We start from the raw sequence: 72,089 nt of genomic DNA, 5'->3' as shown, positions 1-72,089 counted from the left end.
ACCATACACTCTATACCCTACACTCTATACCTCACACTCTACACTCTATCCCCTGCACTCTATACCATACACCCTACACTCTGTACCCTACACTCTAAACTCTATACCCTACACTATATACCCTACACTCTATACCCTACACCCTACGCTCTATACCCTACACTCTATACCCTACACTCAACACTCTATACCCTACACTCTATTCCATACACTCTATACCCTACACTCTATACCCTACACTCTACACTCTATACCATACACTCTACACTTTACACTCTATACCCTACACTCTATACCCTACACTCTATACTCTATACCCTACACTCTATACTCTATACCATACACTCTATACCGTACATTCTACACTCTATACCCTACACTCTATACCCTACACTCTAATCCCTACACTCTATACCCTACACTCTACACTCTATACCCTACACTCTATACCCTACACTCTACACTCTATTCCCTACACTCTATACCATACACTCTATACCCTACACTCTTTACCCTACACTATACACTCTATACCCTACACTCTACACTCTATACCATAGACTCTATACCCTACAATCTACACTCTATACCCTACAATCTATACCCTACACTCTATACCCTACACTTTATACCCTACACTCCATACCTTACACTCTATACCTTACACTCTACACCCTACACTCTACACTCTATACCCTACACTCTATAACCTACACTCTATACCCTACACTCTTTACCCTACTCTCTACACTTTATACCCTACACTCCACACTCTATACCCTACACTCTATACCCTACACTCTACACTCTATTCCCTACACTCTATACCATACTCTCTATACCCTACACTTTTTACCCTACAATATACACTCTATACCCTACACTCTACACTCTATACCATACACTCTATACCCTACACTCTATACCCTACACTCTACACTCTACACCCTACAATCTATACCCTACACTCTATACCATACACTCTAAACCCTACACTCTATACCCTACACTCTACACTCTATACCCTACACTCTATACCCTACACTCTATACCCTACACTCTACACTCTATACCCTACACTCTATAACATACACTTTATACCGTACACTCTATACCTTACACTCTATACCCTACACTCTACACCCTACCCTCCACACTCTATACCCTACACTCTATAACCTACACTCTATACCCTACACTCTATACCCTACTCTCTACACTTTATACCCTACACTCTACACTCTATAACCTACAATCTACAACCTACACTCCACACTCTATACCCTACACTCTATAACCTACACTCTATACCCTACACTCTATACCCTACTCTCTACACTTTATACCCTACACTCTACACTCTATACCCTACACTCTATACCCTATACTCTACACCCTACACTCTACACTCTATACCCTACACTCTATACCCTACACTCTACACTCTATACCCTACACTCTATACCCTACACTCTACACTCTATACCCTACACTCTACACTCTATACCCTACACTCTACACTCTATACCCTACTCTTTAAACCCTACACTCTATACCCTACACTCTACACTCTATACCCTACACTCTATACCCTACACTCTACACTCTATACCCTACACTCTATACCCTACACTCTATACCCTACACTCTATACCCTACACTCTATACCCTACACTCTTCACCCTACACTTTATAGCTTACACTCTATACCCTACACTCTATACCATTCACTCCATACCCTACACTCTATACCCTACACTCTATACCCTACACTCTACACCATACACCATACACTATATACCCTACCCTCTATACCGTACACTCTATACCCTACACTCTACACATTATACCCTACACTATATACTCTACACTCTACACTCTATACCCTACACTCTATACCATACACTCTATACCCTACACTCTATACCCTACACTCTACACTCTATACCCTACACTCTACACTCTACACCCTACACTCTACACTTTACACTCTATACTCTACACTCTATACCCTACACTCTACACTTTATCCCCTACACTCTATACCCTACACTCTATACCCTACACTCTATACCCTACACGCTATACCCTACACTCTATACCCTACACTCTATACCCTACACTCTATACCCTACATTCTACACCCTACACTCCATACCCTACACCCTATACCCTACACTCTATACCCTACATACACTCTACACCCTACACTCTATACCCTACACTCTATACCCTACACTCTATACCCTACACTCTACACTCTATACCCTACACTCTATACCCTACACTCTATACCATACACTCTATACCATACACTCTATCCCCTACACTCTATACCATACACTCTACACTCTATACCCTACACTGTATACCCTACACTCTAAACTCTATACCCTACACTCTATACCCTACACTCTACACTCTATACCCTACACTCTACACTCTATACCCTACACTCTATACCCTACAATCTATATCATACACTCTATACCATACACACTATACCATACACTCTACAATCTATACCCTACACTCTATACCCTACACTCTACACTCTATACCCTACACTCTATACCCTACACTCTACACTCTATACCCTACACTCTATACCCTACACTCTATACCATACACTCTATACCATACACTCTATCCCCTACACTCTAGCCCATACACTCTACACTCTATACCCTACACTCTACACTCTATACCCTACACTCTACACTCTATACCCTACACTCTACACCCTACACTCTATACCATACACTCTATACCCTACACTCTACACTCTATACCCTACACTCTATACCCTACACTCTATACCCTACACTCTATACCCTACACTCTATACCCTACACTCTACACACTATACCCTACACTCTATTCCATACACTCTATACCCTACACTCTATACCCTACACTCTACACTCTATACCCTACACTCTACACTTTACACACTATACCCTACACTCTATACCCTACACTCTATACTCTATACCCTACACTCTATACCGTACATTCTACACTCTATACCCTACACTCTATAACCTACTTTCTAATCCCTACACTCTACACTCTATACCCTACACTTTATACCCTACACTCTATACCCTACTCTCTACACTCTATACCCTACACTCTATACCCTACACTTTATACCCTACACTCTACACTCTATACCCTACACTCTATACCATACACTCTACACTCTATTCCCTACACTCTATACCATACACTCTAAACCCTACACTCTATACCCTACACTATACACTCTATACCCTACAATCTATACCCTACACACTATGCCCTACACTCTATACCCTACACTCTATACCCTACACTCTACACTCTATACCCTACACTCTATACCATACACTCTATACCCTAAACTCTATACCATACACTCTACACCATACAATCTATACCATACACTCTATACCTACACTCTACACTCTACACCCTTCACTCTATACCCTACACTCTATACCATACACTCTAGACCCTACATTCTACACTCTATACCCTACACTCTATACCCTACACTCTATACCCTACACCCTATGCTCTATACCCTACACTCTATACCCTACACTCTATACTCTATACCCTATACTCTATTCCATACATTCTATACCCTACACTCTATACCCTACAGTCTAATCCCTACACTCTACACTCTATACCCTACACTCTATACCCTACACTCTATACTCTATGCCCTACACTCTATGCCCTACACTCTAATCCCTACACTCTACACTCTATAACCTACACTCTATACTCTACACTCCATACTCTACACTCTATACCCTATACTCTACACTCTATACCCTACACTCTATACCATACACTCTAATCCCTACACTCTACACTCTATACCCTACACTCTATACCCTACACTCTATACCCTACACTCTATACCCTACACTCTACACTCTATACCCTACACTCTATACCATACACTCTATACCCTACACTCTACACTCTATACCCTACACTCTATACCCTACACTCTATACCCTACACTCTACACCATACACTCTATGCACTACCCTCTATACCTTACACTCTATACCCTACACTCTACACAGTATACCCTACACTCTATACCCTACACTCTACACTCTATACCCTACACTCTATACCATACACTCTATACCCTACACTCTATACCCTACACTCTACACTCTATACCCTACACTCTATACCCTACACTCTATACCCTACACTCTACACTTTATACCCTACACTCTATACCCTACACTCTATACCCTACACTCTACACTCTATACCCTACATTCTATACCCTACACTCTATACCCTACACTCTATACCCTACACTCTACACTTTATACCCTACACTCTATACCCTACACTCTATACCATACACTCTATACCCTACACTCTATACCCTACACTCTATACCCTACACTCTACACTCTATACCCTACACTCTATACCCTACACTCTACACTTTATACCCTACACTCTATACCCTACACTCTATACCCTCCACTCTATACCCTACACTCTACACTCTACACCCTACACTCTACACTTTATACCCTACACTCTATACCCTACACTCTATACCCTTCACTCTATACCCTACACGCTATACCCTACACTCTATACCCTACACTCTATACCCTACACTCTATACCCTACACTCTACACCCTACACTCTATACCCTACACCCTATACCCTACACTCTATACCCTACACTCAACACTCTACACTCTATACCCTACACTCTATACCCTACACTCTATACCCTACACTCTATACCCTACACTCTACACTCTATACCCTACACTCTACACTCGATATCCTACACTCTATACCCTACAATCTATAACATAGTAACATAGTTAGTAAGGCCGAAAAAAGACATTTGTCCATCCAGTTCAGCCTATATTCCATTATAATAAATACCCAGATCTACGTCCTTCTACAGAACCTAATAATTGTATGATACAATATTGTTCTGCTCCAGGAAGACATCCAGGCCTCTCTTGAACCCCTCGACTGAGTTCGCCATCACCACCTCCTCAGGCAAGCAATTCCAGATTCTCACTGCCCTAACAGTAAAGAATCCTCTTCTATGTTGGTGGAAAAACCTTCTCTCCTCCAGACGCAAAGAATGCCCCCTTGTGCCCGTCACCTTCCTTGGTATAAACAGATCCTCAGCGAGATATTTATATTGTCCCCTTATATACTTATACATGGTTATTAGATCGCCCCTCAGTCGTCTTTTTTCTAGACTAAATAATCCTAATTTCGCTAATCTATCTGGGTATTGTAGTTCTCCCATCCCCTTTATTAATTTTGTTGCCCTCCTTTGTACTCTCTCTAGTTCCATTATATCCTTCCTGAGCACCGGTGCCCAAAACTGGACACAGTACTCCATGTGCGGTCTAACTAGGGATTTGTACAGAGGCAGTATAATGCTCTCATCATGTGTATCCAGACCTCTTTTAATGCACCCCATGATCCTGTTTGCCTTGGCAGCTGCTGCCTGGCACTGGCTGCTCCAGGTAAGTTTATCATTAACTAGGATCCCCAAGTCCTTCTCCCTGTCAGATTTACCCAGTGGTTTCCCGTTCAGTGTGTAATGGTGATATTGATTCCCTCTTCCCATGTGTATAACCTTACATTTATCATTGTTAAACCTCATCTGCCACCTTTCAGCCCAAGTTTCCAACTTATCCAGATCCATCTGTAGCAGAATACTATCTTCTCTTGTATTAACTGCTTTACATAGTTTTGTATCATCTGCAAATATCGATATTTTACTGTGTAAACCTTCTACCAGATCATTAATGAATATGTTGAAGAGAACAGGTCCCAATACTGACCCCTGCGGTACCCCACTGGTCACAGCGACCCAGTTAGAGACTATACCATTTATAACCACCCTCTGCTTTCTATCACTAAGCCAGTTACTAACCCATTTACACACATTTTCCCCCAGACCAAGCATTCTCATTTTGTGTACCAACCTCTTGTGCGGCACGGTATCAAACGCTTTGGAAAAATCGAGATATACCACGTCCAATGACTCACCGTGGTCCAGCCTATAGCTTACCTCTTCATAAAAACTGATTAGATTGGTTTGACAGGAGCGATTTCTCATAAACCCATGCTGATATGGAGTTAAACAGTTATTCTCATTGAGATAATCCAGAATAACATCCCTCAGAAACCCTTCAAATATTTTACCAACAATAGAGGTTAGACTTACTGGCCTATAATTTCCAGGTTCACTTTTAGAGCCCTTTTTGAATATTGGCACCACATTTGCTATGCGCCAGTCCTGCGGAACAGACCCTGTCGCTATAGAGTCACTAAAAATAAGAAATAATGGTTTATCTATTACATTACTTAGTTCTCTTAGTACTCGTGGGTGTATGCCATCCGGACCCGGAGATTTATCTATTTTAATCTTATTTAGCCGGTTTCGCACCTCTTCTTGGGTTAGATTGGTGACCCTTAATATAGGGTTTTCATTGTTTCTTGGGATTTCACCTAGCATTTCATTTTCCACCGTGAATACCGTGGAGAAGAAGGTGTTTAATATGTTAGCTTTTTCCTCGTCATCTACAACCATTCTTTCCTCACTATTTTTTAAGGGGCCTACATTTTCAGTTTTTATTCTTTTACTATTGATATAGTTGAAGAACAGTTTGGGATTAGTTTTACTCTCCTTAGCAATGTGCTTCTCTGTTTCCTTTTTGGCAGCTTTAATTAGTTTTTTAGATAAAGTATTTTTCTCCCTATAGTTTTTTAGAGCTTCAATGGTGCCATCCTGCTTTAGTAGTGCAAATGCTTTCTTTTTACTGTTAATTGCCTGTCTTACTTCTTTGTTTAGCCACATTGGGTTTTTCCTATTTCTAGTCCTTTTATTCCCACAAGGTATAAACCGCTTACACTGCCTATTTAGGATGTTCTTAAACATTTCCCATTTATTATCTGTATTCTCATTTCTGAGGATATTGTCCCAGTCTACCAGATTAAGGGCATCTCTAAGCTGTTCAAACTTTGCCTTCCTAAAGTTCAATGTTTTTGTGACTCCCTGACAAGTCCCCCTAGTGAAAGACAGGTGAAACTGCACAATATTGTGGTCGCTATTTCCTAAATGCCCAACCACCTGCAGATTTGTTATTCTGTCAGGTCTATTAGATAGTATTAGGTCTAAAAGTGCTGCTCCTCTGGTTGGATTCTGCACCAATTGTGAAAGATAATTTTTCTTGGTTATTAGCAGAAACCTGTTGCCTTTATGGGTTTCACAGGTTTCTGTTTCCCAGTTAATATCCGGGTAGTTAAAGTCCCCCATAACCAGGACCTCATTATGGGTTGCAGCTTCATCTATCTGCTTTAGAAGTAGACTTTCCATGCTTTCTGTTATATTTGGGGGTTTGTAACAGACCCCAATGAGAATTTTGTTACCATTTTTCCCTCCATGAATTTCAACCCATATGGACTCGACATCCTCATTCCCTTCGCTAATATCCTCCCTTAAAGTGGACTTTAGACAAGACTTTACATAGAGACAAACCCCTCCTCCTCTCCGATTTTTACGATCCTTTCTAAACAGACTGTAACCCTGTAAGTTAACTGCCCAGTCATAGCTTTCATCTAACCATGTCTCGGTTATTCCCACTATGTCAAAGTTACCTGTAGATATTTCTGCTTCTAGTTCTTCCATCTTGTTTGTCAGGCTTCTGGCGTTTGCGAGCATGCAGTTTAGAGGATTTTGTTTTGTTCCAATCTCCTCACTGTGGATTGTTTTAGAAATGTTCTTACCTCCCTTCTGAGTATGTTTTCCTGGGTCGTCTTTGTTCGAGTCTAATGTTTTTCTTCCCGTCCCCTCTTCTTCTAGTTTAACGCCCTCCTGATGAGTGTAGCGAGTCTTCTGGCGAATGTGTGTTTCCCAGGTTTGTTGAGGTGTAGTCCGTCTCTGGCGAGGAGTCCATCATACCAGTAATTCACACCGTGGTCCAGGAATCCAAATCCTTGTTGTCTGCACCATCGTCTTAGCCAGTTGTTTGCATCAAGGATCCTGTTCCATCTCCTGGTGCCATGCCCGTCTACTGGAAGGATAGAAGAAAAAACTACCTGTGCATCCAGTTCCTTTACTTTCTTCCCCAACTCTTCAAAGTCCTTGCAGATTGTCGGTAGGTCCTTCCTTGCCGTGTCATTGGTGCCAACATGTATCAGAAGAAATGGGTGGACGTCCTTGGAGCTGAAGAGCTTTGGTATCCTATCGGTCACATCCTTGATCATCGCACCTGGAAGGCAGCATACTTCTCTTGCAGTTATGTCCGGTCTGCAGATGGCTGCTTCGGTGCCTCTCAGTAGTGAGTCTCCCACCACCACCACTCTTCGTTGCTTCTTGGCTGTACTTTTTGCTGTCACTTGTTGCTGTGTGCCCTTTTCTTTTTTGCTTGCTGGTATTGCTTCATTCTTAGGTGTGCCATCTTCATCCTCTACAAAGATTTGATATCGGTTCTTCAGTTGTGTGGTTGGTGATTTCTCCATGGTCTTCTTGCTTCTTTTGGTCACATGCTTCCACTCATCTGCTTTTGGAGGTTCTCTGACACTTTTTTCACCTTCTGTGACCAGTAGAGATGCTTCTGTTCTGTCTAGAAAGTCTTCATTCTCTTTGATGAGTTTCAAAGTTGCTATTCTTTCTTCCAGACCCCGCACCTTTTCTTCTAAAAGGGCCACTAGTCTACACTTCTGACAGGTGAAATTGGATTCTTCTTCTGGTCGATCTGTGAACATGTAGCACATGCTGCAGCTCACCATGTAGGTTGTCACATCTGCCATGTTGCTCCTAGATCCTGCTGACTTGCTGTGTGTTTTCCTTCTTGTGTAATCTACTCAGCCAAGCTCTCTTGCAATAATGTCCTACAGGCAACAATTCTTACGCCTTACGGCGCGCGGTTTGGTGATGTTTTCGAAGCAGCTGGTCCCGGCTGTACCCAACGATCTTCTAGCTTAGGGAGACTTCGCTTCTCCCAGAAGGCACCTGGAATATGCAAATTAGCCTCCTGAAGCTTGATTCCCTGGTTTGGTGATGCTTTCGAAGCAGCTGGTCCCGGCTGTACCCAACGATCTTCTAGCTTAGGGAGACTTCGCTTCTCCCAGAAGGCACCTGGAATATGCAAATTAGCCTCCTGAAGCTTGAATCCCTGGTTTGGTGATGCTTTCGAAGCAGCTGGTCCCGGCTGTACCCAACGATCTTCTAGCTTAGGGAGACTTCGCTTCTCCCAGAAGGCACCTGGAATATGCAAATTAGCCTCCTGAAGCTTGAATCCCTGGTTTGGTGATGCTTTCGAAGCAGCTGGTCCCGGCTGTACCCAACGATCTTCTAGCTTAGGGAGACTTCGCTTCTCCCAGAAGGCACCTGGAATATGCAAATTAGCCTCCTGAAGCTTGAATCCCTGGTTTGGTGATGCTTTCGAAGCAGCTGGTCCCGGCTGTACCCAACGATCTTCTAGCTTAGGGAGACTTCGCTTCTCCCAGAAGGCACCTGGAATATGCAAATTAGCCTCCTGAAGCTTGAATCCCTGGTATACACTCTATACCATACACTCTATACCATACACTCTATCCCCTACACTCTATACCATACACTCTACACTCTATACCCTACACTCTACACCCTACACTATATACCCTACACTCTACACTCTATACCCTACATTCTCTACCCTACACTCTATACCATACACTCTATACCATACACTCTATCCCCTACACTCTATACCATACACTTTACACTCTGTACCCTACTTTCTATACCCTACACTCTACACTCTACACCCTACACTCTATACCCTACACTCTACACTCTATACCCTACACTCTACACCCTACACTCTATACCATACACTCTATACCCTACACTCTACACTCTATACCCTACACTCTATACCCTACACTCTATACCCTACACCCTACGCTCTATACCCTACACTCTATACCCTAAACTCTACACTCTATACCCTACACTCTATTCCATACACTCTATACCCTACACTCTATACCCTACACTCTACACTCTATACCCTACACTCTACACTTTACACTCTATACCCTACACTCTATACTCTATACCCTACACTCTATACCGTGCATTCTACACTCTATACCCTACACTCTATACCCTGCACTCTAATCCCTACACTCTACACTCTATACCCTACACTCTATACCCTACACTCTATACCCTACACTCTACACCCTACACTCTATACCCTACACTCTATACCCTACACTCTATACCCTACACTCTACACTCTATACCCTACACTCTATACCATACACTCTACACTCTATTCCCTACACTCTATACCATACACTCTATACCCTACACTCTATACCCTACACTATACACTCTATACCCTACACTCTACACTCTATACCATACACGCTATACCCTACACTCTATACCCTACACTCTACACTCTATACCCTACAATATATACCCTACACTCTATACCCTACACTCTACACCCTACACTCTATACCCTACAATCTACACTCTATACCCTACACTCTATTCCATACACTCTATACCCTACACTCTATACCATACACTCTACACCATACACTCTATACCATACACTCTATACCCCACACTCTACACTCTATACCCTACACTCTATACCCTACACTATACACTCTATACCCTACACTCTATACCCTACACTCTACACTCTATAACCTACACTCTATACCATACACTCTATATCCTACACTCTATACCCTACACTCTATACCCTACACTCTACACTCTATACCCTACACTCTATACCATACACTCTATACCCTACACTCTATGCCCTACACTCTAATCTCCATACCATACACTCTATACCCTACACTCTATAACATACATTCTACACCCTACACTCTATACCATACACTCTATACCATACACTCTACACTCTATACCATTCACTCTATACCCTACACTCTACACTTTATACCCTACACTCTATACCCTACAATCTATACCCTACACTCTATACCCTACACGCTATATCCTACACTCTATACCCTACACTCTATACCCTACACTCTACACTCTATACCCTACACTCTATACCATACACTCTATACCCTACACTCTACACTCTATACCCTACACTCTATACCGTACACTCTATACCATACACTCTATACCCTACACTCTATACCCTACACTCTACACTATATACCCTACACTCTATACCGTACACTCTATACCATACACTCTATACCATACACTCTATATCATACCCTCTATACCCTACACTCTATACCCTACACTCTACACTCTATACCCTACACTCTACACTCTATACCCTACACTCTATACATTACAATCTATACCATACTCTCTATACCATACACTCTATACCCTACACTCTATACCTCACACTCTACACTCTATCCCCTGCACTCTATACCATACACCCTACACTCTATACCATACACCCTGTACCCTACACTCTAAACTCTATACCCTACACTCTATACCCTACACTCTATACCCTACACCCTACGCTCTATACCCTACACTCTATACCCTACACTCAACACTCTATACCCTACACTCTATTCCATACACTCTATACCCTACACTCTATACCCTACACTCTACACTCTATACCATACACTCTACACTTTACACTCTATACCATACACTCTATACCCTACACTCTATACCCTACACTCTACACTCTACACCCTACAATCTATACCCTACACTCTATACCATACACTCTAAACCCTACACTCTATACCCTACACTCTACACTCTATACCCTACACTCTATACATTACAATCTATACCATACTCTCTATACCATACACTCTATACCCTACACTCTATACCTCACACTCTACACTCTATCCCCTGCACTCTATACCATACACCCTACACTCTATACCATACACCCTGTACCCTACACTCTAAACTCTATACCCTACACTCTATACCCTACACTCTATACCCTACACCCTACGCTCTATACCCTACACTCTATACCCTACACTCAACACTCTATACCCTACACTCTATTCCATACACTCTATACCCTACACTCTATACCCTACACTCTACACTCTATACCATACACTCTACACTTTACACTCTATACCATACACTCTATACCCTACACTCTATACCCTACACTCTACACTCTACACCCTACAATCTATACCCTACACTCTATACCATACACTCTAAACCCTACACTCTATACCCTACACTCTACACTCTATACCCTACACTCTATACCCTACACTCTATACCCTACACTCTACACTCTATACCCTACACTCTATAACATACACTTTATACCGTACACTCTATACCTTACACTCTATACCCTACACTCTACACCCTACCCTCCACACTCTATACCCTACACTCTATAACCTACACTCTATACCCTACACTCTATACCCTACTCTCTACACTTTATACCCTACACTCTACACTCTATAACCTACAATCTACACCCTACACTCCACACTCTATACCCTACACTCTATAACCTACACTCTATACCCTACACTCTATACCCTACTCTCTACACTTTATACCCTACACTCTACACTCTATACCCTACACTCTATACCATATACTCTACACCCTACACTCTACACTCTATACCCTACACTCTATAACCTACACTCTATATCTTACACTCTATACCCTACTCTCTACACTTTATACCCTACACTCTACACTCTATACCCTACACTCTATACCCTACACTCTACACTCTATACCCTACACTCTATACCCTACACTCTACACTCTATACCCTACACTCTACACTCTATACCCTACTCTTTAAACCCTACACTCTATACCCTACACTCTACACTCTATACCCTACACTCTATACCCTACACTCTACACTCTATACCCTACACTCTATACCCTACACTCTATACCCTACACTCTATACCCTACACTCTATACCCTACACTCTTCACCCTACACTTTATAGCTTACACTCTATACCCTACACTCTATACCATTCACTCTATACCCTACACTCTATACCCTACACTCTATACCCTACACTCTACACTCTATACCCTACACTCTATACCCTACACTCTACACTCTATACCCTACACTCTATACCATACACTCTATACCATACACTATATGCCCTACACTCTAATCTCCATACCATACACTCTATACCCTACACTCTATAACATACATTCTACACCCTACACTCTATACCATACACTCTATACCCTACACTCTACACTCTATACCATACACTCTATACCCTACACGCTACACTCTATACCCTAAACTCTACACCCTACACTCTATACCCTACACTCTATACCCTACACTCTATACCCTACACTCTATACCCTACACTCTACACTCTATACCCTACACTCTATACCGTACACACTATACCATACACTCTATACCATACACTCTATATCATACCCTCTATACCCTACACTCTATACCCTACACTCTACACTCTATACCCTACACTCTACACTCTATACCCTACACTCTATACATTACAATCTATACCATACACTCTATACCATACACTCTATACCCTACACTCTATACCTCACACTCTACACTCTATCCCCTGCACTCTATACCATACACCCTATACTCTATACCATACACCCTGTACCCTACACTCTAAACTCTATACCCTACACTCTATACCCTACACTCTATACCCTACACCCTACGCTCTATACCCTACACTCTATACCCTACACTCAACACTCTATAACCTACACTCTATTCCATACACTCTATACCCTACACTCTATACCCTACACTCTACACTCTATACCATACACTCTACACTTTACACTCTATACCTTACACTCTATACCCTACACTCTATACTCTATACCCTACACTCTATACTCTATACAATACACTCTATACCGTACATTCTACACTATATACCCTACACTCTATACCCTACACTCTAATCCCTACACTCTACACTCTATACCCTACACTCTATACCCTACACTCTACACTCTATACCCTACACTCTATACCATACACTCTATACCCTACACTCTACACTCTATTCCCTACACTCTATACCATACACTCTATACCCTACACTCTTTACCCTACACTATACACTCTATACCCTACACTCTACACTCTATACCATAGACTCTATACCCTACAATCTACACTCTATACCCTACAATCTATACCCTACACTCTATACCGTACACTTTATACCCTACACTCTATACCTTACACTCTATACCCTACACTCTACACCCTACACTCTACACTCTATACCCTACACTCTAAAACCTACACTCTATACCCTACACTCTTTACCCTACTCTCTACACTTTATACCCTACACTCTACACCCTACACTCTACACTCTATTCCCTACACTCCACACTCTATTCCCTACACTCTATACCATACTCTCTATACCCTACACTTTTTACCCTACAATATACACTCTATACCCTACACTCTACACTCTATACCCTACACTCTATACCCTACACTCTACACTCTATACCCTACAATCTATACCCTACACTCTATACCCTACACTCTAAACGCTACACTCTGTACCCTACACTCTACACTCTATACCCTACACTCTATACCATACACTCTATACCCTACACTCTATACCCTACACTCTATACCCTACACTCTACACTCTATACCCTACACTCTATAACATACACTTTATACCGTACACTCTATACCTTACACTCTATACCCTACACTCTACACCCTACACTCTATACCCTACACTCTATAACCTACACTCTATACCCTACTCTCTACACTCTATACCCTACACTCTATACCCTACACTCTATACCCTACACTCTACACTCTATACCCTACACTCTATAACATACACTTTATACCGTACACTCTATACCTTACACTCTATACCCTACACTCTACACCCTACCCTCCACACTCTATACCCTACACTCTATAACCTACACTCTATACCCTACACTCTATACCCTACTCTCTACACTTTATACCCTACACTCTACACTCTATAACCTACAATCTACACCCTACACTCCACACTCTATACCCTACACTCTATAACCTACACTCTATACCCTACACTCTATACCCTACTCTCTACACTTTATACCCTACACTCTACACTCTATACCCTACACTCTATACCCTATACTCTACACCCTACACTCTACACTCTATACCCTACACTCTATACCCTACACTCTACACTCTATACCCTACACTCTATACCCTACACTCTACACTCTATACCCTACACTCTACACTCTATACCCTACACTCTACACTCTATACCCTACTCTTTAAACCCTACACTCTATACCCTACACTCTACACTCTATACCCTACACTCTATACCCTACACTCTACACTCTATACCCTACACTCTATACCCTACACTCTATACCCTACACTCTATACCCTACACTCTTCACCCTACACTTTATAGCTTACACTCTATACCCTACACTCTATACCATTCACTCCATACCCTACACTCTATACCCTACACTCTATACCCTACACTCTACACCATACACCATACACTATATACCCTACCCTCTATACCGTACACTCTATACCCTACACTCTACACATTATACCCTACACTATATACTCTACACTCTACACTCTATACCCTACACTCTATACCATACACTCTATACCCTACACTCTATACCCTACACTCTACACTCTATACCCTACACTCTACACTCTACACCCTACACTCTACACTTTACACTCTATACTCTACACTCTATACCCTACACTCTACACTTTATCCCCTACACTCTATACCCTACACTCTATACCCTACACTCTATACCCTACACGCTATACCCTACACTCTATACCCTACACTCTATACCCTACACTCTATACCCTACATTCTACACCCTACACTCCATACCCTACACCCTATACCCTACACTCTATACCCTACATACACTCTACACCCTACACTCTATACCCTACACTCTATACCCTACACTCTATACCCTACACTCTACACTCTATACCCTACACTCTATACCCTACACTCTATACCATACACTCTATACCATACACTCTATCCCCTACACTCTATACCATACACTCTACACTCTATACCCTACACTGTATACCCTACACTCTAAACTCTATACCCTACACTCTATACCCTACACTCTACACTCTATACCCTACACTCTACACTCTATACCCTACACTCTATACCCTACAATCTATATCATACACTCTATACCATACACACTATACCATACACTCTACACTCTATACCCTACACTCTATACCCTACACTCTACACTCTATACCCTACACTCTATACCCTACACTCTACACTCTATACCCTACACTCTATACCCTACACTCTATACCATACACTCTATACCATACACTCTATCCCCTACACTCTAGCCCATACACTCTACACTCTATACCCTACACTCTACACTCTATACCCTACACTCTACACTCTATACCCTACACTCTACACCCTACACTCTATACCATACACTCTATACCCTACACTCTACACTCTATACCCTACACTCTATACCCTACACTCTATACCCTACACTCTATACCCTACACTCTATACCCTACACTCTACACACTATACCCTACACTCTATTCCATACACTCTATACCCTACACTCTATACCCTACACTCTACACTCTATACCCTACACTCTACACTTTACACACTATACCCTACACTCTATACCCTACACTCTATACTCTATACCCTACACTCTATACCGTACATTCTACACTCTATACCCTACACTCTATAACCTACTTTCTAATCCCTACACTCTACACTCTATACCCTACACTTTATACCCTACACTCTATACCCTACTCTCTACACTCTATACCCTACACTCTATACCCTACACTTTATACCCTACACTCTACACTCTATACCCTACACTCTATACCATACACTCTACACTCTATTCCCTACACTCTATACCATACACTCTAAACCCTACACTCTATACCCTACACTATACACTCTATACCCTACAATCTATACCCTACACACTATGCCCTACACTCTATACCCTACACTCTATACCCTACACTCTACACTCTATACCCTACACTCTATACCATACACTCTATACCCTAAACTCTATACCATACACTCTACACCATACAATCTATACCATACACTCTATACCTACACTCTACACTCTATACCCTTCACTCTATACCCTACACTCTATACCATACACTCTAGACCCTACATTCTACACTCTATACCCTACACTCTATACCCTACACTCTATACCCTACACCCTATGCTCTATACCCTACACTCTATACCCTACACTCTATACTCTATACCCTATACTCTATTCCATACATTCTATACCCTACACTCTATACCCTACAGTCTAATCCCTACACTCTACACTCTATACCCTACACTCTATACCCTACACTCTATACTCTATGCCCTACACTCTATGCCCTACACTCTAATCCCTACACTCTACACTCTATAACCTACACTCTATACTCTACACTCCATACTCTACACTCTATACCCTATACTCTACACTCTATACCCTACACTCTATACCATACAGTCTAATCCCTACACTCTACACTCTATACCCTACACTCTATACCCTACACTCTATACCCTACACTCTATACCCTACACTCTACACTCTATACCCTACACTCTATACCCTACACTCTATACCCTACACTCTACACCATACACTCTATGCACTACCCTCTATACCTTACACTCTATACCCTACACTCTACACAGTATACCCTACACTCTATACCCTACACTCTACACTCTATACCCTACACTCTATACCATACACTCTATACCCTACACTCTATACCCTACACTCTACACTCTATACCCTACACTCTATACCCTACACTCTATACCCTACACTCTACACTTTATACCCTACACTCTATACCCTACACTCTATACCCTACACTCTACACTCTATACCCTACATTCTATACCCTACACTCTATACCCTACACTCTATACCCTACACTCTACACTTTATACCCTACACTCTATACCCTACACTCTATACCATACACTCTATACCCTACACTCTATACCCTACACTCTATACCCTACACTCTACACTCTATACCCTACACTCTATACCCTACACTCTACACTTTATACCCTACACTCTATACCCTACACTCTATACCCTCCACTCTATACCCTACACTCTACACTCTACACCCTACACTCTACACTTTATACCCTACACTCTATACCCTACACTCTATACCCTTCACTCTATACCCTACACGCTATACCCTACACTCTATACCCTACACTCTATACCCTACACTCTATACCCTACACTCTACACCCTACACTCTATACCCTACACCCTATACCCTACACTCTATACCCTACACTCAACACTCTACACTCTATACCCTACACTCTATACCCTACACTCTATACCCTACACTCTATACCCTACACTCTACACTCTATACCCTACACTCTACACTCGATATCCTACACTCTATACCCTACAATCTATACCATACACTCTATACCATACACTCTATACCATACACTCTATCCCCTACACTCTATACCATACACTCTACACTCTATACCCTACACTCTACACCCTACACTATATACCCTACACTCTACACTCTATACCCTACATTCTCTACCCTACACTCTATACCATACACTCTATACCATACACTCTATCCCCTACACTCTATACCATACACTTTACACTCTGTACCCTACTTTCTATACCCTACACTCTACACTCTACACCCTACACTCTATACCCTACACTCTACACTCTATACCCTACACTCTACACCCTACACTCTATACCATACACTCTATACCCTACACTCTACACTCTATACCCTACACTCTATACCCTACACTCTATACCCTACACCCTACGCTCTATACCCTACACTCTATACCCTAAACTCTACACTCTATACCCTACACTCTATTCCATACACTCTATACCCTACACTCTATACCCTACACTCTACACTCTATACCCTACACTCTACACTTTACACTCTATACCCTACACTCTATACTCTATACCCTACACTCTATACCGTGCATTCTACACTCTATACCCTACACTCTATACCCTGCACTCTAATCCCTACACTCTACACTCTATACCCTACACTCTATACCCTACACTCTATACCCTACACTCTACACCCTACACTCTATACCCTACACTCTATACCCTACACTCTATACCCTACACTCTACACTCTATACCCTACACTCTATACCATACACTCTACACTCTATTCCCTACACTCTATACCATACACTCTATACCCTACACTCTATACCCTACACTATACACTCTATACCCTACACTCTACACTCTATACCATACACGCTATACCCTACACTCTATACCCTACACTCTACACTCTATACCCTACAATATATACCCTACACTCTATACCCTACACTCTACACCCTACACTCTATACCCTACAATCTACACTCTATACCCTACACTCTATTCCATACACTCTATACCCTACACTCTATACCATACACTCTACACCATACACTCTATACCATACACTCTATACCCCACACTCTACACTCTATACCCTACACTCTATACCCTACACTATACACTCTATACCCTACACTCTATACCCTACACTCTACACTCTATAACCTACACTCTATACCATACACTCTATATCCTACACTCTATACCCTACACTCTATACCCTACACTCTACACTCTATACCCTACACTCTATACCATACACTCTATACCCTACACTCTATGCCCTACACTCTAATCTCCATACCATACACTCTATACCCTACACTCTATAACATACATTCTACACCCTACACTCTATACCATACACTCTATACCATACACTCTACACTCTATACCATTCACTCTATACCCTACACTCTACACTTTATACCCTACACTCTATACCCTACAATCTATACCCTACACTCTATACCCTACACGCTATATCCTACACTCTATACCCTACACTCTATACCCTACACTCTACACTCTATACCCTACACTCTATACCATACACTCTATACCCTACACTCTACACTCTATACCCTACACTCTATACCGTACACTCTATACCATACACTCTATACCCTACACTCTATACCCTACACTCTACACTATATACCCTACACTCTATACCGTACACTCTATACCATACACTCTATACCATACACTCTATATCATACCCTCTATACCCTACACTCTATACCCTACACTCTACACTCTATACCCTACACTCTACACTCTATACCCTACACTCTATACATTACAATCTATACCATACTCTCTATACCATACACTCTATACCCTACACTCTATACCTCACACTCTACACTCTATCCCCTGCACTCTATACCATACACCCTACACTCTATACCATACACCCTGTACCCTACACTCTAAACTCTATACCCTACACTCTATACCCTACACTCTATACCCTACACCCTACGCTCTATACCCTACACTCTATACCCTACACTCAACACTCTATACCCTACACTCTATTCCATACACTCTATACCCTACACTCTATACCCTACACTCTACACTCTATACCATACACTCTACACTTTACACTCTATACCATACACTCTATACCCTACACTCTATACCCTACACTCTACACTCTACACCCTACAATCTATACCCTACACTCTATACCATACACTCTAAACCCTACACTCTATACCCTACACTCTACACTCTATACCCTACACTCTATACATTACAATCTATACCATACTCTCTATACCATACACTCTATACCCTACACTCTATACCTCACACTCTACACTCTATCCCCTGCACTCTATACCATACACCCTACACTCTATACCATACACCCTGTACCCTACACTCTAAACTCTATACCCTACACTCTATACCCTACACTCTATACCCTACACCCTACGCTCTATACCCTACACTCTATACCCTACACTCAACACTCTATACCCTACACTCTATTCCATACACTCTATACCCTACACTCTATACCCTACACTCTACACTCTATACCATACACTCTACACTTTACACTCTATACCATACACTCTATACCCTACACTCTATACCCTACACTCTACACTCTACACCCTACAATCTATACCCTACACTCTATACCATACACTCTAAACCCTACACTCTATACCCTACACTCTACACTCTATACCCTACACTCTATACCCTACACTCTATACCCTACACTCTACACTCTATACCCTACACTCTATAACATACACTTTATACCGTACACTCTATACCTTACACTCTATACCCTACACTCTACACCCTACCCTCCACACTCTATACCCTACACTCTATAACCTACACTCTATACCCTACACTCTATACCCTACTCTCTACACTTTATACCCTACACTCTACACTCTATAACCTACAATCTACACCCTACACTCCACACTCTATACCCTACACTCTATAACCTACACTCTATACCCTACACTCTATACCCTACTCTCTACACTTTATACCCTACACTCTACACTCTATACCCTACACTCTATACCATATACTCTACACCCTACACTCTACACTCTATACCCTACACTCTATAACCTACACTCTATATCTTACACTCTATACCCTACTCTCTACACTTTATACCCTACACTCTACACTCTATACCCTACACTCTATACCCTACACTCTACACTCTATACCCTACACTCTATACCCTACACTCTACACTCTATACCCTACACTCTACACTCTATACCCTACTCTTTAAACCCTACACTCTATACCCTACACTCTACACTCTATACCCTACACTCTATACCCTACACTCTACACTCTATACCCTACACTCTATACCCTACACTCTATACCCTACACTCTATACCCTACACTCTATACCCTACACTCTTCACCCTACACTTTATAGCTTACACTCTATACCCTACACTCTATACCATTCACTCTATACCCTACACTCTATACCCTACACTCTATACCCTACACTCTACACTCTATACCCTACACTCTATACCCTACACTCTACACTCTATACCCTACACTCTATACCATACACTCTATACCATACACTATATGCCCTACACTCTAATCTCCATACCATACACTCTATACCCTACACTCTATAACATACATTCTACACCCTACACTCTATACCATACACTCTATACCCTACACTCTACACTCTATACCATACACTCTATACCCTACACGCTACACTCTATACCCTAAACTCTACACCCTACACTCTATACCCTACACTCTATACCCTACACTCTATACCCTACACTCTATACCCTACACTCTACACTCTATACCCTACACTCTATACCGTACACTCTATACCATACACTCTATACCATACACTCTATATCATACCCTCTATACCCTACACTCTATACCCTACACTCTACACTCTATACCCTACACTCTACACTCTATACCCTACACTCTATACATTACAATCTATACCATACACTCTATACCATACACTCTATACCCTACACTCTATACCTCACACTCTACACTCTATCCCCTGCACTCTATACCATACACCCTATACTCTATACCATACACCCTGTACCCTACACTCTAAACTCTATACCCTACACTCTATACCCTACACTCTATACCCTACACCCTACGCTCTATACCCTACACTCTATACCCTACACTCAACACTCTATACCCTACACTCTATTCCATACACTCTATACCCTACACTCTATACCCTACACTCTACACTCTATACCATACACTCTACACTTTACACTCTATACCTTACACTCTATACCCTACACTCTATACTCTATACCCTACACTCTATACTCTATACAATACACTCTATACCGTACATTCTACACTATATACCCTACACTCTATACCCTACACTCTAATCCCTACACTCTACACTCTATACCCTACACTCTATACCCTACACTCTATACCCTACACTCTACACTCTATACCCTACACTCTATACCATACACTCTATACCCTACACTCTACACTCTATTCCCTACACTCTATACCATACACTCTATACCCTACACTCTTTACCCTACACTATACACTCTATACCCTACACTCTACACTCTATACCATAGACTCTATACCCTACAATCTACACTCTATACCCTACAATCTATACCCTACACTCTATACCGTACACTTTATACCCTACACTCTATACCTTACACTCTATACCCTACACTCTACACCCTACACTCTACACTCTATACCCTACACTCTAAAACCTACACTCTATACCCTACACTCTTTACCCTACTCTCTACACTTTATACCCTACACTCTACACCCTACACTCTACACTCTATTCCCTACACTCCACACTCTATTCCCTACACTCTATACCATACTCTCTATACCCTACACTTTTTACCCTACAATATACACTCTATACCCTACACTCTACACTCTATACCCTACACTCTATACCCTACACTCTACACTCTATACCCTACAATCTATACCCTACACTCTATACCCTACACTCTAAACGCTACACTCTGTACCCTACACTCTACACTCTATACCCTACACTCTATACCATACACTCTATACCCTACACTCTATACCCTACACTCTATACCCTACACTCTACACTCTATACCCTACACTCTATAACATACACTTTATACCGTACACTCTATACCTTACACTCTATACCCTACACTCTACACCCTACACTCTATACCCTACACTCTATAACCTACACTCTATACCCTACTCTCTACACTTTATACCCTACACTCTACACTCTATAACCTACAATCTACACCCTACAATCTACAATCTATACCCTACACTCTATAACCTACACTCTATACCCTACACTCTACACCCTACTCTCTACACTTTATACCCTACACTCTACACTCTATACCCTACACTCTATACCCTACACTCTATACTCTATACCCTACACTCTACACTCTATACCCAACTATCTAAACACTACACTCTATACCCTACACTCTACACTCTATACCCTACACTCTATACCCTACACTCTACACTCTATACCCTACACTCTACACTCTATACCCTACTCTCTAAACCCTACACTCTATACCCTACACTCTACACTCTATACCCTACACTCTATACCCTACACTCTACACTCTATCCCCTGCACTCTATACCATACACTCTACACTCTATACTCTACACTCTATACCCTACACTCTACACTCTAAACCCTACACTCTATACCCTACACTCTACACTCTATACCCTACACTCTACACTCTATACCCTACACTCTATACCCTACAATCTATACCATACACTCTATACCATACACTCTATACCCTACACTCTACACTCTATACCCTACACTCTACACTCTATACCCTACACTCTATACCCTACAATCTATACCATACACTCTATACCATACACTCTATTCCCTACACTCTATACCATACTCTCTATACCCTACACTTTTTACCCTACAATATACACTCTATACCCTACACTCTACACTCTATACCCTACACTCTATACCCTACACTCTACACTCTATACCCTACAATCTATACCCTACACTCTATACCCTACACTCTAAACGCTACACTCTGTACCCTACACTCTACACTCTATACCCTACACTCTATACCATACACACTATACCCTACACTCTATACCCTACACTCTATACCCTACACTCTACACTCTATACCCTACACTCTATAACATACACTTTATACCGTACACTCTATACCTTACACTCTATACCCTACACTCTACACCCTACACTCTATACCCTACACTCTATAACCTACACTCTATACCCTACTCTCTACACTTTATACCCTACACTCTACACTCTATAACCTACAATCTACACCCTACAATCTACAATCTATACCCTACACTCTATAACCTACACTCTATACCCTACACTCTACACCCTACTCTCTACACTTTATACCCTACACTCTACACTCTATACCCTACACTCTATACCCTACACTCTATACTCTATACCCTACACTCTACACTCTATACCCAACTATCTAAACACTACACTCTATACCCTACACTCTACACTCTATACCCTACACTCTATACCCTACACTCTACACTCTATACCCTACACTCTACACTCTATACCCTACTCTCTAAACCCTACACTCTATACCCTACACTCTACACTCTATACCCTACACTCTATACCCTACACTCTACACTCTATCCCCTGCACTCTATACCATACACTCTACACTCTATACTCTACACTCTATACCCTACACTCTACACTCTATACCCTACACTCTATACCCTACACTCTACACTCTATACCCTACACTCTACACTCTATACCCTACACTCTATACCCTACAATCTATACCATACACTCTATACCATACACTCTATACCCTACACTCTACACTCTATACCCTACACTCTACACTCTATACCCTACACTCTATACCCTACAATCTATACCATACACTCTATACCATACACTCTATACCCTACACTCTATACCTCACACTCTACACTCTATCCCCTGCACTCTATAACACACACTCTACACTCTATACCCTACACTCTATACCCTACACTCTACACTCTATACCCTACACTCTACACTCTATACCCTACACTCTATACCCTACAATCTATACCATACACTCTATACCATACACTCTACAACCTACACTCTATACCCTACACTCTACACTCTATACACTACACTCTGTACCCTACACTCTATACCCTACACTCTATACCATATACTCTGTACCCTACACTCTATACCTCACACTCTACACTATATCCCCTGCACTCTATACCATACACTCTACACTCTATACCCTACACTCTATACCCTACACTCTACATTCTATACCCTACACTCTATACCCTACACTCTACACTCTATACCCTACACTCTACACTCTATACCCTACACTCTATACCCTACAATCTATACCATACACTTTATACCATACACTCTATACCCTACACTCTATACCCTACACTCTACACTCTATACCCTACACTCTATACCCTACACTCTATACCCTACACTCTACACTCTATACCCTACACTCTACACTGTACACCCTACACTCTATACCCTACAATCTATACCATACACGCTATACCATACACTCTATACCCTACACTCTATATCTCACACTCTACACTCTATCCCCTGCACTCTATACCATACACTCTACACTCTATACCCTACACTCTATACCCTACAATCTATACCATACACTATATACCATACACTCTATACCCTACACTCTACACTCTATACCCTACACTCTACACTCTATACCCTACACTCTATACCCTACAATCTATACCATACACTCTATACCATACACTCTTTACCCTACACTCTATACCTCACACTCTACACTCTATCCCCTGCACTCTATACCATACACTCTACACTCTATACCCTACACTCTATACCCTACAATCTATACCATACACTCTATACCATACACTCTATACCCTACACTCTACACTCTATACCCTACACTCTACACTCTATACCCTACACTCTATACCCTACAATCTAAACCATACACTCTATACCATACACTCTATACCCTACACTCTATACCTCACACTCTACACGCTATCCCCTGCACTCTATAACACACACTCTACACTCTATACCCTACACTCTATATCCTACACTCTACACTCTATACCCTACACTCTATACCCTACACTCTACACTCTATACCCTACACTCTACACTCTATACCCTACACTCTATACCCTACAATCTATACCATACACTCTATACCATACACTCTACAACCTACACTCTATACCCTACACTCTACACTCTATACACTACACTCTGTACCCTACACTCTATACCCTACACTCTATACCATATACTCTGTACCCTACACTCTATACCTCACACTCTACACTATATCCCCTGCACTCTATACCATACACTGTACACTCTATACCCTACACTCTATACCCTACACTCTACATTCTATACCCTACACTCTATACCCTACACTCTACACTCTATACCCTACACTCTACACTCTATACCCTACACTCTATACCCTACAATCTATACCATACACTTTATACCATACACTCTATACCCTACACTCTATACCCTACACTCTACACTCTATACCCTACACTCTATACCCTACACTCTACACTCTATACCCTACACTCTACACTGTATACCCTACACTCTATACCCTACAATCTATACCATACACGCTATACCATACACTCTATACCCTACACTCTATATCTCACACTCTACACTCTATCCCCTGCACTCTATACCATACACTCTACACTCTATACCCTACACTCTATACCCTACACTCTACACTCTATACCCTACACTCTATACCCTACACTCTACACTCTATACCCTACACTCTACACTCTATACCCTACACTCTATACCCTACAATCTATACCATACACTCTATACCATACACTCTATACCCTACACTCTATACCCTACAATCTATACCCTACACTCTATACCATACACTCTATACCCTACACTCTATATCATACACTCTATAGCCTACACTCTATTCCCTACACTCTATACCATACACTCTATACCCTACACTCTATACCCTACACTATACACTCTATACCCTACTCTCTACAATCTTTACCATACACTCTATACCCTACACTCTGTACCCTACAATCTACACTCTATACCCTACAATCTATACACTACACTCTATACCCTACACTCTACACTCTATACCCTACACTCTACACTCTATACCCTACACTCTATACTCTATACCCTACACTCTACACTCTATACCCAACTCTCTAAACCCTACACTCTATACCCTACACTCTACACTCTATACCCTACACTCTATACCCTACACTCTACACTCAATACCCTACACTCTACACTCTATACCCTACTCTCTAAACCCTACACTCTATACCCTACACTCTACACTCTATACCCTACACTCTATACCCTACACTCTACACTCTATACCCTACACTCTATACCCTACACTCTATACTCTACACTCTATACCCTACACTCTATACCCTACACTCTACACCCTACACTTTATAGCTTACACTCTATACCCTACACTCTATACCCTAAACTCTATACCATACACTCTATACCCTACACTCAATACCCTACACTCTATACCCTACACTCTACACCATACACTCTATACCCTACCCTCTATACCTTACACTCTATACCCTACACTCTACACAGTATACCCTACACTCTATACCCTACACTCTATACCCTACACTCTACACCATACACTCTATACCCTACCCTCTATACCTTACACTCTATACCCTACACTCTACACAGTATACCCTACACTCTATACCCTACACTCTACACTCTATACCCTACACTCTATACCATACACTCTATACCCTACACTCTATACCCTACACTCTACACTCTATACCCTACACTCTATACCCTACACTCTATACCGTACACTCTACACTTTATACCCTACACTCTATACCCTACACTCTATACCCTACACTCTATACCCTACACTCTATACCCTACACTCTACACTCTATACCCTACACTCTATACCCTACACTCTATACCCTACACTCTATACCCTACACTCTATACCCTACACTCTACACTTAATACCCTACACTCTATACCCTACACTCTATACCATACACTCTGTACCCTACACTCTATACCCTACACTCTATACCCTACACTCTACACTCTATACCCTACACTCTATACCCTACACTCTATACCCTACACTCTACACTTTATACCCTACACTCTATACCCTACACTCTATACCCTCCACTCTATACTCTACACTCTACACCCTACACTCTACACTTTATACCCTACACTCTATACCCTACACTCTATACCCTTCACTCTATACCCTACACGCTATACCCTACACTCTATACCCTACACTCTATACCCTACACTCTATACCCTACACTCTACACCCTACACTCTATACCCTACACCCTATACCCTACACTCTATACCCTAAACTCAACACCCTACACTCTATACCCTACACTCTATACCCTACACTCTATACCCTACACTCTACACTCTATACCCTACACTCTACACTCGATACCCTACACTCTATACCCTACAATCTATATCATACACTCTATACCATACACTCTATACCATACACTCTCTCCCCTACACTCTATACCATACACTCTACACTCTATACCCTACACTATACACCCTACACTCTATACCCTACATTCTCTACCCTACACTCTATACCATACACTCTATACCATACACTCTATCCCCTACACTCTATACCATACACTTTACGCTCTATACCCTACACTCTATACCCTACACTCTATACCCTACAATCTATACCATACACTCTATACCATACACTCTATACCCTACACTCTATACCCTACAATCTATACCCTACACTCTATACCATACACTCTATACCCTACACTCTATATCATACACTCTATAGCCTACACTCTATTCCCTACACTCTATACCATACACTCTATACCCTACACTCTATACCCTACAATCTACACTCTATACCCTACAATCTATACACTACACTCTATACCCTACACTCTACACTCTATACCCTACACTCTATACCCTACACTCTACACTCTATACCCTACACTCTATACTCTATACCCTACACTCTACACTCTATACCCAACTCTCTAAACCCTACACTCTATACCCTACACTCTACACTCTATACCCTACACTCTATACCCTACACTCTACACTCAATACCCTACACTCTACACTCTATACCCTACTCTCTAAACCCTACACTCTATACCCTACACTCTACACTCTATACCCTACACTCTATACCCTACACTCTACACTCTATACCCTACACTCTATACCCTACACTCTATACTCTACACTCTATACCCTACACTCTATACCCGACACTCTACACCCTACACTTTATAGCTTACACTCTATACCCTAAACTCTATACCATACACTCTATACCCTACACTCAATACCCTACACTCTATACCCTACACTCTACACCATACACTCTATACCCTACCCTCTATACCTTACACTCTATACCCTACACTCTACACAGTATACCCTACACTCTATACCCTACACTCTACACTCTATACCCTACACTCTATACCATACACTCTATACCCTACACTCTATACCCTACACTCTACACTCCATACCCTACACTCTATACCCTACACTCTATACCCTACACTCTACACTTTATACCCTACACTCTATACCCTACACTCTATACCCTACACTCTATACCCTACACTCTATACCCTACACTCTACACTCTATACCCTACACTCTATACTCTACACTCTATACCCTACACTCTATACCCTACACTCTATACCCTACACTCTACACTTAATACCCTACACTCTATACCCTACACTCTATACCATACACTCTGTACCCTACACTCTATACCCTACACTCTATACCCTACACTCTACACTCTATACCCTACACTCTATACCCTACACTCTATACCCTACACTCTACACTTTATACCCTACACTCTATACCCTACACTCTATACCCTCCACTCTATACTCTACACTCTACACCCTACACTCTACACTTTATACCCTACACTCTATACCCTACACTCTATACCCTTCACTCTATACCCTACACGCTATACCCTACACTCTATACCCTACACTCTATACCCTACACTCTACACCCTACACTCTACACCCTACACCCTATACCCTACACTCTATACCCTAAACTCAACACCCTACACTCTATACCCTACACTCTATACCCTACACTCTATACCCTACACTCTACACTCTATACCCTACACTCTACACTCGATACCCTACACTCTATACCCTACAATCTATATCATACACTCTATACCATACACTCTATACCATACACTCTATCCCCTACACTCTATACCATACACTCTACACTCTATACCCTACACTATACACCCTACACTCTATACCCTACATTCTCTACCCTACACTCTATACCATACACTCTATACCATACACTCTATCCCCTACACTCTATACCATACACTTTACGCTCTATACCCTACACTCTATACCCTACACTCTACACTCTATACCCTACACTCTACACTCTATACCCTACACTCTACACTCTATACCCTACACTCTACACCCTACACTCTATACCATACACTCTATACCCTACAATCTACACTCTATACCCTACACTCTATACCCTACACTCTATACCCTACACTCTACACTCTATACCCTACACTCTATTCCATACATTCTATACCCTACACTCTATACCCTACACTCTACACTCTATACCCTACACTCTACACTTTACACTCTATACCCTACACTCTATACTCTATACCCTACACTCTATACCGTACATTCTACACTCTATACCCTACACTCTATACCCTACATTCTAATCCCTACACTCTACACTCTATACCCTACACTCTATACCCTACACTCTATACCCTACACTCTACACCCTACACTCTATACCCTACACTCTATACCCTACACTCTATACCCTACACTCTACACTCTATACCCTACACTCTATACCATACACGCTACACTCTATTCCCTACACTCTATACCATACACTCTATACCCTACACTCTATACCCTACACTATATACTCTATACCCTACACTCTACACTCTATACCATACACTCTATACCCTACACTCTATACCCTACACTCTACACTCTATACCCTACAATCTATACCCTACACTCTATACCCTACACTCTACACCCTACACTCTATACCCGACAATCTACACTCTATACCCTACACTCTATAAAATACACTCTATACCCTACACTCTATACCATACACTCTACACCATACACTCTATACCATACACTCTATACCCCACACTCTACACTCTATACCCTACACTCTATACACTACACTCTATACTATACACTCTATACCCTACACTCTATACCCTACACTATACACTCTATACCCTACACTCTACACCATACACTCTATACCCTACACTCTATACTCTACGCTATACACTCTATACCTTACAATCTATACCTTACACTCTTTACCCTACACTCTATACCCTACACTCTATACCCTACACTCTACACTCTATAACCTACACTCTATACCATACACTCTATATCCTACACTCTATACCCTACACTCTATACCCTACACTCTACACTCTATACCCTACACTCTATACCATACACTCTATACCCTACACTCTATGCCCTACACTCTAATCTCCATACCATACACTCTATACCCTACACTCTATAACATACATTCTACACCCTACACTCTATACCATACACTCTATACCATACACTCTACACTCTATACCATACACTCTATACCCTACACTCTACACTTTATACCCTACACTCTATACCCTACAATCTATACCCTACACTCTATACCCTACACTCTATACCCTACACTCTATACCATACACTCTACACCCTACACTCTACACTCTATACCCTACACTCTATACCATACACTCTATACCATACACTATATGCCCTACACTCTAATCTCCATACCATACACTCTGTACCCTAAACTCTATAACATACATTCTACACCCTACACTCTATACCATACACTCTATACCCTACACTCTACACTCTATACCATACACTCTATACCCTACGCGCTACACTCTATACCCTAAACTCTACACCCTACACTCTATACCCTACACTCTATACCCTACACTCTATACCCTACACTCTATACCCTACACTCTACACTCTATACCCTACACTCTATACCGTACACTCTATACCATACACTCTATACCATACACTCTATATCATACCCTCTATACCCTACACTCTATACCCTACACTCTACACTCTATACCCTACACTCTACACTCTATACCCTACACTCTATACATTACAATCTATACCATACACTCTATACCATACACTCTATACCCTACACTCTATACCTCACACTCTACACTCTATCCCCTGCACTCTATACCATACACCCTACACTCTGTACCCTACACTCTAAACTCTATACCCTACACTATATACCCTACACTCTATACCCTACACCCTACGCTCTATACCCTACACTCTATACCCTACACTCAACACTCTATACCCTACACTCTATTCCATACACTCTATACCCTACACTCTATACCCTACACTCTACACTCTATACCATACACTCTACACTTTACACTCTATACCCTACACTCTATACCCTACACTCTATACTCTATACCCTACACTCTATACTCTATACCATACACTCTATACCGTACATTCTACACTCTATACCCTACACTCTATACCCTACACTCTAATCCCTACACTCTATACCCTACACTCTACACTCTATACCCTACACTCTATACCCTACACTCTACACTCTATTCCCTACACTCTATACCATACACTCTATACCCTACACTCTTTACCCTACACTATACACTCTATACCCTACACTCTACACTCTATACCATAGACTCTATACCCTACAATCTACACTCTATACCCTACAATCTATACCCTACACTCTATACCCTACACTTTATACCCTACACTCCATACCTTACACTCTATACCTTACACTCTACACCCTACACTCTACACTCTATACCCTACACTCTATAACCTACACTCTATACCCTACACTCTTTACCCTACTCTCTACACTTTATACCCTACACTCTACACCCTACACTCTACACTCTATTCCCTACACTCCACACTCTATTCCCTACACTCTATACCATACTCTCTATACCCTACACTTTTTACCCTACAATATACACTCTATACCCTACACTCTACACTCCATACCCTACACTCTATACCCTACACTCTACACTCTATACCCTACAATCTATACCCTACACTCTATACCCTACACTCTAAACGCTACACTCTGTACCCTACACTCTACACTCTATACCCTACACTCTATACCATACACTCTATACCCTACACTCTATACCCTACACTCTATACCCTACACTCTACACTCTATACCCTACACTCTATAACATACACTTTATACCGTACACTCTATACCTTACACTCTATACCCTACACTCTACACCCTACACTCTATACCCTACACTCTATAACCTACACTCTATACCCTACTCTCTACACTTTATACCCTACACTCTACACTCTATAACCTACAATCTACACCCTACAATCTACAATCTATACCCTACACTCTATAACCTACACTCTATACCCTACACTCTACACCCTACTCTCTACACTTTATACCCTACACTCTACACTCTATACCCTACACTCTATACCCTACACTCTATACTCTATACCCTACACTCTACACTCTATACCCAACTATCTAAACACTACACTCTATACCCTACACTCTACACTCTATACCCTACACTCTATACCCTACACTCTACACTCTATACCCTACACTCTACACTCTATACCCTACTCTCTATACCCTACACTCTATACCCTACACTCTACACTCTATACCCTACACTCTATACCCTACACTCTACACTCTATCCCCTGCACTCTATACCATACACTCTACACTCTATACTCTACACTCTATACCCTACACTCTACACTCTAAACCCTACACTCTATACCCTACACTCTACACTCTATACCCTACACTCTACACTCTATACCCTACACTCTATACCCTACAATCTATACCATACACTCTATACCATACACTCTATACCCTACACTCTACACTCTATACCCTACACTCTACACTCTATACCCTACACTCTATACCCTACAATCTATACCATACACTCTATACCATACACTCTATTCCCTACACTCTATACCATACTCTCTATACCCTACACTTTTTACCCTACAATATACACTCTATACCCTACACTCTACACTCTATACCCTACACTCTATACCCTACACTCTACACTCTATACCCTACAATCTATACCCTACACTCTATACCCTACACTCTAAACGCTACACTCTGTACCCTACACTCTACACTCTATACCCTACACTCTATACCATACACTCTATACCCTACACTCTATACCCTACACTCTATACCCTACACTCTACACTCTATACCCTACACTCTATAACATACACTTTATACCGTACACTCTATACCTTACACTCTATACCCTACACTCTACACCCTACACTCTATACCCTACACTCTATAACCTACACTCTATACCCTACTCTCTACACTTTATACCCTACACTCTACACTCTATAACCTACAATCTACACCCTACAATCTACAATCTATACCCTACACTCTATAACCTACACTCTATACCCTACACTCTACACCCTACTCTCTACACTTTATACCCTACACTCTACACTCTATACCCTACACTCTATACCCTACACTCTATACTCTATACCCTACACTCTACACTCTATACCCAACTATCTAAACACTACACTCTATACCCTACACTCTACACTCTATACCCTACACTCTATACCCTACACTCTACACTCTATACCCTACACTCTACACTCTATACCCTACTCTCTAAACCCTACACTCTATACCCTACACTCTACACTCTATACCCTACACTCTATACCCTACACTCTACACTCTATCCCCTGCACTCTATACCATACACTCTACACTCTATACTCTACACTCTATACCCTACACTCTACACTCTATACCCTACACTCTATACCCTACACTCTACACTCTATACCCTACACTCTACACTCTATACCCTACACTCTATACCCTACAATCTATACCATACACTCTATACCATACACTCTATACCCTACACTCTACACTCTATACCCTACACTCTACACTCTATACCCTACACTCTATACCCTACAATCTATACCATACACTCTATACCATACACTCTATACCCTACACTCTATACCTCACACTCTACACTCTATCCCCTGCACTCTATAACACACACTCTACACTCTATACCCTACACTCTATACCCTACACTCTACACTCTATACCCTACACTCTACACTCTATACCCTACACTCTATACCCTACAATCTATACCATACACTCTATACCATACACTCTACAACCTACACTCTATACCCTACACTCTACACTCTATACACTACACTCTGTACCCTACACTCTATACCCTACACTCTATACCATATACTCTGTACCCTACACTCTATACCTCACACTCTACACTATATCCCCTGCACTCTATACCATACACTCTACACTCTATACCCTACACTCTATACCCTACACTCTACATTCTATACCCTACACTCTATACCCTACACTCTACACTCTATACCCTACACTCTACACTCTATACCCTACACTCTATACCCTACAATCTATACCATACACTTTATACCATACACTCTATACCCTACACTCTATACCCTACACTCTACACTCTATACCCTACACTCTATACCCTACACTCTATACCCTACACTCTACACTCTATACCCTACACTCTACACTGTATACCCTACACTCTATACCCTACAATCTATACCATACACGCTATACCATACACTCTATACCCTACACTCTATATCTCACACTCTACACTCTATCCCCTGCACTCTATACCATACACTCTACACTCTATACCCTACACTCTATACCCTACAATCTATACCATACACTCTATACCATACACTCTATACCCTACACTCTACACTCTATACCCTACACTCTACACTCTATACCCTACACTCTATACCCTACAATCTATACCATACACTCTATACCATACACTCTATACCCTACACTCTATACCTCACACTCTACACTCTATCCCCTGCACTCTATACCATACACTCTACACTCTATACCCTACACTCTATACCCTACAATCTATACCATACACTCTATACCATACACTCTATACCCTACACTCTACACTCTATACCCTACACTCTACACTCTATACCCTACACTCTATACCCTACAATCTAAACCATACACTCTATACCATACACTCTATACCCTACACTCTATACCTCACACTCTACACGCTATCCCCTGCACTCTATAACACACACTCTACACTCTATACCCTACACTCTATATCCTACACTCTACACTCTATACCCTACACTCTATACCCTACACTCTACACTCTATACCCTACACTCTACACTCTATACCCTACACTCTATACCCTACAATCTATACCATACACTCTATACCATACACTCTACAACCTACACTCTATACCCTACACTCTACACTCTATACACTACACTCTGTACCCTACACTCTATACCCTACACTCTATACCATATACTCTGTACCCTACACTCTATACCTCACACTCTACACTATATCCCCTGCACTCTATACCATACACTGTACACTCTATACCCTACACTCTATACCCTACACTCTACATTCTATACCCTACACTCTATACCCTACACTCTACACTCTATACCCTACACTCTACACTCTATACCCTACACTCTATACCCTACAATCTATACCATACACTTTATACCATACACTCTATACCCTACACTCTATACCCTACACTCTACACTCTATACCCTACACTCTATACCCTACACTCTAAACTCTATACCCTACACTCTACACTGTATACCCTACACTCTATACCCTACAATCTATACCATACACGCTATACCATACACTCTATACCCTACACTCTATATCTCACACTCTACACTCTATCCCCTGCACTCTATACCATACACTCTACACTCTATACCCTACACTCTATACCCTACACTCTACACTCTATACCCTACACTCTATACCCTACACTCTACACTCTATACCCTACACTCTACACTCTATACCCTACACTCTATACCCTACAATCTATACCATACACTCTATACCATACACTCTATACCCTACACTCTATACCCTACAATCTATACCCTACACTCTATACCATACACTCTATACCCTACACTCTATATCATACACTCTATAGCCTACACTCTATTCCCTACACTCTATACCATACACTCTATACCCTACACTCTATACCCTACACTATACACTCTATACCCTACTCTCTACAATCTTTACCATACACTCTATACCCTACACTCTGTACCCTACAATCTACACTCTATACCCTACAATCTATACACTACACTCTATACCCTACACTCTACACTCTATACCCTACACTCTACACTCTATACCCTACACTCTATACTCTATACCCTACACTCTACACTCTATACCCAACTCTCTAAACCCTACACTCTATACCCTACACTCTACACTCTATACCCTACACTCTATACCCTACACTCTACACTCAATACCCTACACTCTACACTCTATACCCTACTCTCTAAACCCTACACTCTATACCCTACACTCTACACTCTATACCCTACACTCTATACCCTACACTCTACACTCTATACCCTACACTCTATACCCTACACTCTATACTCTACACTCTATACCCTACACTCTATACCCTACACTCTACACCCTACACTTTATAGCTTACACTCTATACCCTACACTCTATACCCTAAACTCTATACCATACACTCTATACCCTACACTCAATACCCTACACTCTATACCCTACACTCTACACCATACACTCTATACCCTACCCTCTATACCTTACACTCTATACCCTACACTCTACACAGTATACCCTACACTCTATACCCTACACTCTATACCATACACTCTATACCCTACAGTCTACACTCTATACCCTACACTCTATACCCTACAATCTATACCATACACTCTATACCATACACTCTACAACCTACACTCTATACCCTACACTCTACACTCTATACACTACACTCTGTACCCTACACTCTATACCCTACACTCTATACCATACACTCTGTACCCTACACTCTATACCTCACACTCTACACTATATCCCCTGCACTCTATACCATACACTCTACACTCTATACCCTACACTCTATACCCTACACTCTACATTCTATACCCTACACTCTATACCCTACACTCTACACTCTATACCCTACACTCTACACTCTATACCCTACACTCTATACCCTACAATCTATACCATACACTCTATACCATACACTCTATACCCTACACTCTATACCCTACACTCTACACCCTACACTCTATACCCTACACTCTATACCCTACACTCTATACCCTACACTCTACACTCTATACCCTACACTCTATACCATACACGCTACACTCTATTCCCTACACTCTATACCATACACTCTATACCCTACACTCTATACCCTACACTATATACTCTATACCCTACACTCTACACTCTATACCATACACTCTATACCCTACACTCTATACCCTACACTCTACACTCTATACCCTACAATCTATACCCTACACTCTATACCCTACACTCTACACCCTACACTCTATACCCTACAATCTACACTCTATACCCTACACTCTATAAAATACACTCTATACCCTACACTCTATACCATACACTCTACACCATACACTCTATACCATACACTCTATACCCCACACTCTACACTCTATACCCTACACTCTATACACTACACTCTATACTATACACTCTATACCCTACACTCTATACCCTACACTATACACTCTATACCCTACACTCTACACCATACACTCTATACCCTACACTCTATACTCTACGCTATACACTCTATACCTTACAATCTATACCTTACACTCTTTACCCTACACTCTATACCCTACACTCTATACCCTACACTCTACACTCTATAACCTACACTCTATACCATACACTCTATATCCTACACTCTATACCCTACACTCTATACCCTACACTCTACACTCTATACCCTACACTCTATACCATACACTCTATACCCTACACTCTATGCCCTACACTCTAATCTCCATACCATACACTCTATACCCTACACTCTATAACATACATTCTACACCCTACACTCTATACCATACACTCTATACCATACACTCTACACTCTATACCATACACTCTATACCCTACACTCTACACTTTATACCCTACACTCTATACCCTACAATCTATACCCTACACTCTATACCCTACACTCTATACCCTACACTCTACACTCTATACCCTACACTCTATACCATACACTCTACACCCTACACTCTACACTCTATACCCTACACTCTATACCATACACTCTATACCATACACTATATGCCCTACACTCTAATCTCCATACCATACACTCTGTACCCTAAACTCTATAACATACATTCTACACCCTACACTCTATACCATACACTCTATACCCTACACTCTACACTCTATACCATACACTCTATACCCTACGCGCTACACTCTATACCCTAAACTCTACACCCTACACTCTATACCCTACACTCTATACCCTACACTCTATACCATACACTCTATACCCTACACTCTACACTCTATACCCTACACTCTATACCGTACACTCTATACCATACACTCTATACCATACACTCTATATCATACCCTCTATACCCTACACTCTATACCCTACACTCTACACTCTATACCCTACACTCTACACTCTATACCCTACACTCTATACATTACAATCTATACCATACACTCTATACCATACACTCTATACCCTACACTCTATACCTCACACTCTACACTCTATCCCCTGCACTCTATACCATACACCCTACACTCTGTACCCTACACTCTAAACTCTATACCCTACACTATATACCCTACACTCTATACCCTACACCCTACGCTCTATACCCTACACTCTATACCCTACACTCAACACTCTATACCCTACACTCTATTCCATACACTCTATACCCTACACTCTATACCCTACACTCTACACTCTATACCATACACTCTACACTTTACACTCTATACCCTACACTCTATACCCTACACTCTATACTCTATACCCTACACTCTATACTCTATACCATACACTCTATACCGTACATTCTACACTCTATACCCTACACTCTATACCCTACACTCTAATCCCTACACTCTATACCCTACACTCTACACTCTATACCCTACACTCTATACCCTACACTCTACACTCTATTCCCTACACTCTATACCATACACTCTATACCCTACACTCTTTACCCTACACTATACACTCTATACCCTACACTCTACACTCTATACCATAGACTCTATACCCTACAATCTACACTCTATACCCTACAATCTATACCCTACACTCTATACCCTACACTTTATACCCTACACTCCATACCTTACACTCTATACCTTACACTCTACACCCTACACTCTACACTCTATACCCTACACTCTATAACCTACACTCTATACCCTACACTCTTTACCCTACTCTCTACACTTTATACCCTACACTCTACACCCTACACTCTACACTCTATTCCCTACACTCCACACTCTATTCCCTACACTCTATACCATACTCTCTATACCCTACACTTTTTACCCTACAATATACACTCTATACCCTACACTCTACACTCTATACCCTACACTCTATACCCTACACTCTACACTCTATACCCTACAATCTATACCCTACACTCTATACCCTACACTCTAAACGCTACACTCTGTACCCTACACTCTACACTCTATACCCTACACTCTATACCATACACTCTATACCCTACACTCTATACCCTACACTCTATACCCTACACTCTACACTCTATACCCTACACTCTATAACATACACTTTATACCGTACACTCTATACCTTACACTCTATACCCTACACTCTACACCCTACACTCTATACCCTACACTCTATAACCTACACTCTATACCCTACTCTCTACACTTTATACCCTACACTCTACACTCTATAACCTACAATCTACACCCTACAATCTACAATCTATACCCTACACTCTATAACCTACACTCTATACCCTACACTCTACACCCTACTCTCTACACTTTATACCCTACACTCTACACTCTATACCCTACACTCTATACCCTACACTCTATACTCTATACCCTACACTCTACACTCTATACCCAACTATCTAAACACTACACTCTATACCCTACACTCTACACTCTATACCCTACACTCTATACCCTACACTCTACACTCTATACCCTACACTCTACACTCTATACCCTACTCTCTAAACCCTACACTCTATACCCTACACTCTACACTCTATACCCTACACTCTATACCCTACACTCTACACTCTATCCCCTGCACTCTATACCATACACTCTACACTCTATACTCTACACTCTATACCCTACACTCTACACTCTAAACCCTACACTCTATACCCTACACTCTACACTCTATACCCTACACTCTACACTCTATACCCTACACTCTATACCCTACAATCTATACCATACACTCTATACCATACACTCTATACCCTACACTCTACACTCTATACCCTACACTCTACACTCTATACCCTACACTCTATACCCTACAATCTATACCATACACTCTATACCATACACTCTATTCCCTACACTCTATACCATACTCTCTATACCCTACACTTTTTACCCTACAATATACACTCTATACCCTACACTCTACACTCTATACCCTACACTCTATACCCTACACTCTACACTCTATACCCTACAATCTATACCCTACACTCTATACCCTACACTCTAAACGCTACACTCTGTACCCTACACTCTACACTCTATACCCTACACTCTATACCATACACTCTATACCCTACACTCTATACCCTACACTCTATACCCTACACTCTACACTCTATACCCTACACTCTATAACATACACTTTATACCGTACACTCTATACCTTACACTCTATACCCTACACTCTACACCCTACACTCTATACCCTACACTCTATAACCTACACTCTATACCCTACTCTCTACACTTTATACCCTACACTCTACACTCTATAACCTACAATCTACACCCTACAATCTACAATCTATACCCTACACTCTATAACCTACACTCTATACCCTACACTCTACACCCTACTCTCTACACTTTATACCCTACACTCTACACTCTATACCCTACACTCTATACCCTACACTCTATACTCTATACCCTACACTCTACACTCTATACCCAACTATCTAAACACTACACTCTATACCCTACACTCTACACTCTATACCCTACACTCTATACCCTACACTCTACACTCTATACCCTACACTCTACACTCTATACCCTACTCTCTAAACCCTACACTCTATACCCTACACTCTACACTCTATACCCTACACTCTATACCCTACACTCTACACTCTATCCCCTGCACTCTATACCATACACTCTACACTCTATACTCTACACTCTATACCCTACACTCTACACTCTATACCCTACACTCTATACCCTACACTCTACACTCTATACCCTACACTCTACACTCTATACCCTACACTCTATACCCTACAATCTATACCATACACTCTATACCATACACTCTATACCCTACACTCTACACTCTATACCCTACACTCTACACTCTATACCCTACACTCTATACCCTACAATCTATACCATACACTCTATACCATACACTCTATACCCTACACTCTATACCTCACACTCTACACTCTATCCCCTGCACTCTATAACACACACTCTACACTCTATACCCTACACTCTATACCCTACACTCTACACTCTATACCCTACACTCTACACTCTATACCCTACACTCTATACCCTACAATCTATACCATACACTCTATACCATACACTCTACAACCTACACTCTATACCCTACACTCTACACTCTATACACTACACTCTGTACCCTACACTCTATACCCTACACTCTATACCATATACTCTGTACCCTACACTCTATACCTCACACTCTACACTATATCCCCTGCACTCTATACCATACACTCTACACTCTATACCCTACACTCTATACCCTACACTCTACATTCTATACCCTACACTCTATACCCTACACTCTACACTCTATACCCTACACTCTACACTCTATACCCTACACTCTATACCCTACAATCTATACCATACACTTTATACCATACACTCTATACCCTACACTCTATACCCTACACTCTACACTCTATACCCTACACTCTATACCCTACACTCTATACCCTACACTCTACACTCTATACCCTACACTCTACACTGTATACCCTACACTCTATACCCTACAATCTATACCATACACGCTATACCATACACTCTATACCCTACACTCTATATCTCACACTCTACACTCTATCCCCTGCACTCTATACCATACACTCTACACTCTATACCCTACACTCTATACCCTACAATCTATACCATACACTCTATACCATACACTCTATACCCTACACTCTACACTCTATACCCTACACTCTACACTCTATACCCTACACTCTATACCCTACAATCTATACCATACACTCTATACCATACACTCTATACCCTACACTCTATACCTCCCACTCTACACTCTATCCCCTGCACTCTATACCATACACTCTACACTCTATACCCTACACTCTATACCCTACAATCTATACCATACACTCTATACCATACACTCTATACCCTACACTCTACACTCTATACCCTACACTCTACACTCTATACCCTACACTCTATACCCTACAATCTAAACCATACACTCTATACCATACACTCTATACCCTACACTCTATACCTCACACTCTACACGCTATCCCCTGCACTCTATAACACACACTCTACACTCTATACCCTACACTCTATATCCTACACTCTACACTCTATACCCTACACTCTATACCCTACACTCTACACTCTATACCCTACACTCTACACTCTATACCCTACACTCTATACCCTACAATCTATACCATACACTCTATACCATACACTCTACAACCTACACTCTATACCCTACACTCTACACTCTATACACTACACTCTGTACCCTACACTCTATACCCTACACTCTATACCATATACTCTGTACCCTACACTCTATACCTCACACTCTACACTATATCCCCTGCACTCTATACCATACACTGTACACTCTATACCCTACACTCTATACCCTACACTCTACATTCTATACCCTACACTCTATACCCTACACTCTACACTCTATACCCTACACTCTACACTCTATACCCTACACTCTATACCCTACAATCTATACCATACACTTTATACCATACACTCTATACCCTACACTCTATACCCTACACTCTACACTCTATACCCTACACTCTATACCCTACACTCTACACTCTATACCCTACACTCTACACTGTATACCCTACACTCTATACCATACAATCTATACCATACACGCTATACCATACACTCTATACCCTACACTCTATATCTCACACTCTACACTCTATCCCCTGCACTCTATACCATACACTCTACACTCTATACCCTACACTCTATACCCTACACTCTACACTCTATACCCTACACTCTATACCCTACACTCTACACTCTATACCCTACACTCTACACTCTATACCCTACACTCTATACCCTACAATCTATACCATACACTCTATACCATACACTCTATACCCTACACTCTATACCCTACAATCTATACCCTACACTCTATACCATACACTCTATACCCTACACTCTATATCATACACTCTATAGCCTACACTCTATTCCCTACACTCTATACCATACACTCTATACCCTACACTCTATACCCTACACTATACACTCTATACCCTACTCTCTACAATCTTTACCATACACTCTATACCCTACACTCTGTACCCTACAATCTACACTCTATACCCTACAATCTATACACTACACTCTATACCCTACACTCTACACTCTATACCCTACACTCTACACTCTATACCCTACACTCTATACTCTATACCCTACACTCTACACTCTATACCCAACTCTCTAAACCCTACACTCTATACCCTACACTCTACACTCTATACCCTACACTCTATACCCTACACTCTACACTCAATACCCTACACTCTACACTCTATACCCTACTCTCTAAACCCTACACTCTATACCCTACACTCTACACTCTATACCCTACACTCTATACCCTACACTCTACACTCTATACCCTACACTCTATACCCTACACTCTATACTCTACACTCTATACCCTACACTCTATACCCTACACTCTACACCCTACACTTTATAGCTTACACTCTATACCCTACACTCTATACCCTAAACTCTATACCATACACTCTATACCCTACACTCAATACCCTACACTCTATACCCTACACTCTACACCATACACTCTATACCCTACCCTCTATACCTTACACTCTATACCCTACACTCTACACAGTATACCCTACACTCTATACCCTACACTCTATACCATACACTCTATACCCTACAGTCTACACTCTATACCCTACACTCTATACCCTACAATCTATACCATACACTCTATACCATACACTCTACAACCTACACTCTATACCCTACACTCTACACTCTATACACTACACTCTGTACCCTACACTCTATACCCTACACTCTATACCATACACTCTGTACCCTACACTCTATACCTCACACTCTACACTATATCCCCTGCACTCTATACCATACACTCTACACTCTATACCCTACACTCTATACCCTACACTCTACATTCTATACCCTACACTCTATACCCTACACTCTACACTCTATACCCTACACTCTACACTCTATACCCTACACTCTATACCCTACAATCTATACCATACACTCTATACCATACACTCTATACCCTACACTCTATACCCTACACTCTACACTCTATACCCTACACTCTATACCCTACACTCTATACCCTACACTCTACACTCTATACCCTACACTCTACACTGTATACCCTACACTCTATACCCTACAATCTATACCATACACGCTATACCATACACTCTATACCCTACACTCTATATCTCACACTCTACACTCTATCCCCTGCACTCTATACCATACACTCTACACTCTATACCCTACACTCTATACCCTACACTCTACACTCTATACCCTACACTCTATACCCTACACTCTACACTCTATACCCTACACTCTACACTCTATACCCTACACTCTATACCCTACAACCTATACCATACACTCTATACCATACACTCTATACCCTACACTCTATACCCTACAATCTATACCCTACACTCTATACCATACACTCTATACCCTACACTCTATATCATACACTCTATAGCCTACACTCTATTCCCTACACTCTATACCATACACTCTATACCCTACACTCTATACCCTACAATCTACACTCTATACCCTACAATCTATACACTACATTCTATACCCTACACTCTACACTCTATACCCTACACTCTATACCCTACACTCTACACTCTATACCCTACACTCTATACTCTATACCCTACACTCTACACTCTATACCCAACTCTCTAAACCCTACACTCTATACCCTACACTCTACACTCTATACCCTACACTCTATACCCTACACTCTACACTCAATACCCTACACTCTACACTCTATACCCTACTCTCTAAACCCTACACTCTATACCCTACACTCTACACTCTATACCCTACACTCTATACCCTACACTCTACACTCTATACCCTACACTCTATACCCTACACTCTATACTCTACACTCTATACCCTACACTCTATACCCGACACTCTACACCCTACACTTTATAGCTTACACTCTATACCCTACACTCTATACCCTAAACTCTATACCATACACTCTATACCCTACACTCAATACCCTACACTCTATACCCTACACTCTACACCATACACTCTATACCCTACCCTCTATACCTTACACTCTATACCCTACACTCTACACAGTATACCCTACACTCTATACCCTACACTCTACACTCTATACCCTACACTCTATACCATACACTCTATACCCTACACTCTATACCCTACACTCTACACTCTATATCCTACACTCTATACCCTACACTCTATACCGTACACTCTACACTTTATACCCTACACTCTATACCCTACACTCTATACCCTACACTCTATACCCTACACTCTATACCCTACACTCTACACTCTATACCCTACACTCTATACCCTACACTCTATACCCTACACTCTATACCCTACACTCTATACCCTACACTCTACACTTAATACCCTACACTCTATACCCTACACTCTATACCATACACTCTGTACCCTACACTCTATACCCTACACTCTATACCCTACACTCTACACTCTATACCCTACACTCTATACCCTACACTCTATACCCTACACTCTACACTTTATACCCTACACTCTATACCCTACACTCTATACCCTCCACTCTATACTCTACACTCTACACCCTACACTCTACACTTTATACCCTACACTCTATACCCTACACTCTATACCCTTCACTCTATACCCTACACGCTATACCCTACACTCTATACCCTACACTCTATACCCTACACTCTATACCCTACACTCTACACCCTACACTCTATACCCTACACCCTATACCCTACACTCTATACCCTAAACTCAACACCCTACACTCTATACCCTACACTCTATACCCTACACTCTATACCCTACACTCTACACTCTATACCCTACACTCTACACTCGATACCCTACACTCTATACCCTACAATCTATATCATACACTCTATACCATACACTCTATACCATACACTCTCTCCCCTACACTCTATACCATACACTCTACACTCTATACCCTACACTATACACCCTACACTCTATACCCTACATTCTCTACCCTACACTCTATACCATACACTCTATACCATACACTCTATCCCCTACACTCTATACCATACACTTTACGCTCTATACCCTACACTCTATACCCTACACTCTATACCCTACAATCTATACCATACACTCTATACCATACACTCTACAACCTACACTCTATACCCTACACTCTACACTCTATACACTACACTCTGTACCCTACACTCTATACCCTACACTCTATACCATACACTCTGTACCCTACACTCTATACCTCACACTCTACACTATATCCCCTGCACTCTATACCATACACTCTACACTCTATACCCTACACTCTATACCCTACACTCTACATTCTATACCCTACACTCTATACCCTACACTCTACACTCTATACCCTACACTCTACACTCTATACCCTACACTCTATACCCTACAATCTATACCATACACTCTATACCATACACTCTATACCCTACACTCTATACCCTACACTCTACACTCTATACCCTACACTCTATACCCTACACTCTATACCCTACACTCTACACTCTATACCCTACACTCTACACTGTATACCCTACACTCTATACCCTACAATCTATACCATACACGCTATACCATACACTCTATACCCTACACTCTATATCTCACACTCTACACTCTATCCCCTGCACTCTATACCATACACTCTACACTCTATACCCTACACTCTATACCCTACACTCTACACTCTATACCCTACACTCTATACCCTACACTCTACACTCTATACCCTACACTCTACACTCTATACCCTACACTCTATACCCTACAATCTATACCATACACTCTATACCATACACTCTATACCCTACACTCTATACCCTACAATCTATACCCTACACTCTATACCATACACTCTATACCCTACACTCTATATCATACACTCTATAGCCTACACTCTATTCCCTACACTCTATACCATACACTCTATACCCTACACTCTATACCCTACAATCTACACTCTATACCCTACAATCTATACACTACATTCTATACCCTACACTCTACACTCTATACCCTACACTCTATACCCTACACTCTACACTCTATACCCTACACTCTATACTCTATACCCTACACTCTACACTCTATACCCAACTCTCTAAACCCTACACTCTATACCCTACACTCTACACTCTATACCCTACACTCTATACCCTACACTCTACACTCAATACCCTACACTCTACACTCTATACCCTACTCTCTAAACCCTACACTCTATACCCTACACTCTACACTCTATACCCTACACTCTATACCCTACACTCTATACCCTACACTCTATACCCTACACTCTATACTCTACACTCTATACCCTACACTCTATACCCGACACTCTACACCCTACACTTTATAGCTTACACTCTATACCCTACACTCTATACCCTAAACTCTATACCATACACTCTATACCCTACATTCAATACCCTACACTCTATACCCTACACTCTACACCATACACTCTATACCCTACCCTCTATACCTTACACTCTATACCCTACACTCTACACAGTATACCCTACACTCTATACCCTACACTCTACACTCTATACCCTACACTCTATACCATACACTCTATACCCTACACTCTATACCCTACACTCTACACTCTATACCCTACACTCTATACCCTACACTCTATACCGTACACTCTACACTTTATACCCTACACTCTATACCCTACACTCTATACCCTACACTCTATACCCTACACTCTATACCCTACACTCTACACTCTATACCCTACACTCTATACCCTACACTCTATACCCTACACTCTATACCCTACACTCTATACCCTACACTCTACACTTAATACCCTACACTCTATACCCTACACTCTATACCATACACTCTGTACCCTACACTCTATACCCTACACTCTATACCCTACACTCTACACTCTATACCCTACACTCTATACCCTACACTCTATACCCTACACTCTACACTTTATACCCTACACTCTATACCCTACACTCTATACCCTCCACTCTATACTCTACACTCTACACCCTACACTCTACACTTTATACCCTACACTCTATACCCTACACTCTATACCCTTCACTCTATACCCTACACGCTATACCCTACACTCTATACCCTACACTCTATACCCTACACTCTATACCCTACACTCTACACCCTACACTCTATACCCTACACCCTATACCCTACACTCTATACCCTAAACTCAACACCCTACACTCTATACCCTACACTCTATACCCTACACTCTATACCCTACACTCTACACTCTATACCCTACACTCTACACTCGATACCCTACACTCTATACCCTACAATCTATATCATACACTCTATACCATACACTCTATACCATACACTCTCTCCCCTACACTCTATACCATACACTCTACACTCTATACCCTACACTATACACCCTACACTCTATACCCTACATTCTCTACCCTACACTCTATACCATACACTCTATACCATACACTCTATCCCCTACACTCTATACCATACACTTTACGCTCTATACCCTACACTCTATACCCTACACTCTATACCCTACAATCTATACCATACACTCTATACCATACACTCTATACCCTACACTCTATACCCTACAATCTATACCCTACACTCTATACCATACACTCTATACCCTACACTCTATATCATACACTCTATAGCCTACACTCTATTCCCTACACTCTATACCATACACTCTATACCCTACACTCTATACCCTACAATCTACACTCTATACCCTACAATCTATACACTACACTCTATACCCTACACTCTACACTCTATACCCTACACTCTATACCCTACACTCTACACTCTATACCCTACACTCTATACTCTATACCCTACACTCTACACTCTATACCCAACTCTCTAAACCCTACACTCTATACCCTACACTCTACACTCTATACCCTACACTCTATACCCTACACTCTACACTCAATACCCTACACTCTACACTCTATACCCTACTCTCTAAACCCTACACTCTATACCCTACACTCTACACTCTATACCCTACACTCTATACCCTACACTCTACACTCTATACCCTACACTCTATACCCTACACTCTATACTCTACACTCTATACCCTACACTCTATACCCGACACTCTACACCCTACACTTTATAGCTTACACTCTATACCCTAAACTCTATACCATACACTCTATACCCTACACTCAATACCCTACACTCTATACCCTACACTCTACACCATACACTCTATACCCTACCCTCTATACCTTACACTCTATACCCTACACTCTACACAGTATACCCTACACTCTATACCCTACACTCTACACTCTATACCCTACACTCTATACCATACACTCTATACCCTACACTCTATACCCTACACTCTACACTCCATACCCTACACTCTATACCCTACACTCTATACCCTACACTCTACACTTTATACCCTACACTCTATACCCTACACTCTATACCCTACACTCTATACCCTACACTCTATACCCTACACTCTACACTCTATACCCTACACTCTATACTCTACACTCTATACCCTACACTCTATACCCTACACTCTATACCCTACACTCTACACTTAATACCCTACACTCTATACCCTACACTCTATACCATACACTCTGTACCCTACACTCTATACCCTACACTCTATACCCTACACTCTACACTCTATACCCTACACTCTATACCCTACACTCTATACCCTACACTCTACACTTTATACCCTACACTCTATACCCTACACTCTATACCCTCCACTCTATACTCTACACTCTACACCCTACACTCTACACTTTATACCCTACACTCTATACCCTACACTCTATACCCTTCACTCTATACCCTACACGCTATACCCTACACTCTATACCCTACACTCTATACCCTACACTCTACACCCTACACTCTACACCCTACACCCTATACCCTACACTCTATACCCTAAACTCAACACCCTACACTCTATACCCTACACTCTGTACCCTACACTCTATACCCTACACTCTACACTCTATACCCTACACTCTACACTCGATACCCTACACTCTATACCCTACAATCTATATCATACACTCTATACCATACACTCTATACCATACACTCTATCCCCTACACTCTATACCATACACTCTACACTCTATACCCTACACTATACACCCTACACTCTATACCCTACATTCTCTACCCTACACTCTATACCATACACTCTATACCATACACTCTATCCCCTACACTCTATACCATACACTTTACGCTCTATACCCTACACTCTATACCCTACACTCTACACTCTATACCCTACACTCTACACTCTATACCCTACACTCTACACTCTATACCCTACACTCTACACCCTACACTCTATACCATACACTCTATACCCTACAATCTACACTCTATACCCTACACTCTATACCCTACACTCTATACCCTACACTCTACACTCTATACCCTACACTCTATTCCATACATTCTATACCCTACACTCTATACCCTACACTCTACACTCTATACCCTACACTCTACACTTTACACTCTATACCCTACACTCTATACTCTATACCCTACACTCTATACCGTACATTCTACACTCTATACCCTACACTCTATACCCTACATTCTAATCCCTACACTCTACACTCTATACCCTACACTCTATACCCTACACTCTATACCCTACACTCTACACCCTACACTCTATACCCTACACTCTATACCCTACACTCTATACCCTACACTCTACACTCTATACCCTACACTCTATACCATACACGCTACACTCTATTCCCTACACTCTATACCATACACTCTATACCCTACACTCTATACCCTACACTATATACTCTATACCCTACACTCTACACTCTATACCATACACTCTATACCCTACACTCTATACCCTACACTCTACACTCTATACCCTACAATCTATACCCTACACTCTATACCCTACACTCTACACCCTACACTCTATACCCTACAATCTACACTCTATACCCTACACTCTATAAAATACACTCTATACCCTACACTCTATACCATACACTCTACACCATACACTCTATACCATACACTCTATACCCCACACTCTACACTCTATACCCTACACTCTATACACTACACTCTATACTATACACTCTATACCCTACACTCTATACCCTACACTATACACTCTATACCCTACACTCTACACCATACACTCTATACCCTACACTCTATACTCTACGCTATACACTCTATACCTTACAATCTATACCTTACACTCTTTACCCTACACTCTATACCCTACACTCTATACCCTACACTCTACACTCTATAACCTACACTCTATACCATACACTCTATATCCTACACTCTATACCCTACACTCTATACCCTACACTCTACACTCTATACCCTACACTCTATACCATACACTCTATACCCTACACTCTATGCCCTACACTCTAATCTCCATACCATACACTCTATACCCTACACTCTATAACATACATTCTACACCCTACACTCTATACCATACACTCTATACCATACACTCTACACTCTATACCATACACTCTATACCCTACACTCTACACTTTATACCCTACACTCTATACCCTACAATCTATACCCTACACTCTATACCCTACACTCTATACCCTACACTCTACACTCTATACCCTACACTCTATACCATACACTCTACACCCTACACTCTACACTCTATACCCTACACTCTATACCATACACTCTATACCATACACTATATGCCCTACACTCTAATCTCCATACCATACACTCTGTACCCTAAACTCTATAACATACATTCTACACCCTACACTCTATACCATACACTCTATACCCTACACTCTACACTCTATACCATACACTCTATACCCTACGCGCTACACTCTATACCCTAAACTCTACACCCTACACTCTATACCCTACACTCTATACCCTACACTCTATACCCTACACTCTATACCCTACACTCTACACTCTATACCCTACACTCTATACCGTACACTCTATACCATACACTCTATACCATACACTCTATATCATACCCTCTATACCCTACACTCTATACCCTACACTCTACACTCTATACCCTAAACTCTACACTCTATACCCTACACTCTATACATTACAATCTATACCATACACTCTATACCATACACTCTATACCCTACACTCTATACCTCACACTCTACACTCTATCCCCTGCACTCTATACCATACACCCTACACTCTGTACCCTACACTCTAAACTCTATACCCTACACTATATACCCTACACTCTATACCCTACACCCTACGCTCTATACCCTACACTCTATACCCTACACTCAACACTCTATACCCTACACTCTATTCCATACACTCTATACCCTACACTCTATACCCTACACTCTACACTCTATACCATACACTCTACACTTTACACTCTATACCCTACACTCTATACCCTACACTCTATACTCTATACCCTACACTCTATACTCTATACCATACACTCTATACCGTACATTCTACACTCTATACCCTACACTCTATACCCTACACTCTAATCCCTACACTCTATACCCTACACTCTACACTCTATACCCTACACTCTATACCCTACACTCTACACTCTATTCCCTACACTCTATACCATACACTCTATACCCTACACTCTTTACCCTACACTATACACTCTATACCCTACACTCTACACTCTATACCATAGACTCTATACCCTACAATCTACACTCTATACCCTACAATCTATACCCTACACTCTATACCCTACACTTTATACCCTACACTCCATACCTTACACTCTATACCTTACACTCTACACCCTACACTCTACACTCTATACCCTACACTCTATAACCTACACTCTATACCCTATACTCTTTACCCTACTCTCTACACTTTATACCCTACACTCCACACTCTATACCCTACACTCTATACCCTACACTCTACACTCTATTCCCTACACTCTATACCATACTCTCTATACCCTACACTTTTTACCCTACAATATACACTCTATACCCTACACTCTACACTCTATACCATACACTCTATACCCTACACTCTATACCCTACACTCTACACTCTACACCCTACAATCTATACCCTACACTCTATACCATACACTCTAAACCCTACACTCTATACCCTACACTCTACACTCTATACCCTACACTCTATACCCTACACTCTATACCCTACACTCTACACTCTATACCCTACACTCTATAACATACACTTTATACCGTACACTCTATACCTTACACTCTATACCCTACACTCTACACCCTACCCTCCACATTCTATACCCTACACTCTATAACCTACACTCTATACCCTACACTCTATACCCTACTCTCTACACTTTATACCCTACACTCTACACTCTATAACCTACAATCTACACCCTACACTCCACACTCTATACCCTACACTCTATAACCTACACTCTATACCCTACACTCTATACCCTACTCTCTACACTTTATACCCTACACTCTACACTCTATACCCTACACTCTATACCCTATACTCTACACCCTACACTCTACACTCTATACCCTACACTCTATACCCTACACTCTACACTCTATACCCTACACTCTATACCCTACACTCTACACTCTATACCCTACACTCTACACTCTATACCCTACTCTTTAAACCCTACACTCTATACCCTACACTCTACACTCTATACCCTACACTCTATACCCTACACTCTACACTCTATACCCTACACTCTATACCCTACACTCTATACCCTACACTCTATACCCTACACTCTATACCCTACACTCTTCACCCTACACTTTATAGCTTACACTCTATACCCTACACTCTATACCATTCACTCCATACCCTACACTCTATACCCTACACTCTATACCCTACACTCTACACCATACACCATACACTATATACCCTACCCTCTATACCGTACACTCTATACCCTACACTCTACACATTATACCCTACACTATATACCCTACACTCTACACTCTATACCCTACACTCTATACCATACACTCTATACCCTACACTCTATACCCTACACTCTACACTCTATACCCTACACTCTACACTCTACACCCTACACTCTACACTTTACACTCTATACTCTACACTCTATACCCTACACTCTACACTTTATCCCCTACACTCTATACCCTACACTCTATACCCTACACTCTATACCCTACACGCTATACCCTACACTCTATACCCTACACTCTATACCCTACACTCTATACCCTACATTCTACACCCTACACTCCATACCCTACACCCTATACCCTACACTCTATACCCTACATACACTCTACACCCTACACTCTATACCCTACACTCTATACCCTACACTCTATACCCTACACTCTACACTCTATACCCTACACTCTATACCCTACACTCTATACCATACACTCTATACCATACACTCTATCCCCTACACTCTATACCATACACTCTACACTCTATACCCTACACTGTATACCCTACACTCTAAACTCTATACCCTACACTCTATACCGTACACTCTACACTCTATACCCTACACTCTATACCCTACACTCTATACCCTACAATCTATATCATACACTCTATACCATACACACTATACCATACACTCTACACTCTATACCCTACACTCTATACCCTACACTCTACACTCTATACCCTACACTCTATACCCTACACTCTACACTCTATACCCTACACTCTATACCCTACACTCTATACCATACACTCTATACCATACACTCTATCCCCTACACTCTAGCCCATACACTCTACACTCTATACCCTACACTCTACACTCTATACCCTACACTCTACACTCTATACCCTACACTCTACACCCTACACTCTATACCATACACTCTATACCCTACACTCTACACTCTATACCCTACACTCTATACCCTACACTCTATACCCTACACCCTACGCTCTATACCCTACACTCTATACCCTACACTCTACACACTATACCCTACACTCTATTCCATACACTCTATACCCTACACTCTATACCCTACACTCTACACTCTATACCCTACACTCTACACTTTACACACTATACCCTACACTCTATACCCTACACTCTATACTCTATACCCTACACTCTATACCGTACATTCTACACTCTATACCCTACACTCTATAACCTACTTTCTAATCCCTACACTCTACACTCTATACCCTACACTTTATACCCTACACTCTATACCCTACTCTCTACACTCTATACCCTACACTCTATACCCTACACTTTATACCCTACACTCTACACTCTATACCCTACACTCTATACCATACACTCTACACTCTATTCCCTACACTCTATACCATACACTCTAAACCCTACACTCTATACCCTACACTATACACTCTATACCCTACAATCTATACCCTACACACTATGCCCTACACTCTATACCCTACACTCTATACCCTACACTCTACACTCTATACCCTACACTCTATACCATACACTCTATACCCTAAACTCTATACCATACACTCTACACCATACAATCTATACCATACACTCTATACCTACACTCTACACTCTATACCCTTCACTCTATACCCTACACTCTATACCATACACTCTAGACCCTACATTCTACACTCTATACCCTACACTCTATACCCTACACTCTATACCCTACACCCTATGCTCTATACCCTACACTCTATACCCTACACTCTATACTCTATACCCTATACTCTATTCCATACATTCTATACCCTACACTCTATACCCTACAGTCTAATCCCTACACTCTACACTCTATACCCTACACTCTATACCCTACACTCTATACTCTATGCCCTACACTCTATGCCCTACACTCTAATCCCTACACTCTACACTCTATAACCTACACTCTATACTCTACACTCCATACTCTACACTCTATACCCTATACTCTACACTCTATACCCTACACTCTATACCATACACTCTAATCCCTACACTCTACACTCTATACCCTACACTCTATACCCTACACTCTATACCCTACACTCTATACCCTACACTCTACACTCTATACCCTACACTCTATACCATACACTCTATACCCTACACTCTACACTCTATATCCTACACTCTATACCCTACACTCTATACCCTACACTCTACACCATACACTCTATGCACTACCCTCTATACCTTACACTCTATACCCTACACTCTACACAGTATACCCTACACTCTATACCCTACACTCTACACTCTATACCCTACACTCTATACCATACACTCTATACCCTACACTCTATACCCTACACTCTACACTCTATACCCTACACTCTATACCCTACACTCTATACCCTACACTCTACACTTTATACCCTACACTCTATACCCTACACTCTATACCCTACACTCTACACTCTATACCCTACATTCTATACCCTACACTCTATACCCTACACTCTATACCCTACACTCTACACTTTATACCCTACACTCTATACCCTACACTCTATACCATACACTCTATACCCTACACTCTATACCCTACACTCTATACCCTACACTCTACACTCTATACCCTACACTCTATACCCTACACTCTACACTTTATACCCTACACTCTATACCCTACACTCTATACCCTACAATCTATATCATACACTCTATACCATACACACTATACCATACACTCTACACTCTATACCCTACACTCTATACCCTACACTCTACACTCTATACCCTACACTCTATACCCTACACTCTACACTCTATACCCTACACTCTATACCCTACACTCTATACCATACACTCTATACCATACACTCTATCCCCTACACTCTAGCCCATACACTCTACACTCTATACCCTACACTCTACACTCTATACCCTACACTCTACACTCTATACCCTACACTCTACACCCTACACTCTATACCATACACTCTATACCCTACACTCTACACTCTATACCCTACACTCTATACCCTACACTCTATACCCTACACCCTACGCTCTATACCCTACACTCTATACCCTACACTCTACACACTATACCCTACACTCTATTCCATACACTCTATACCCTACACTCTATACCCTACACTCTACACTCTATACCCTACACTCTACACTTTACACACTATACCCTACACTCTATACCCTACACTCTATACTCTATACCCTACACTCTATACCGTACATTCTACACTCTATACCCTACACTCTATAACCTACTTTCTAATCCCTACACTCTACACTCTATACCCTACACTTTATACCCTACACTCTATACCCTACTCTCTACACTCTATACCCTACACTCTATACCCTACACTTTATACCCTACACTCTACACTCTATACCCTACACTCTATACCATACACTCTACACTCTATTCCCTACACTCTATACCATACACTCTAAACCCTACACTCTATACCCTACACTATACACTCTATACCCTACAATCTATACCCTACACACTATGCCCTACACTCTATACCCTACACTCTATACCCTACACTCTACACTCTATACCCTACACTCTATACCATACACTCTATACCCTAAACTCTATACCATACACTCTACACCATACAATCTATACCATACACTCTATACCTACACTCTACACTCTATACCCTTCACTCTATACCCTACACTCTATACCATACACTCTAGACCCTACATTCTACACTCTATACCCTACACTCTATACCCTACACTCTATACCCTACACCCTATGCTCTATACCCTACACTCTATACCCTACACTCTATACTCTATACCCTATACTCTATTCCATACATTCTATACCCTACACTCTATACCCTACAGTCTAATCCCTACACTCTACACTCTATACCCTACACTCTATACCCTACACTCTATACTCTATGCCCTACACTCTATGCCCTACACTCTAATCCCTACACTCTACACTCTATAACCTACACTCTATACTCTACACTCCATACTCTACACTCTATACCCTATACTCTACACTCTATACCCTACACTCTATACCATACACTCTAATCCCTACACTCTACACTCTATACCCTACACTCTATACCCTACACTCTATACCCTACACTCTATACCCTACACTCTACACTCTATACCCTACACTCTATACCATACACTCTATACCCTACACTCTACACTCTATACCCTACACTCTATACCCTACACTCTATACCCTACACTCTACACCATACACTCTATGCACTACCCTCTATACCTTACACTCTATACCCTACACTCTACACAGTATACCCTACACTCTATACCCTACACTCTACACTCTATACCCTACACTCTATACCATACACTCTATACCCTACACTCTATACCCTACACTCTACACTCTATACCCTACACTCTATACCCTACACTCTATACCCTACACTCTACACTTTATACCCTACACTCTATACCCTACACTCTATACCCTACACTCTACACTCTATACCCTACATTCTATACCCTACACTCTATACCCTACACTCTATACCCTACACTCTACACTTTATACCCTACACTCTATACCCTACACTCTATACCATACACTCTATACCCTACACTCTATACCCTACACTCTATACCCTACACTCTACACTCTATACCCTACACTCTATACCCTACACTCTACACTTTATACCCTACACTCTATACCCTACACTCTATACCCTCCACTCTATACCCTACACTCTACACTCTACACCCTACACTCTACACTTTATACCCTACACTCTATACCCTACACTCTATACCCTTCACTCTATACCCTACATGCTATACCCTACACTCTATACCCTACACTCTATACCCTACACTCTATACCCTACACTCTACACCCTACACTCTATACCCTACACCCTATACCCTACACTCTATACCCTACACTCAACACTCTACACTCTATACCCTACACTCTATACCCTACACTCTATACCCTACACTCTATACCCTACACTCTACACTCTATACCCTACACTCTACACTCGATATCCTACACTCTATACCCTACAATCTATACCATACACTCTATACCATACACTCTATACCATACACTCTATCCCCTACACTCTATACCATACACTCTACACTCTATACCCTACACTCTACACCCTACACTATATACCCTACACTCTACACTCTATACCCTACATTCTCTACCCTACACTCTATACCATACACTCTATACCATACACTCTATCCCCTACACTCTATACCATACACTTTACACTCTGTACCCTACTTTCTATACCCTACACTCTACACTCTACACCCTACACTCTATACCCTACACTCTACACTCTATACCCTACACTCTACACCCTACACTCTATACCATACACTCTATACCCTACACTCTACACTCTATACCCTACACTCTATACCCTACACTCTATACCCTACACCCTACGCTCTATACCCTACACTCTATACCCTAAACTCTACACTCTATACCCTACACTCTATTCCATACACTCTATACCCTACACTCTATACCCTACACTCTACACTCTATACCCTACACTCTACACTTTACACTCTATACCCTACACTCTATACTCTATACCCTACACTCTATACCGTGCATTCTACACTCTATACCCTACACTCTATACCCTGCACTCTAATCCCTACACTCTACACTCTATACCCTACACTCTATACCCTACACTCTATACCCTACACTCTACACCCTACACTCTATACCCTACACTCTATACCCTACACTCTATACCCTACACTCTACACTCTATACCCTACACTCTATACCATACACTCTACACTCTATTCCCTACACTCTATACCATACACTCTATACCCTACACTCTATACCCTACACTATACACTCTATACCCTACACTCTACACTCTATACCATACACGCTATACCCTACACTCTATACCCTACACTCTACACTCTATACCCTACAATATATACCCTACACTCTATACCCTACACTCTACACCCTACACTCTATACCCTACAATCTACACTCTATACCCTACACTCTATTCCATACACTCTATACCCTACACTCTATACCATACACTCTACACCATACACTCTATACCATACACTCTATACCCCACACTCTACACTCTATACCCTACACTCTATACCCTACACTCTATACCCTACACTCTACACTCTATAACCTACACTCTATACCATACACTCTATATCCTACACTCTATACCCTACACTCTATACCCTACACTCTACACTCTATACCCTACACTCTATACCATACACTCTATACCCTACACTCTATGCCCTACACTCTAATCTCCATACCATACACTCTATACCCTACACTCTATAACATACATTCTACACCCTACACTCTATACCATACACTCTATAACATACACTCTACACTCTATACCATTCACTCTATACCCTACACTCTACACTTTATACCCTACACTCCATACCTTACACTCTATACCTTACACTCTACACCCTACACTCTACACTCTATACCCTACACTCTATAACCTACACTCTATACCCTACACTCTTTACCCTACTCTCTACACTTTATACCCTACACTCCACACTCTATACCCTACACTCTATACCCTACACTCTACACTCTATTCCCTACACTCTATACCATACTCTCTATACCCTACACTTTTTACCCTACAATATACACTCTATACCCTACACTCTACACTCTATACCATACACTCTATACCCTACACTCTATACCCTACACTCTACACTCTACACCCTACAATCTATACCCTACACTCTATACCATACACTCTAAACCCTACACTCTATACCCTACACTCTACACTCTATACCCTACACTCTATACCCTACACTCTATACCCTACACTCTACACTCTATACCCTACACTCTATAACATACACTTTATACCGTACACTCTATACCTTACACTCTATACCCTACACTCTACACCCTACCCTCCACATTCTATACCCTACACTCTATAACCTACACTCTATACCCTACACTCTATACCCTACTCTCTACACTTTATACCCTACACTCTACACTCTATAACCTACAATCTACACCCTACACTCCACACTCTATACCCTACACTCTATAACCTACACTCTATACCCTACACTCTATACCCTACTCTCTACACTTTATACCCTACACTCTACACTCTATACCCTACACTCTATACCCTATACTCTACACCCTACACTCTACACTCTATACCCTACACTCTATACCCTACACTCTACACTCTATACCCTACACTCTATACCCTACACTCTACACTCTATACCCTACACTCTACACTCTATACCCTACTCTTTAAACCCTACACTCTATACCCTACACTCTACACTCTATACCCTACACTCTATACCCTACACTCTACACTCTATACCCTACACTCTATACCCTACACTCTATACCCTACACTCTATACCCTACACTCTATACCCTACACTCTTCACCCTACACTTTATAGCTTACACTCTATACCCTACACTCTATACCATTCACTCCATACCCTACACTCTATACCCTACACTCTATACCCTACACTCTACACCATACACCATACACTATATACCCTACCCTCTATACCGTACACTCTATACCCTACACTCTACACATTATACCCTACACTATATACCCTACACTCTACACCCTACACTCTATACCATACACTCTATACCCTACACTCTATACCCTACACTCTACACTCTATACCCTACACTCTACACTCTACACCCTACACTCTACACTTTACACTCTATACTCTACACTCTATACCCTACACTCTACACTTTATCCCCTACACTCTATACCCTACACTCTATACCCTACACTCTATACCCTACACGCTATACCCTACACTCTATACCCTACACTCTATACCCTAAACTCTATACCCTACATTCTACACCCTACACTCCATACCCTACACCCTATACCCTACACTCTATACCCTACATACACTCTACACCCTACACTCTATACCCTACACTCTATACCCTACACTCTATACCCTACACTCTACACTCTATACCCTACACTCTATACCCTACACTCTATACCATACACTCTATACCATACACTCTATCCCCTACACTCTATACCATACACTCTACACTCTATACCCTACACTGTATACCCTACACTCTAAACTCTATACCCTACACTCTATACCCTACACTCTACACTCTATACCCTACACTCTATACCCTACACTCTATACCCTACAATCTATATCATACACTCTATACCATACACACTATACCATACACTCTACACTCTATACCCTACACTCTATACCCTACACTCTACACTCTATACCCTACACTCTATACCCTACACTCTACACTCTATACCCTACACTCTATACCCTACACTCTATACCATACACTCTATACCATACACTCTATCCCCTACACTCTAGCCCATACACTCTACACTCTATACCCTACACTCTACACTCTATACCCTACACTCTACACTCTATACCCTACACTCTACACCCTACACTCTATACCATACACTCTATACCCTACACTCTACACTCTATACCCTACACTCTATACCCTACACTCTATACCCTACACCCTACGCTCTATACCCTACACTCTATACCCTACACTCTACACACTATACCCTACACTCTATTCCATACACTCTATACCCTACACTCTATACCCTACACTCTACACTCTATACCCTACACTCTACACTTTACACACTATACCCTACACTCTATACCCTACCCTCTATACTCTATACCCTACACTCTATACCGTACATTCTACACTCTATACCCTACACTCTATAACCTACTTTCTAATCCCTACACTCTACACTCTATACCCTACACTTTATACCCTACACTCTATACCCTACTCTCTACACTCTATACCCTACACTCTATACCCTACACTTTATACCCTACACTCTACACTCTATACCCTACACTCTATACCATACACTCTACACTCTATTCCCTACACTCTATACCATACACTCTAAACCCTACACTCTATACCCTACACTATACACTCTATACCCTACAATCTATACCCTACACACTATGCCCTACACTCTATACCCTACACTCTATACCCTACACTCTACACTCTATACCCTACACTCTATACCATACACTCTATACCCTAAACTCTATACCATACACTCTACACCATACAATATATACCATACACTCTATACCTACACTCTACACTCTATACCCTTCACTCTATACCCTACACTCTATACCATACACTCTAGACCCTACATTCTACACTCTATACCCTACACTCTATACCCTACACTCTATACCCTACACCCTATGCTCTATACCCTACACTCTATACCCTACACTCTATACTCTATACCCTATACTCTATTCCATACATTCTATACCCTACACTCTATACCCTACAGTCTAATCCCTACACTCTACACTCTATACCCTACACTCTATACCCTACACTCTATACTCTATGCCCTACACTCTATGCCCTACACTCTAATCCCTACACTCTACACTCTATAACCTACACTCTATACTCTACACTCCATACTCTACACTCTATACCCTATACTCTACACTCTATACCCTACACTCTATACCATACACTCTAATCCCTACACTCTACACTCTATACCCTACACTCTATACCCTACACTCTATACCCTACACTCTATACCCTACACTCTACACTCTATACCCTACACTCTATACCATACACTCTATACCCTACACTCTACACTCTATACCCTACACTCTATACCCTACACTCTATACCCTACACTCTACACCATACACTCTATGCACTACCCTCTATACCTTACACTCTATACCCTACACTCTACACAGTATACCCTACACTCTATACCCTACACTCTACACTCTATACCCTACACTCTATACCATACACTCTATACCCTACACTCTATACCCTACACTCTACACTCTATACCCTACACTCTATACCCTACACTCTATACCCTACACTCTACACTTTATACCCTACACTCTATACCCTACACTCTATACCCTACACTCTACACTCTATACCCTACATTCTATACCCTACACTCTATACCCTACACTCTATACCCTACACTCTACACTTTATACCCTACACTCTATACCCTACACTCTATACCATACACTCTATACCCTACACTCTATACCCTACACTCTATACCCTACACTCTACACTCTATACCCTACACTCTATACCCTACACTCTACACTTTATACCCTACACTCTATACCCTACACTCTATACCCTCCACTCTATACCCTACACTCTACACTCTACACCCTACACTCTACACTTTATACCCTACACTCTATACCCTACACTCTATACCCTTCACTCTATACCCTACACGCTATACCCTACACTCTATACCCTACACTCTATACCCTACACTCTATACCCTACACTCTACACCCTACACTCTATACCCTACACCCTATACCCTACACTCTATACCCTACACTCAACACTCTACACTCTATACCCTACACTCTATACCCTACACTCTATACCCTACACTCTATACCCTACACTCTACACTCTATACCCTACACTCTACACTCGATATCCTACACTCTATACCCTACAATCTATACCATACACTCTATACCATACACTCTATACCATACACTCTATCCCCTACACTCTATACCATACACTCTACACTCTATACCCTACACTCTACACCCTACACTATATACCCTACACTCTACACTCTATACCCTACATTCTCTACCCTACACTCTATACCATACACTCTATACCATACACTCTATCCCCTACACTCTATACCATACACTTTACACTCTGTACCCTACTTTCTATACCCTACACTCTACACTCTACACCCTACACTCTATACCCTACACTCTACACTCTATACCCTACACTCTACACCCTACACTCTATACCATACACTCTATACCCTACACTCTACACTCTATACCCTACACTCTATACCCTACACTCTATACCCTACACCCTACGCTCTATACCCTACACTCTATACCCTAAACTCTACACTCTATACCCTACACTCTATTCCATACACTCTATACCCTACACTCTATACCCTACACTCTACACTCTATACCCTACACTCTACACTTTACACTCTATACCCTACACTCTATACTCTATACCCTACACTCTATACCGTGCATTCTACACTCTATACCCTACACTCTATACCCTGCACTCTAATCCCTACACTCTACACTCTATACCCTACACTCTATACCCTACACTCTATACCCTACACTCTACACCCTACACTCTATACCCTACACTCTATACCCTACACTCTATACCCTACACTCTACACTCTATACCCTACACTCTATACCCTACACTCAACACTCTACACTCTATACCCTACACTCTATACCCTACACTCTATACCCTACACTCTATACCCTACACTCTACACTCTATACCCTACACTCTACACTCGATATCCTACACTCTATACCCTACAATCTATACCATACACTCTATACCATACACTCTATACCATACACTCTATCCCCTACACTCTATACCATACACTCTACACTCTATACCCTACACTCTACACCCTACACTATATACCCTACACTCTACACTCTATACCCTACATTCTCTACCCTACACTCTATACCATACACTCTATACCATACACTCTATCCCCTACACTCTATACCATACACTTTACACTCTGTACCCTACTTTCTATACCCTACACTCTACACTCTACACCCTACACTCTATACCCTACACTCTACACTCTATACCCTACACTCTACACCCTACACTCTATACCATACACTCTATACCCTACACTCTACACTCTATACCCTACACTCTATACCCTACACTCTATACCCTACACCCTACGCTCTATACCCTACACTCTATACCCTAAACTCTACACTCTATACCCTACACTCTATTCCATACACTCTATACCCTACACTCTATACCCTACACTCTACACTCTATACCCTACACTCTACACTTTACACTCTATACCCTACACTCTATACTCTATACCCTACACTCTATACCGTGCATTCTACACTCTATACCCTACACTCTATACCCTGCACTCTAATCCCTACACTCTACACTCTATACCCTACACTCTATACCCTACACTCTATACCCTACACTCTACACCCTACACTCTATACCCTACACTCTATACCCTACACTCTATACCCTACACTCTACACTCTATACCCTACACTCTATACCATACACTCTACACTCTATTCCCTACACTCTATACCATACACTCTATACCCTACACTCTATACCCTACACTATACACTCTATACCCTACACTCTACACTCTATACCATACACGCTATACCCTACACTCTATACCCTACACTCTACACTCTATACCCTACAATATATACCCTACACTCTATACCCTACACTCTACACCCTACACTCTATACCCTACAATCTACACTCTATACCCTACACTCTATTCCATACACTCTATACCCTACACTCTATACCATACACTCTACACCATACACTCTATACCATACACTCTATACCCCACACTCTACACTCTATACCCTACACTCTATACCCTACACTATACACTCTATACCCTACACTCTATACCCTACACTCTACACTCTATAACCTACACTCTATACCATACACTCTATATCCTACACTCTATACCCTACACTCTATACCCTACACTCTACACTCTATACCCTACACTCTATACCATACACTCTATACCCTACACTCTATGCCCTACACTCTAATCTCCATACCATACACTCTATACCCTACACTCTATAACATACATTCTACACCCTACACTCTATACCATACACTCTATACCATACACTCTACACTCTATACCATTCACTCTATACCCTACACTCTACACTTTATACCCTACACTCTATACCCTACAATCTATACCCTACACTCTATACCCTACACGCTATATCCTACACTCTATACCCTACACTCTATACCCTACACTCTACACTCTATACCCTACACTCTATACCATACACTCTATACCCTACACTCTACACTCTATACCCTACACTCTATACCGTACACTCTATACCATACACTCTATACCCTACACTCTATACCCTACACTCTAGACTATATACCCTACACTCTATACCGTACACTCTATACCATACACTCTATACCATACACTCTATATCATACCCTCTATACCCTACACTCTATACCCTACACTCTACACTCTATACCCTACACTCTACACTCTATACCCTACACTCTATACATTACAATCTATACCATACTCTCTATACCATACACTCTATACCCTACACTCTATACCTCACACTCTACACTCTATCCCCTGCACTCTATACCATACACCCTACACTCTATACCATACACCCTGTACCCTACACTCTAAACTCTATACCCTACACTCTATACCCTACACTCTATACCCTACACCCTACGCTCTATACCCTACACTCTATACCCTACACTCAACACTCTATACCCTACACTCTATTCCATACACTCTATACCCTACACTCTATACCCTACACTCTACACTCTATACCATACACTCTACACTTTACACTCTATACCATACACTCTATACCCTACACTCTATACCCTACACTCTACACTCTACACCCTACAATCTATACCCTACACTCTATACCATACACTCTAAACCCTACACTCTATACCCTACACTCTACACTCTATACCCTACACTCTATACATTACAATCTATACCATACTCTCTATACCATACACTCTATACCCTACACTCTATACCTCACACTCTACACTCTATCCCCTGCACTCTATACCATACACCCTACACTCTATACCATACACCCTGTACCCTACACTCTAAACTCTATACCCTACACTCTATACCCTACACTCTATACCCTACACCCTACGCTCTATACCCTACACTCTATACCCTACACTCAACACTCTATACCCTACACTCTATTCCATACACTCTATACCCTACACTCTATACCCTACACTCTACACTCTATACCATACACTCTACACTTTACACTCTATACCATACACTCTATACCCTACACTCTATACCCTACACTCTACACTCTACACCCTACAATCTATACCCTACACTCTATACCATACACTCTAAACCCTACACTCTATACCCTACACTCTACACTCTATACCCTACACTCTATACCCTACACTCTATACCCTACACTCTACACTCTATACCCTACACTCTATAACATACACTTTATACCGTACACTCTATACCTTACACTCTATACCCTACACTCTACACCCTACCCTCCACACTCTATACCCTACACTCTATAACCTACACTCTATACCCTACACTCTATACCCTACTCTCTACACTTTATACCCTACACTCTACACTCTATAACCTACAATCTACACCCTACACTCCACACTCTATACCCTACACTCTATAACCTACACTCTATACCCTACACTCTATACCCTACTCTCTACACTTTATACCCTACACTCTACACTCTATACCCTACACTCTATACCATATACTCTACACCCTACACTCTACACTCTATACCCTACACTCTATAACCTACACTCTATATCTTACACTCTATACCCTACTCTCTACACTTTATACCCTACACTCTACACTCTATACCCTACACTCTATACCCTACACTCTACACTCTATACCCTACACTCTATACCCTACACTCTACACTCTATACCCTACACTCTACACTCTATACCCTACTCTTTAAACCCTACACTCTATACCCTACACTCTACACTCTATACCCTACACTCTATACCCTACACTCTACACTCTATACCCTACACTCTATACCCTACACTCTATACCCTACACTCTATACCCTACACTCTATACCCTACACTCTTCACCCTACACGTTATAGCTTACACTCTATACCCTACACTCTATACCATTCACTCTATACCCTACACTCTATACCCTACACTCTATACCCTACACTCTACCCCATACACCATACACTATATACCCTACCCTCTATACCGTACACTCTATACC

Source organism: Ranitomeya imitator, unplaced genomic scaffold (assembly GCF_032444005.1).
Source record: "Ranitomeya imitator isolate aRanImi1 unplaced genomic scaffold, aRanImi1.pri SCAFFOLD_182, whole genome shotgun sequence".
NCBI lineage: Eukaryota > Metazoa > Chordata > Amphibia > Anura > Dendrobatidae > Ranitomeya > Ranitomeya imitator.
The sequence above is the reverse complement of the archived record's forward strand: the minus strand, read 5'-3'. Positions refer to the sequence as shown.